The sequence below is a fragment of the Dendrobium catenatum genome, unplaced genomic scaffold (assembly GCF_001605985.2).
Source record: "Dendrobium catenatum unplaced genomic scaffold, ASM160598v2 original_scaffold_51051, whole genome shotgun sequence".
In the NCBI taxonomy this organism is placed as follows: Eukaryota; Viridiplantae; Streptophyta; class Magnoliopsida; order Asparagales; family Orchidaceae; genus Dendrobium; species Dendrobium catenatum.
In genome coordinates this window covers 87,272-159,360 of record NW_021369505.1, presented here as the reverse complement: position 1 = coordinate 159,360, position 72,089 = coordinate 87,272, and the positions used below count along the sequence as shown (strand labels likewise).

Here is a 72,089-nt window from a genome sequence, read left to right as displayed (position 1 = left end):
GGCTTGCAACTAGGAAATTTACCAATCAATGCAAATTCAAAGGGGGCTGCAAAAGCCAGAATCTCATCTTCTGATATCTAAAGCGACAGCTACTCACGATGGGTTGTAGTTTTAATATTAGAAAAAAAAAACCGCCGAAGAGGAAGCACTCGATCAGGCATCTATAAAAGATCTAGAATTTTTTGTCATTTTAAAAGACCTGGATCATTCCGCCAAACATGATTAACTGCCATTCAAACTATATAATAGTCGAAGGTGGAATAATCATGGGAAAAGAAACAAAACCATCCGAGAAAATTACGTAAAAGTAACCAAGAAGGAGATTAAAACAAACATAAAAGATTGAGTCAACTTCTTTAAATGCAGTGTTACAAGTGGAAAGCACCATGAGAAGATCTACTTTGACGAGGGAAGGCGGCTAGGGCCTAGCAGAGTGAGAGGAAAGAATAAAGTCTCTCTCTCTCTCTCTCTCTCTCTCTCTCTCTCTCTCTCTCTCTCCCTCCCCGCCTCTAACTTCAAATATTTTCTCTCACAATGTTTTAAATTATTTCCTTAATTTGAATGGTGTCTTGACTTATGTTAGTTCTTAACTTGAATGGTGTCTTGACTATTGTTGGATCTTAACTAAAATTTCTCTAAGCAAACTTGATCTTGTAATCATGAAATATGTCATAACATGCTAATTCTACAATTGTGCCAAACTAGCATCAAAATTTATTCATTTTATCCATGATAACAAACTTAACATATTGTCGCTTAATTAAAGCGCATAACAAAAAAAATTGCAAATAAATGTTCAAATTCTTTATTAAAATTTGCACTATATATATAAAACCAAAATTTATCAATACCCAAACTACCAACACTTTATATATTTTTATAATAATAATATATTTTTATTTATTATAAATTAATTGTATTATTATTTCATGTGTATCTACTGTTTATGATTATAATAATTCTTATTATTATTTTAATTATAGATGTTTTTTATTATTAGGACTCTATTATCATTATTATATTATTATAATATTACAAATAGTTATTTTTATATTTAATAATTGTTTATTACTGTTTAGTTTATAATATTTTGACTATTTTAAGTTTATTATTATTATTATTATTATCTTAATTATTTGAAAATTATTTTTAAATTTTTTTTTAATATTTTAAAGCTTTGAAAAATCATATCTTTTTCATTTCAAATCAGATTTCGGCGTGCGACCCCTCATTCTTTTTAGAAAAATGTGAATTTTATTTTAAAATTACTTTCAGTATTTGATTTTTACTGTTCTGACAGATTTCTATCTTAGAGCATTATTTGATTATTTAAGTATTATTTAAATAATTATTTTCAAATTAAAAATTATTTTAAACATTTTTCAAAACCTCGATCGGGTGGTCAGTGAATCTCCCCTATAGCTATGTAGATACAAATTGATTTATTTTAAAATATTTTATTTTTCAAAAATCTATATATTTATAAGTATTTTTAAATTACTTTAAAACTATTTATATTTTAAATCCTAATTTTGGGAGATTCGCTTTCATAAAATTTTAAACATAGATTGTATATGTGAAGAACAATCATGGGGGAGTGGATTAGTGAATAGTTGAGTCCCAATCATTTACTAATCCCTTCATTATGTACATTTACTTTTCTTTGTCATAGTTTGCATGTGTAGGATACACCATCATTTAGTTTAGACTCTCCTAGATCTAAGGACATGATGTGTTTACTATTTTTGTGTGTTACCATGCATTTTAAACTCAAGGGTTAGTTCAAAAATTCACTTTAAATCCCTACAACGTAGTGACACCCTAAGGACAATAATTAAGGACCCGTCTAACGAACTTAGAAAATTTTTAGAAGCTAGGGTAGATCCCGGATTGACATGAAAATTTTAACACTTAAACTTTGAGATTGAACATTCCAGAATTTTCTAGGAATTTTTAGGGCTTGTTAGACTCCTTTACTAACCAACCCTAATTTACTTGTTAAGTATGGCCCCAAAACCTTCTAAAAATTACAATAAATACATTTCAACTCAGAAAATTACCTACCATACCTTAAATTGCTTAGAATCTGATCTTTGATCTTAGATAAATAGGGCTCCTTAATTTGACTTTAGGTTGACCCGGCTCCTTAATTTTACTTTAGGTTGACCCTTAATTTAACATTGGGTGAAAATTATATTTTTTCTCCTAATAAATCATTAAAAATCTCAAATTTTTTTCAAACACTTGGGAATACCTTCTCAGGTCATTTCAAACTTTTAGGGGTGATTCCAATCAGTTTGGAGCTGATTTGGATCAAAACTATAAAATCAGCCATTTACTAGATAATTCTTTTAATTGCATGATCTTTAAAAATTCATAACTAATTATAAAAAAATTCACTTGCATTAGACTTTTATTAGGGTCTAGTATTTATTAAAAATATTAGGAGTACATAAACTAACATAAATTAGAAAGTCAACTTTTTGGTCAACCTCTGCTTATAAACTAAGCCCCGAAACTTAGAAAATTCATAACTTTGTCTATAAAACTCCAAATCAAGTGTACTACCTGGATAACTACTCCTCTTAAGGTCTAGTATTTACTTAAAATATTAGGAGACCCAAACCTAGCCTATTTCCCATAGTGTCCTTTTAGACCCCCTCAGCCTAGTACCTAGAAGGACCTGGGATTCTCCAAAATGGGCTAATACAATTTAAACCTCAAATATTATTATCCTAAGCATTTAAAACTTATCAACAAATTAAATTAATTAAAATGGACCAGAATCCACTAATATTTAGACTCTAACTAAAGTTTTCTTTTCAGTCCTCCAACAAACATGAACTCTAGGCAACTTTAACTAAGTACCTAACTTAGGATCTATCTAAATCACACAAGACTTATACACACATAGAATTGTTTGCTAGGGCACCACTTCTAGACTATGCTAGGCCGGTGTTTCCTTTTCTACTATGTGCCGGAGTTTTTCATGATTTTCATTATATGCTTTTTGAAATTGGTTGGTGTGTTTGCTTATTTTTCCTGCATTTTGAATATGATGTGATGGACGTTAGATTTATCCCTAGGTTAGGAATGACATATATATTATTCTTCTTGCAGATGACCATGCTCATGCTATGTTAATAAATGGGGGGCACTATCATGATTTCTGACATTATTTTGTGCATGTGCTTGCTCAACCCCCTCCCCCCCCCAATAAAATGAGGGCTAATTCATTTAATAATAACTGCTACATGTGCTTCAAAGCTGCTTAGCTCTCATGATTAAGAGCAAGTCTTGACACAGCTTCAATGTGTTGATTTTAATTTTATATAAACTGCTTGGGATGACTTTTTTTATTAGGATAATCATGCAGGAACCTTAGATTTACTGTTTTCTATTTGATGTAATTGATTGTAATATTTGTTAAGAGTTGTGAAATACAACTTTGAGTTGGGATATCCCTATCCAATTTGAATTTCAAAAGAAGAATGCATCCTCATAGGGGAGAGTCTTCTTCCATTTGAAAAAGATCGAGCAGGATAACTTTAGATATCCAAAGAAAAAAAGGCATGCAATACCACCTACTAGGGGGAATTATCTATTCATTTGGATATTCAAGTCACGACGAATCCAAGGAGTCCAAGGAGGAGAGATCCAAGGAATCCAAGGAGTCTAAGGAGAATAAGTCCAAGAAAGCTAAAGACTTGAAGACCAATATCCCACTCAAAGTCATTTGTGTCTGTCATAGCCTTAGAAATCCGGGTTGTTGGAAGTGGTGCCTTGCCACTTCATTTTTTGCAGACCCTGATTTGTAATTAAAGTGCAGTTGGCTTATAGACATTTACTATATTTATATTGATGTGTTTACCTGATTGCATAGTAGAAATTATCTATTTTTTTTAGATTTTTTTCTTACATGCATGTCTCTTTTATTTTAGCTTGGAATTCGTTAGGCTCTTCTAAGGACTATAAAATATTTTCTATTCATAACTAATTTTAAAAATTTTAAGCTTAAATAACATAGAAACTTAATGAATCTAGGGAATTGTCTGAGTCGTCCGGGGTCGCATGCATATTTTTGCATTTCTTCTTCTCCTTCTTATAAGATACCTCCCTGCCTACGGGTAGAGTCCGAATAATCTGGCCTATGAGGATGAAGTGCCAGACCTAGGGAGGCCTAGTCTTTTCTAAAAATTATTTTATATTAAGTCTATTTTTAAAATCCAATGCATACTTGATTTAGACCTTTCAACCAACATGCATTATATTAGAAACTAATTAAATTAAAAATTTAATTGCATTAGCTACACTACAGGAAAAACAGCTCTTACCGGCGGCCATAACCGGCGGTTTATAGGCCGCCGGTTTTACAGACGGTTTGGGCGGCGGTTTAGTCGCCGGCGTTTAACGGCGGCTTACCGGTGCCTATCCCTCATTGTGCCGCCGGTACTAACGGCGGTTATATAACCGTCGCTAAACCGCCGGACAACAATATGGACCGGCGATTTACCGACGGTGTTGGCCGTCGTTGATAAGTAAATTTTTACCGCCGGTACACCGCCGGTAGAAGCCCTAAAATGAACACCCGCGCCTCGCATTTCATTTTCACTTTTTCCCTCTTCTCTCTCTCGGTCGCTCTGCCCTAGCTCGCCTCCGACCCCTCCTGAACCCCGAATCGACTCCGCCGCCGACGTGTCTTCTCCGGCCGCCGACAGATCAACTCCGGCCGCCGATAGCTCTTCTCCGACCACCAACCTACTCCCTAACCGAAGGTAACCGTCGATCTCTCTTCTCCGGCCGAATTTACTTCAAGCTTTATAAATGAAATGGATATTATAACTAAATTAGCAAATGGAATGTACTTCAAGCTTTATAAGCTCGACATCTTATCACCTTACAGCAATATACGTCATCGGGACAAGTCAAGAATTAAACACCGTGATAGGTTACTTCTTGACATCCTGCATAATCCTCTACAGAGTTTATAGAGAGAAGCGAGATGAGATCCTCATTTTGTGGGCAAAAAATCATTTCATATTACAGAATGGCATTTTTACAAAATGTACATTTGCCAAAGAAATGAGTTGGTGTGAAATCAAAATTATAGGTGATAATAATTCCTCAAAAAATATCATAAAAAAGAGAGGTGTGAGAGCATCAACCTTGATCACATAAGCTTCGAGAGCAAACAGACAATAGGTATGTTTAGGTGATAAATTTTTTCTTTCTTGCCACACATCAATATTATAGGAAATATTAGGAAATATTGAAAACCAAAGGCTAAATTGTAAACACTCAGATCAGATTGTTGTTGATAAAAAAATCTCGCTCAAATTTAAAGGGCAAAATTCAATTAGATGATGTTTAGACTTTTGCAACACTTTATGCGTGTCAAAATGTTGACTACTAAAAGAGAAGCTTTAATTTTTGAGTTCCCTAAATTTTTACATTAAGAATTTTAGGCTGGTTGCCTGAGTACAGCACGAGGATCAGATCAAATTTAAGAGGAGAGGAGCGACCCGTCTGAGAGCAGTTCACGGATATTAAAAGTCCCGGCCAGCGTCCCTAATTGGATTGGGAGAGGGCGTTGGGCTGATTGAGTAGTGCGTGGCGCCAACCTGAGCTTATCAAAATGAGGGAGCAAAATAAACAGCAGAGCCTCTGACTTGTGGCGGTTTAGGCTAGCCTCTCTTTCATACTGGTGGATCTGTACCTCATACGGAACATCGGCGTCGCCTCGAAGCTGTTTTGAATTAGTGTATTACATTAAAAAAATATTGATGTTATTATAACTTAAACCCTTAAATTAGAAAGCGTCTCTTGGTCAGGCGAGCCACACCGTGGAGTTTTGCATACAAGAAACTGATCAACATCAGTGACTGACCATCAGTGGGTTGATAAGAAGCTAAGAAGGCTCATGCTAAGTAAATTTTTTTAGACTTTTAGAATAAAAATTTATTAATAAAACTAATTGTAACTCACAGGATGACTTTCGTACGAAGCCTAGAGGAAAGATATGCAGCCACTGGCGAGGTCATCTTCAGGATCGGCCCACATTTCTGAGTATCATACATAGGTCAGATGTGTTGTGGAAGACAGAGGGGGAGAGTATATGCATGGGTTCACAGTCTTTGCTATGAAGCAGTTCATCCACTTCTGGCATTTCATGATCAAATGGAGCTGAAGAATCTCGTAAGCGAGAGCTGTACTTGCAGCGCTTACTAGGAAATGAAGAGATGCAGAAGGGTGTCAATCTAGAGAGATTGAAGAAATGAGACAAAGCTCAGAATGATAATACAAGCAGAGTTGCCCAATCTTACAGATGACTGGAAACAACATGACGAAAGAAGGGCCAAGAGGAGCAGCCATTCTGCAACAGTGAGCATACAGATTAGGCTTACATATTCTTTAATGTTTGATGTTGTATTAATTGAATTTGTGACTTTCTGAACTTTGATGTAACCTTAATATTAAACTTGCTGGATTTGCTAACTACGCGATTGGTTATGGATGAGCTTGTGTTATTTTGTAGAATTCATTTTCTGATGAATATATAGCGGCGTGATATGCTCCAAAAATATGTATTTTTCTGCAGGTTATAGACATTAGGGTGAACCTCCTCAAATAGAAGGGTGGCCTGTCAATTTTTTTTTTTCAGTGCTACAGCGTTTCCGGCGGCCAACCGGCGGTTTGGCCGCCGGAAACTACGATACCGGACAGCTTATCCACAGCGCCCGGTAAATTTATTAAACCGTCGGTAATAAAACCAGCGCGTTGACCGACGGTGAGCGTCTGCTTTACGTGGAAGCCCGGCGGTGCTCGCCGCTTCGGTCACACGACGGCTACAAACCGTCGGTAACCGCCGGTAACTCAACCGGCGTGTCTACCGGGGGATAGCCGTCGGCCAATGTAGCCGCCGTTGGCTCGGTTAGCCGTTCGGCTGTAATTACCGGCTGCTTTAACATTCCGGCAAACCCGCCGTGGGATAATGCGGTATCAGCTCGGCGGTTCCAACCGCCGGAAAACTGCCAGTAAAAGGCCGCCGGTAAAGGTTTCCTACGCGATTTTTTCGGCGGCGTAAGGACCGACGCTAAGCGCCGGTAATCTACTATAAACCGCCGGTATTATTACCCCAACCGGAAATAACCGCCGGATTGGCGTTTTTCCTGTAGCTGCTAGGAGTCATTTACCCAACTAAGTTTTCATTGACCAATTAGAAAACTCTCTAGATGTCGATCATATTTCTAAAAAACTATATCACCCACCCATCTTTCATAATTGACTTGACAATATAGTTTTGAATCGATTAGGTGGTTAGCTGGCTCCCCAATCCAGACTGTGATAAGTCCAGATTTTGCATTGCATTAGCTAGGACACAGGTGTTAGTGTGTGTAGAACACTAAACCCAATTTAGATCTAGGATTCGAGGCTACTATATTCGCTCTCGTAGTATGCCTTAAATAGTAGGTAGGTCTCTTCCTTTCAGAGACTATAAATCCTACTTATCTGAGTCACAGGATGACGCCACCTCCATCTTTTCTCTCACACATGTGATTGAGTGCCTGACTTTCTTTTATCTAGTTTCTCCTTAGTACCCTAGAGCCTCTGATTGCTGGTGTGAACCACGCATGTTGATTCAACCCATCGGACCTTTCTTCCCTTTTGAGTATGACTTCTTAGTCTATACCCTCGTGTCAATTCCATTTTTGGGAGGGATAATGTATGATCCTTAATCGAGAGTCTTCTCGAGCTCCGGCCTGGGATGTAATTAACCACGGGGGCTTGCACCCGTGGGAAACTCGATCCCATATCTACTAAACTCCATCCGAGCTGATGTATTAGGTGGGGGAAATTAACCCGTTGTGATCAAGTCATGTATATTACTACCCATCGGGGTGCGGTGGTGAGAGCCGCTATTCTCAATGGTTAGTCGTATGCACGGTCTAATCTGCCCTTCCATTGACCTGTTTGTGTCAAGTGTAAAGGCCTGCGATCATTTTGTCCTACGGGATAGTGCGGTTGTACCCTTTACGTTCGTTCCCACGAGCGGTGCTCTTTCGGAGGTCCACATATATATAATTGCATAGTAGTCAAAACCTATTTACTCTCTTATTTAATTTTCAATCAACATCATTTAAATGCATAGTGAGGCCTAATATTTATTTTTTGAATGAACGTCCAAATATCCTTGTTTGTATAAATTCTACTTCGTAAATCTTTAAAATATTATTTTAAGTCTTCTCTTAATTTCATCTATTAAGCAAAATTGGAAACAATTATGTGTAGGAGCCCAATGAGATGTTATATGCAATGTTGATGAAATTTGTGCAATAAATATTTAAATCTTCAACCCTCAATATGTTTAAAATGTAATTCATTAATTAAGATACCATGATAGTTAAACTTTTTAAAATATTCTCTAAATCAATTCTCCAAGACTGAGGCTCTCTCCACTCTCATCATCTTTAACAACAATATGCATTTCTATTTTAGATTAATTAGTTGCTCTTTAATAATTATATCTACTCCTTTCCCAATCATATATTAACTTTTAAAGATAACTTTTCTAGTGTCATAAAGTCAAGAAAAAATTGGAATCAAATGACCACTCTTCTGTACAAAATTGTTTATAACTTATGAGTTATGATTGATCATACTCAATTTGATGTGAAATTATTCTTCTGGAGTTCGGATGCCTGTACACAACCTGTGTATAGGTTTGTATAAAGGTCAGGTGTGCATAATACACACCTTTTGTATAGACAAAATGTCCAATTTTGATTGGAGTCTAGAAGAAAGCTATGTCCATACTCCTCACAACATAATATCTCATGTTTGATCAATAGATGTCATTATCATAAATTTTGATTAAAATGAGAGAATCCATGATCATGTTAGTACAAGTTTAGGGTTTGTCTTGTTAAGGATATGTGGTAATACTTAGCAGATCGCATGAAGCCACCAAGCAAAGAGGCATTAATCGACCTTGTGATTCTTCAATTGTTGCAGAGTGCGGATCACTACCAATTAGCTTTCCTTGGATGTGAGCAATATGTAAACGAATTGAGCGAAGCTAAATCGATAAGCTTGTCAAGAATGGAGATAGCAGAAGACGGGTGAGTTGATGATATGCTGCTATTGATTTTAAAAATCAACATATTAACCATAGGGCTCTTCTTTTGAAGCTTTCCATCTTCCTATTGATAGAATTATGAGTTTGACATTGCTAGCTTGAATGTTTGGGGGACTTCTCTGGATGTAGAGATTGAAAAGACTATTAATATTTCGAGTGTTTGATGCTGATTTGAGAGCTTCCACGCCAGTGTCATCATGTCGAAACTTCGCACAGTTCTAATTAAATTGACATCTCAAGTACATCTTATACTTAATACTATTCAAGACCATAAATGTCAAATCGAGCAGTTGGTTTACATGTCTTCTAATAGCAGAACTCCATTACTATAACTAGCTTCTTAGACATTATAAGCATTGATAAATAGTTGCCAACAACAATTATTAGGTAGTGATGCCATAGAAAACACAAATCAAAAGGTGGTTGAATATATAACTATACAACATCATTTTCGTGAAGGACTTATGATAAGGACATTTGACTTTGGAGAGTTTATCAGAGACGGGCCGACGATCTACAGCCACGATCGCACCAATTTATTTTTGAGTCATTATATGTATTTGATTTATTTATGCATTTTCCTATTTCTACCCTCACTTGAGGGAATAGTTATTTGTGCCCTTATGAACATTTGTGTCTTTTATTTCTTTATTATAAATCCTAGCTATTTATATTCCCTCCTCTTTGGAGAGGCTAATGAAGATCATTACAAGAAATTTCTGCACTTTGTATTTTAGGAGAGCTTAAGAGTTCTTGGAGAAGTTAAAATTCCAAAGTGAGGGCATCGCAATACCCACCAATCGCAGGAAGCGTCCGGGTTCATGGTCGACCTCCTCTTTCCCCTTCCTCCCCTCTCTTCCCCATAAACCACCAGCCATATCCCCTCCCTCCCCCCTCTCGGCAGAACCACACCACCATCCAAAAATCGGCTGACTGCCCCATCTCCCACCTCCAAACCGCCGACCATAAGGTCCATTCCCCTACCCCTCCTCTCACCACCGGCCCTTCACCCCAAACCCTAGCTGCCGGCCACCACTTCCCCCTCCATTGAGCAAGAGTTTTCTCTAGCCTTTATCACTTTCCTAAATTAGATCATGATAAATTTCAATGTATAATTAATTCAATTTTGAACCAATTTTCAAATTTGAAATCTTTCCAAATGAACATGGATTAAATTAGAAAAGTCCCATCAATTAATCCAATTTGTATTTGAATTTGAATCGTAAGGAGGATCACATTAAATCCTATTTCCTAAATCAAATAGCTAGAACATGGAATCCCTTTAATTCCCAATCTCTTTTCCCTCCATGCTTGGTCAGCCTCCTCACCCTATCTCCAATCTAATTAATACATCCAATTCAAACCTCCAATCAACCCATTAATGTCCCCCATAACCAGCTGCCCCTTTTCCCTCTCTCCTTTTATTATTCTATCAATAACTCTCTTCCCAAGATAGCTCTGGCCTACTCCACGATCCTCTTCCTCCAAGTTATTTTCAATGTTTCTATAAAGATAAATGGTTGTTCTACTGTCCGGAAATCCACACTACTGTCCATGATTTCTATTTGAAGACTTCTCCTAACTGTCTTGAAATTTCAACCAAGATTACTTGCAATCCCAACATTCGAAGGTCCGTTGTTTGCTGTCCAAAGATTCCATCAAAATATAGTTTAATGTCCACCTTCCAAAGCTTACAAAACTACTATCCCACAGTATCCATAAGGTCCATGTTGTTGTCCTCTCTTTGTCGGCACCCAAAATGATCACATCGGAGTTTCGTATTCTCCTTCTTTAAACTCTTCCCCTCTCTTTTACCTACTTACTCTCCCTTGATTGTGGCATTATTTAGATTGTGAAAGCTTTCTCTGTATGCCAAATTATTCTGAGTGTGAGTGAGTGGACCCAACTAGTAACTAATCTTATTGCTAATTTTGGAATTTCTTTTTAAAAACCCTCCATGTTATACTAATCTTGATTGTACGTATTGGTAAATTTTGGTTCTACATCAACTTAGGAAAGAAAATAGATGATTAAAGATTCTCTAGTAAAAATGTAAATGCACTGCCATTATTTTAGAGCTGATAGCAAAACCATATTAGTAAGAAACAAAGAGTAGCATGAACTAACCTTTAATTGTAAAATACTCATATTTTTTGCTCAGAATAGATCACATTAGAATATAGAACTCTATTTAATTATCTCATAGTTCGGAAAATTCCACACCTCTATGACCCATGCCATGTGATTATATGATGTTATAGCTTTGAAGATTTGAGGAAGAAGTGTAGAGGATGAACTTTAGTAAGTTTTACTTGATAGGATTTGTGAAAAAGAATGTAGAGTTGTTGAGAGCTTCTGATGTGGAAATTCCGAAAAAAATCAGCATTAATAAAATAGCATTCTCGTGAGTCTTTGTTGTAATTATTAAATAATAGATCTAATTACTCAAAAACCGAATGCAGACATTGGTTGTAGGAGAGTCATTAAGTGTCCAAATTAAAAATTTTGAATAACAAGATTTTTAATTTAATAAGGAATTTCAATTAGTAGTTATTCGATTCATCATTAAGATTATATTTTTAATTAATGGATTATAAATAATAATTTGTGGCCCACTACTTGTATTATATAGCAACCCATCCACTTATTTTCCCAATCCTAGCTGCGCTCCTGCAACCAAAATTTTCACTCCCTTTCTTTGCTGTCCAGGTTTGTCAGTATTTATGCATGTTTCATGATTCTTCTTGTTTGAGAAATTGATGAGATGATTTATTAGTTTGAATTCACACAAACATATCATAATTTTGGATTGTTTCAAGCAAAGTGTTTGAGATCTATTTTTGCTTAGTTTTTTGGCTCTGTTATTGAATTTTTAGCTAAAGTGTTTTCCATATTTCTGAGAATTTTCAGGTTTTAGCGTTTGCGATGGTTTCTTGAACTTCAGCTCCTGAGAATGGAGGTCTCTGGCTCATCTCTGATAAACCTCTCCTTCAGATATGGACAGCTTCTTTTTATGTTGACAAAGAAAATTTATGGGTTAAATTTTCTGATTTATCATTATATATGCTACTGATTTCCCAGTGGTTTATAAAAAAATGTTAGTTGTATTAGTAATCCAATTGTTGTTTACAGGCTCATTGCAGCAAATCTCAAATTACTTTCGCTGGAGTTTGTATTATGGTACTTTTGTCTCCACACTCCATGGCCTTCAAGTTAGCCATTTACAACGCAGGTCAGGAGTTTCTGTTAGCAACCATCGTCTCAAGCTTTGTTTGGGACGAGTTTTTTACTCTTCTTAACGCAGCTTTCAAGTACAAAAATCTAAACTTTTATACTAAATAAAGTTTTAAGAAGCAAAAAAAATGAAGTCTCAGTCAAGATCTGCAATTGTGTTTGTTAAGAACAGCATCATTACTTCGATTCAGGAACAGCTAGCCAAATATGTCTGAAGACTACATAATTAACATACTGAAATCCTTGTAATCAAACTGATGGTTGCCATTATCAAAATGCTCGTTGCTTTGAAAGCAATCCAAGGATGTCACAGTGGATGTGAAAAATAAAAAAGTGAGCCCATAGGATCTATTTGGGACAGTTTTCTGACTCCTTCGGTTTTAGCAGTGCTATTGCAATTTCGTTTGTTCATTATTTCTTCATTGTTTTCTCACTATTTTTAAAAAAATTACGTTAAAAATTTATTTCCTACAATTATAAATTTATAATAGAGAAATTATTTTCTCTAAAGAAATATCACAATCAATTTTATAAAACAATGCAACCATCTTTAACAAAACCTTAGAGGGCTAGTCTGGTGGTCCTCTGGAGGTCATTGTGTGGAGTGGTGCTCATGCCCAGCACATTGACCAGCTGAATTACTAGTTGGTCTACCCTATGATAGAGCAGGTAGTCTATACATAAACTATTATGTGTGGTCATCAAATCATTCGGATGTCAGGATGCGTCACATCATCTGGTACAGTATGTAGTCATGTTATACAGCAAAATGGTGATGTGGTGCGTCATGATTCGCCTCCAGATGGCATTCAGTGCACGACCGCACGTAATAATTTCTCTAGTCAACAAAAATTAGCTTTGAGATTTTTATCTAAAATTTCAATTTTAGACCTCCATCTTATTTCTGAAATACTCAGAAGCAAAACATTTGTCAGGCACCAGATAACTTTACATTAATTTTTATTTATCAAATAAAATACGTTATTTCTTTTTTTTTAAAAAAACTAATAAAGATCCAAAGAACACGTACTTAATTAGAACAATTTCAGAAAAAAAAAATGAATAGTATTTAGGTGGTATTAATGTAATATTTAAAAATTAGGTGTTAAATATGTAATATGAAACAAATAAAGTGGTATGTATGTAAAAACCCCTAAATAGAAATCTATTATCAAAATATGTATAAAAAATTTTATACAACAATTTGATTTCTTTTTTTTTAATTATTTTTTATTTTTTGTCGTTGAGCGAACTTAGTTGATAAAAATCAGCGGTTGAGGATAATATACATTATTATCAGATAAAACCTTAGGTGTTACGATAATGTAACTGTGTTGATTAGCTGTACTTCGCCGACCATTGCGATGCGACCATCCCCCTCGTGACAGGTGCCTTAAACGTGTCGCCTTATCCATGCACCCGAAGACACGTGTTAGTCAGGCAACGCACTTCTCCTCCTATAAAGCTCCGCCCTCTTCTCCATTACAAACACACCTATTGCCTAAGTTGATCGTAGTGTTGAGCAAGAAAGGAAGAAAATAACAATGGCGTCGAATGAGGACAAAGCTGCCTACCATGCCGGCGAGGCCAAAGGCCAAACTCAGGTTTCCCTCTCTCTCTCTCTCTCTATGAGAACAAATATAATTTGTATTGGCCAAATTTTTGAAACGAGCGTAGCGCCATTATGTTCGGCGCATTCTTTGAATGCGCCAAACCGTTTGGCATATTCGCTGCTTTTTAAATTTATATCCTAAAACGCTGTTTTTCCTTATTTTCAACACAAATGCGCTCCTTCCTAAAAAATGGCCATTTGTATTCACACTTTACTTTCTGGTTCCGTCGTTGCAGGAGAAAAAAAATGAGCTGCTCGGAAAGGCGTCGGACACAGCGGCCGGAGCCAAGGAGAAGGCATCGGACGCGGCGGCAGGAGCCAAGGACAAGGCGTCTAACACGGCTGAGGCGGCCAAGGAGCATGCAGTAGAGGGAAAGGAGAAGACTGGTGGCTTTCTACAGCAGGTATTATTATTTACAATTATATATGATTTTAATTACCGATTATATGAAATATTATAATAAGTTGAACTGACTGTGAGCAGGCTACTGAGACGGTGAAGAATGCTGCGCAAGGAACAACGGAAGCGGTGAAGAACACTTTGGGAATTGGTGAAAAGAAATAGGGGCTACTAATGAAGAAACAGATTAAAGAGTTTGAATTTGGATGTTTTGTTATAGTAGTTTCTATTTGTATGGTTTCTTGAAGTGCTTTGGTTTGAATAATATTTAAATAATATTAAGACAGTTGATTTTTCTATAGTTCAATATCTGGTTAGTCATTCAGATGGGATCTGATAAATCTTGTTGTTGCAATCTAGTCTAAAATTAGAAGAAGAATTAGTGTAAAAGACTAAAAATTATAAATAAAATAGTTCTGAAATAAAATTATTATTTCTTAATGCAAGAGGTGAAAGATCAAATATAAGGTTTACAAATATTTGATCTATAGTTAAGGAACAATTATTACGTCCTCCGACCGGACGTAGAGGAACGTCCGGTTGGAGGCAAACTCCTGCCAAATACTGAGTTGTACCGAGTAAACACCGAGCAATATCAAATAATAACGAGGAATAACATCATGTGAAATCCCAATACCGAGTTATTTCGAGCTATCTTGAGCAATACCGAGTTATACAAAAGTTATACCGAGTTTTTCTTAGAAAAAACTCGGTACAACTCGGTATTTCTCGATATGATATAGCTCGGTATAACTCGGTATTGGTCTTTAAAAAGCGGTATTCATCGTTATTATCAAATAATACCTAGTTGTACCGAGAAAATACCGAGTTTTTTGACGAAAATTTGGCTCCGACCGGACGTTCCTCTACGTCCTTGCACCGGATGTAATAAAAGTTCATAGTTAAGAGGATAATTTAGGCCATCAATTAGCTCTTTCATTTCGTGATTTTGACACTCATATTCGAGCATACAGATTAATGCAGGATTTCACTATGACGTCGCGCGACTGATTAGATGGGCTTAACCGGGGGGCTTTGCTAGGATTTTTTCGCCCTAGTAACGGCTCTCTAGTTTCTTCTTCCTTTCTCGCCTCCTCTAGCTTTGTCAAAGAGAAACCTAAAGATCATATAATATTTTAATTTTTTTAGGGGGGCAATTATCTAAAAACTCCTATAATAAAGAGTAAAAAAAATTAAGGTGAACAAATTATCTAAATATTCATATAATAAATAAATTTTTAATCGAGGTAGGAATCAGAGAATGCGCCAACTGTACAATTCTAGTCTTCGAAAACCTCCCACTCATCAAACTGATCCTCAAACTTTCACTTCCAAGCCCCTCCAAAATGAAAATGCAGCCACATCTTCATCAACACTTACACAACCATCCCCCTTGAGCTGCACAAGCCTGATCAAACCATCAAATTTCATAATGATCCTGCATCAAAAAATATTATATCTTCCAATAAATTTGATGTGCTAAAAGACACTTTTGGTGATACTACCACTGTTGTTTTTACTGTGACTGAACCTTCTGATCCAAAAACTCTCCACAAGCTCTATTCAATAGCCAAAAAATGCAAGTGGCAAGCCTCCCAGGAAGCCTACCGACACGCTCCTCCAAAATACTAATGACCCTTCCAAATATTGCTTACTGGAACACTAGTTTAATTGATTATCTGGTTTGTCGGTCATATAGGATCTGATAGATCTTGTTGTTGCAGTCTAGCCTAAAATTAGAAGTTGTGCAACTAAAGTAGACTACAAATAATAAATACAATCAAAACAGAATCAGAAAGCTGTTGCAGGTTAAGGGTGTCAATTCGGGTTAGTGGACCGGTTCGGGTCGAACCCCAGTTGACTCATCTCTAAACGGGTCAACCTAAGCACGATCCGTTTTTATAACCGGGCCGACTTTTTCAACCCGTACCCGACCCATGAGGGTTAACGGGTTGACAAGACACTACCTGAATTTTTGAAATAAATCTCAAACGATTGGGTTTCCGGTTGCTACTCCCGGCGACGCAGCGGCAACGACAGTGGTGAAGCAGCAGCATCAGCGGCAAGAGGCAACGGCAGCACGCGATGTAGCGAGCCAGCTACGCGACTCAACACATCGGGACGCACCGCTCCGCACCGTGCACTCAAAGCGACTCGACGCTTCGGGATTCATGTGACTTGACGCTTCAAGATGCGACTCGACTCTTCGGGCGGCGCAGCAGTATACGAACTCGGGTTCGACCGGGCAGGGCGAGCACTCGACGCTTCGCACAGAGAGTGTAGCAGACGCAGGCAGAGGGTTTTCGGGTCATTTTTGGTTTGCCGGGTCAACCCGAACTCGACTTTTTTTTTTTTTTGAAACAGATCAGTTTGTTGAACCCGAACTAGACCTGTTTCTCAAACTGGTTGATCCGAACCATGATTTTTCTGAATCAGGTTCGGGTCGTGTCAAAAATTGACACCTCTAATAATTTGTTTGATATTATAAAATAACAAGGTAAGCAATGGAAGTTCAATTGCGCATGAGTTGGGTGTGCGTGGAGGGGGGGAACAAAACAGAATCAGGAAGTTATTGCAGGTTTATAAAGCTGATTGAAATAACTAGTTTAAGAATAGGATTATGCGTTTGGTAAAAATTTCATAATCTCTATTTTCTAATCAATAAACCTTGTTCACAACCTAACTGGGGAGTATATAGCAACTAGTAATACCTAAAAGGACCTTTTTTTTCAATAGATCAAATCTATGCGGACTTTTAAGAGGCCATCTAGCGTCCCAGCCCAAGCCCATCACCACTACACTTACTATGGGAGTTATTCTATTGGTTCCAAATTTATTTGTGGAAGACATATAAATCTAGTTTTAGATTGGTTATCAATCGGTTGAGCTTTCTTACAATGATTTCAAATCTATGCGGACTTTTAAGAGGCCATCTAGTCAATAAATCTAGTTTTAGATTGGTTCAAATATTGACACCCCTATTGTGTACATGCTTTCTTACAATGATTTCAATATTTTACGTGAAGAATTTATTCATTTGAAAGTTTTTTGAGCTTATATATATATAGGTGTGAATTTATGGAACAATTATTACGTCCTCTGACCGGACGTAGAGCTACGTTCGGCCATCAATAATATGTCGCCACCTGCTCTTACTCTTTACCGCGCGGCCCGACGACTTGACCCGAACCGGAACTCGGGATTGCTATGTTCGCGTATTGCGATGTATTACTCGGTATTTGCTCAGTATTGCTAGGTATTGTTTGGCAATAACGAGAAATACCGCTCTGTGAAGACCAATACCGAGCAATACCGAGTTGTACCGAGTTTTTCTAGAAAAACTCGGTATTGCTCGGTATTTGCTCGGTATTGCTCGGTATTTGCTCGGTATTGCTTGGTATTGGTTATTGCCGAGCAAAATTGACAATACCTAGCAATACCGAGCAGTAATGTAGGTAAATATTTGAATTTTTAACGAAAGGGTGACGGGCTGTTTGTCGGGTCGTCAAGGATTAAAATACGCACGTGCGCCAAACCCACTATTCACCGGGTCAGGTCCGCGGTTTTCTGCATGCTACGTGGCGTTATAAGATTGGTGGCCGAACGTAGAGCTGCGTACGTTCACCGGACCAAATAAGTTTGTATTTATGTGCACAAGCTTTAAGACAACAATTCCAATAGTTTTTGTATTATTTTTGTTCATTTTAAATCTTTTGAGGTTGTACACAGTTGTATATTAGATAAATTATGTTGGAAACATATTTATTTAACCTAATACACAATTGTGTATTGCTACGTACAGGCTTTGAGACAACCATTTCAATAGTTTCTATGTAAAATTTATTTTTTTGAAAGTTTTTTGAGCTTGTGCACAGCTGTGTATTAGATGAATTATGTTGGATATATTTTTATTTAACATAATACATGACTGTGTATTATTGTGCATAGGCTTTGAGACAACAATTCTAATATTTTCTGTATTATTTTTGCTCATTTTAAATCTTTTGGAGGTTGTACATAGTAGTGTATTGGGGATATTATATTAGATATATGTAAATTTAACATAATAAACAGATGTGTATTGTTATGTACAGGCTTTGAGACAACCATTACAATATTTTTTATTTTATTTTTGTTCGTTTTAAATATTTTGGAACTTGTCCACGCCTCTATATTGGAAAAATTATGTTGAAAATTTTGTTAACCCATCCACACAATGTTTGCAGATGTACACTCCAAATCTCAAATTTCATTGTAGAACATCAACATTTAGAGGAATCTATGATTATAGAACCTCGACGAGTCTAATCAGTGTTGCACATAATAGATGAGTTCTCATCTTGCAATTGGACAGCGGCCATTAGAGACTTCTTAGTTGCTCAGTTCGATGTTATTGTCATAAAATTTGTTAATTCCATACCACTAGGTTATATAAATGGTTTTGTACCATTGCTAATTGTGAATGCTAACAGCATCTAAGGATCTCTTTAATTAATACTTAATTTGGAACTAATCTTACTCATGATTATATATAGATTTGATTTCTGAAGCACACATCAATTGAAGCATCTAAAATAGATAATATCGCAAGACCCTGTTTCCTTCGTTCGGCCAATCATTTATTTTATAACGAAATACATGTCTCGAATTTATTTGATCCTTCAAGATGGGGGGATGACACTCTGCCCCACTTAACATAATAGGATATGTAATGTGATTTGTTTGTGTGCTTATTTTGACAATCACTTTTGTGCAGATGAAAATAAACCTCCTGTAGATTTATCCACCTCATTCTACTCAGAAAATTCCTTCTCCACCTCCCACCTCTCAACCCCCCAATTATCCTCAGAAAGTCCCCTCCCCATCTCTAAATCCCCTCAACGCCTCAATCATCTCACTCATTCTACTCATGAAATATTGTCTCCATTTAGACCAAAGAAGTCCTCAAGTAGAACGAAAACCCTTGATTCAAACATGCGAAGCATATATCTAAGTTTACACAGCAATACACAGCTCTGTATTAGGAGCATAAACACATTACGAACATAATTTTTTCTAATACACAGTTGTGTACAAGCTCAAAAAACTTCCAAATGAACAAATACAATACTCTATGTTGATATAAACTTGTATCTAAGCATGTACACAATAATATACAAATGTATATTAGGAGTATAAACACATTACGAACATAATTTCACTAATACATAAATGTGTACAAGCTCAAGAAACTTTCAAATAAACAAATATAACACTGTGATTGCTCTAAGCTTGTGCACAATAATACACGACTGTGTATTAGAAGAATAAACACATAACGAATATAATTTCTCTATTACACAGTTATGTACAAGCTCAAAAAACTTCCAAATGAAAAAAATATAGCATTGTGTATTGCTATAAGCTTATATCTAAGCTTGTACACAGCTGCATATTAGGAGTATAAATACATTACAAACATAATTTAATTAATATACAGATATGCACAAGCTCAAAAAGCTCAAAAAGTGAACAAATATAATACTTTGTATTGATATGAACTTATATCTAAATTTGCATACATCAATACACAGCTATGTATTTGAAAAACAAACATAATTTTCCTAACACATATAATTGACCTATTTACATTTTAAAAAACAATTTGAAGAATACACCCTAAACCCTAAAAAACTAATATATTTACATTAAATTTAAAAAAAAAATTGAAAATGTTGTTCTTCAGGACATTTGACATATAAATAATTAAAAAATATACTTCAACTGCGCACCATAGCGTGAAATTTTAAAGATGCCTTAATTTCTGTATACTTCTTTTAAGAAAAAATTCAGGACATGCAAACTGGACTGGTCATTCATGAGAAAATAGCTAATCTTTACTCTGTTTATATATTTCAGGGGTGAAACTGAACAAAAGATGGTAAAGTGATTAATTATCCTGATAAAACATATGTAATTCTGGAAAAAATTACAATCGTTATATGGCTGGTCAAAACAGAAGAAACATAATGGAGCTTAATTCATCCATCAATTATTTGAATAAGCATTAATGACCCTAGAAAAGATATCAAAAAGTGGCTGAATAAACTACTCGAAAATGTAAAACAAAACAAAAAACAATAAGCTGTTTGAAAGTTCTAGCTTTTCAGCAGCTTACTACAACACTCGCCAAATCTTATTTGCAAAAAATAAACTCCTGCTTCCTTAATGATGTTCATCATCATCACCATGTCCATCTGGAGGCCCTCCTGGGCCAACAACCTCCAACTGGAAAGTGAAAAGAGCAGAAATGGAAACTAATTAGGAACGAACTCACTAACTAGCAAAACATACAATGATGATGCGACTTACTGGCATACAATGTTGCACCGATACAAATACGGCGACACGGCGACACGGATACGGTACACGTCAATTCTTAAAAATATAGGATACGGGTATGACTCATGACACAGACATGACATTATAATTTATAAATCATACATTAAAATTAAGAAATCAATCAAAAAATAATATTTGAAATGACAAAAAATGAAAGAAACATCATTTGTAGCCTTGTAGCTTATAATATTAAAATAAAAGTAAGCATTAAATGTCTAGTCTACTCCTTTTTCCTTCCATACTCCTTTGGTTGGCTCGAACAACTTCTCAATATTAGTCCTCTTTGTGTCATTTTTCTAGGATTTTTTTTTTTAACAAAAAAATAAAAATTAAAAAAAAATTCGGAATTTTTTTTTAGTTTATCAACGGGACATGCGTATCGGATAAGCGTGTCCTTCTGAAATTAAATATTATTTTTAATTGGTGTATCGATGTAACATAGCTGGACGTATCGGTGTCGTATCGAACGTGTATCCATATCCAACACGTATCCGATACAGCACGCCTTCATAAAAAGGTGTATCGGTGCAACATAGCTGGCATAAAAATCAACGTAAAGATCAGTAAGAATCATAGTCTACTTACCACAAAATATTGGGAGCACACGGGACATTCATGTGGCTTGCCCTTCTCTAGCCAGAACCACACAACATCGTGCTCATCCTCTAGAGAACAAAAAACATAAACAAAAAAAAAATCACTTGAATTAATGAAACCCCATTCACTCCGATGTTTCAAGTCTAAACGATTGATTTCTCTTTTGTAGATATAAATATAATGCACAAACAAGTTAGTAATGGATGCAAGAAAACCCCTGAAGATGAACTTTGTGAAGTATGGAACATTAGTCGAAGTATCTAAGGGTAACCAGCAAAGGAAAAAGGCACATTTACCTCCTTCACCTCCAGGACAACCAACTATCCTTTTGTCATAATATGACTGAATCACAGCAGGTGCTTCCTGTGCGTAGATTACAACAGTCAAATGTTTCGCAATCATCAAATAGAAAAGAAGATAAACTAAATATTATTAAGGTAATGTCCATGTGACAGAAATTGGCATCAATAACCACATAGAAGGGAGTAATTTTTACATTGTTTAATCTCAATTTTACGTTTGGAATGTCATCATAAATCAGCAGCAACAGAAACATTACGAACTTCAATATGTAAGGTAAAACTACTTATCAAATAAATAAGCATAAAAAAAGGCCGCTAAATATGGGAAAAAGAAAATGAATTTAACTATTGACCAACTAAAATTATGATATATAAGGCAAACTTAATTTGACTACTATCAATGAAAAGCTTAAGATTATAGCAGTTGAAACAAGGTTTTTTTTTTTTTCCATTTTAGATATCTTGGGTCTATTGTTTAAAACGATAGTGAAATAGATTGAGATATTATTAATAAAATTCAAGTTGGATGGTTAAATGGAAGAATGCTTCAAACCTATTATGTGATAGAAAAGTACCCCTTAAGGAAAAATTTTATATAGTGGTTGTGAGACTTGAGATACTTTGTGTTACATAATGTTGGCCATTAAAAAATAATAATAATAATAATAATAATAATAATAATAATGTTGGCCATTAAAAGAAAAACATAAATTAACTTAGGTATTGTAGAGATTGAGGATGCTCAAGTGGATGAGCAGCTTAAGCCTCTTAAAGACAAAATGTGAAATGAGTATATATATGAAAAGGTTGGATCAGTGGCAGGTAAGATTAAAGAGAGTCGTCTTAGATGGGGTGGTCAAATAAAATATTGACCTTTCGATGACCTTATTAGGAAAGTAGATATATTAGATCCGACTAGGGGTGTAAATGAGCCAAGCCGACTCGTGAGCCAGCTCGAACTCTACTTGCTAACAAGCTTGCGAGTCTAGCTTATCGAGCCACGAGCTCGAATATCAAATGAGTTCGAGTTTGATTAAGCTCAGCTCGTAGACTTGCGAGCTGGTTTAAATAAATTAAATATTAAAAAAATGTTTTTTAAGTCAAATAAATATTCAAATTTTATATGTTTAATAATAGCATTTAAAACAAAACATCACAATAGCTTTCCGCAGTTTTTTCATTATTAATTAATGGTCATCTTCCCCAAAAAAAATAATGGTTATGTACTTGGTAACCTTTTCAAAACAAAAAAAAAAAGCTAAACCCGCTTCTTCCTCCCCAATATTCGCTTGTTCTTCTCGGATATCTAGCTGTAAAATGATCTGTGACTTTTTTTTTTGGGGAAAGGCAGTCTGTGACTTTGTTTGATGAAGAAGAAATCCCGACACAACTTATATTGAGTCTAGCTCTCAGAGCCTAAGAAAGAATGCTCGAGTCGAGTTCGAGCTAGTTCTTTGGGCTTGACTCGAGCTTGAGTTCGAGCTCTTTATTTGAGTGACGAGTCTACCTCGAGTTAGCTGTGACTCGAGCTTGACTCAACTCGTTTGCACCCCTAGATTCGACCTATGTTAAGAAAGATAGAAATAGACTTAAAAAGACTGGTTAGAAATATTAAAAAAGACATTTTTATTAGATTTAAATAAGAATTGGACTCTTAATAAGATACAATGGAAAATAAAAAGATTCATATAGCTGACCTACATAGTGGGATTAAAAGTTGTTGTTATTGTTCGTATTCATAAAGAATACCTTCTCAAATACATTGATGCCCAGGTATTTTAACAAATAAACCATCAGATAAAACAAATAATTCTTTACTTTTTATATCTATTTTAGTTCCACAATGTGTCGCTAGAGAAAGCATAAATAAAAAATAAACTTTCCAATAAAACAACATCATACATTACTTTTAAAGTCTATTTTGGTTCCACAATGTGAAACTATAGGAAGCATGGGCCATATTGATAGACCCAATTTGTAGTCTAGCGATGGAATCCACACCCTGGACAGTGGTGGGAGAATGGCAAATCACGGCATATGTCCTTAACCCTCTATATCATCAAAAGTTCAAGACAAATATCATTGGGAAGAAACTCCTAGTCCGGAGCTCAACAAACACCCTTTCTCCCATCTATAAAATGAAAGGAAGGGTGAGGGAGAGAAGTTTTTTTGTGCATATGTGTCTTTTTCTTCAATGTCTATGCATCAACGACTCCAGCTAATGGGGGGGGGGGGGTACATTTTGCTCTTTGCAGAGTTAAGGCTAACAATGTAACCACATAAAAGTTCTTAAAATAATGGGGCACACAATGAATTTATTTTACATTTCTTTGAAGTGAATCCCTATCTCAAGCTCTTATGCGGGACTTCTTTGATATGGTAAAGATTTTTTGCTTCTACTTAGTGTTTCATGCACCACCCATGCACGCTTTTTTGAAGCTACAGAGGCTCATTTAGTCATAGTGCCTTGCACACCACCTCATTTCTTTTAGTCTGACACACAACTTCACCATTAAGAAGGTGAAACAAAAGAATTAGATCTAAACAGTATAAAACATGCACATAAAGTACCTCATTGATAGCTTGGCTACTTGTTTCTCTTGAGTGCCCGTGATACTACAGGTACACCAATGATAAATTGTAGGTGCCAACCATTGGTGAAAACTAACAATGTATAGTGTTGCAAATTCACCAACGATAAATCTTAGGCGCTAGCGCTATGATTTGACCATATAAGATGAAACAATATAATCGATTTGACCATGAAACTTTATTTCATGCTATGTCTCAGAGCTTTTAAATCAAACTTTTCATCCACACCAATAAGCCTATGTCGCCTCAATGTGCACATCAAGTCATATTTACAAGTGTAGAATATAACATTTTCTTTTTTGAAATTGCAAAATAAAAAATAGAATATATCCTAGTGATTCCAAATTAATAATAAAAAATATCCCAAAAAAAACAAAGGCAAAGTTGGTTCAAATGATCCAAAATCCATTTCAAGGCATGCACTTATCAATCTTTCATTGAAGGAAAATACAGAAGCAAAACCCAAATTAAAAAAATAATAAGAAGAAGAAAAAAATTATGAATGTTGGGGAAAATATGGGATATGCAGAAAACCCCTTTATCCACCAAAGGCAAAGTTGGCACAATTTTGATCCAACAGCTATCAAAAAATAATAAATGAAACCTCACTTGAACCTAATTGTATCAACAATTCGCATGGACTGCTCCAAAAAGTCATAGTTGATTAGGAGATACAATTTAGGATTTCATGTCATCTTTTGTATTTCGAAAAGCACTAAAGACTTACTGACCTTGGTGATGCAAGACTTGCAAGAAACTTGATAAACAAGGTAGAATGTGTGTTTGTGGACTCAATCTATAAGTGCCAAGAATTTAACAAACCCTCGTACTATAAAAAATAATAATAATTCACATCTCAATCGTTACTGCACAATGAGGTAGTAAGACCGCTCTTTGAGTTGAATTAGTTGGGTAATCTGTTGTCAATTTCCCCCATTATTCCAAAACTAAATAAAATCTGAGCACAGCAAACAAGACCTCATTTGGAGCTATGCAAATCTCATAATTTTCTATAAAATCAAGATTTAGATAAAATAATTGCGCCCTTCACCACAAGTACATCACAAAAATATAGTTGAAATGAACATTGATCAGCATCGAACAATATAATAAACAAAATAAGTAGAACCAAACCAAGAGCGTGTAATGTAAATGAAGTATAAAAATATATATCGCACACAAAATGATACAGGCTCATCACTGGGAACCAAAAATGAACTTGGTTGGGACACATATGAAGTCAAATGAGAGTCCCTCCGCCTCCCTCCTTACCGGCACAAAGAATAAGCTATGAACATTCAAAAACTAACAAATAAATTCATTTATTTATAGCTTAGCTTCTTGTCTATCTCGAGAACCCATGACGTTTAGCCTCAACACCTGCGGTATATTATGGGTCCCCATTACAACCTTAGGCCGTGGGAGTATTTATGATACACCATGGCACTAATAATCCCATAATATGCCTCAAGTATTATGATGTCACCACATGATATTTGATTGCCCTTGAATCTTTTGTTTTGTGTCAGGGTCTTTTTAATTAAACTTTTTCATCCATGCCAATAATTGTGTTATTAGTGTGAGTAACAAATTGAATTTAGAAGTTTGAAATAGGGCCCTTGGACTTTTTTGAAATTACAAAATACAATGGGAAAATATATTGATGACTTAAAAAAAATACAGAAAAAAAAAGTCATAAATAAATATTCCAAAATTATTCAAAAAAAAAAAAAGATGGCTTAGATGTTCCCAAGTCCATTTCAAGGCACATAATCATGTCTTTCATGTGGGAAAATTATAAAAAATATCTATTTTTCTAAAAAAATTCAAAAACGATATGAATGTTCTGGAAAATGTGAGATTTGCCCATACCCCTCTGGCCACCGACAGCAAAGTTGGCACAGTTTATGGCTAACAACTGTCCAAAAATAATAAAAAGAAATTTCTCTAAGGTCTGATTGAACAGACAATTCACCTAAATCGCACCAGGTAGTTGAGCAAATTAGGCTATTCAAGTTGGGTTCTTAGGTCATCATCAGTCTTTCCAAGAGTGTAGAAGAACAATTGGCATGGGTGAAGCATCGAGGCTTAAATAGAGCATTTGTTTGTTGCCTCAATTTGTGCGTTAACAATTCAACAACCCCTAATTTATAAAATATAACAAGTTCAAAATCTTGGTGCCTACCCCAAACCAAGGTGGTAAGACCAGGTCTTTGAGTTCCAAAAGTTGGGCCTAATAAATACAAATTGAAAAACTCTACACCAATTAGATGTCAATTTCCATCATTTTCCAAAGCTCAATAAAATTTGAGCAGAGGGTACCCCTAACAAACTCCAAAAAATTCGCCAACCAAATGACAAACCTTGTGCACCAACTCTTGCATGCAAATACAACCCTATAAGATAGCTGATAAGACCCTCATTTGGAGCTATGTGCCTAGCAATTACAAGTGTCATCACCTCCTATTACAACAAGGATGACTACCTCTAAGAGAGTCAACCTAGAGTACATTGAATGTACAAAAAATGACAATTATTTAACATAATCGGAGGGATAGTCAATGTTGCTACTTTCCCCTTAAAAAATAAGATCAAATTAATAATTCAAGAACCAAAACCCAATGTTGGATGTAGTTACTGATAACTATAACTCGAGGCATAATTAATATTTCCACTTAATATTAAATATTTGAATCAAGTGAATAATTCAAGACCCAACCCTAGATGATGGGCATGATTATTAAAAATCATTTAGATATATTATCATCTACTTAAAGTATAAATAAAATGCCCCCTTTCTTAAACTAAATGCATGGAGGTATCCACCTCGTAGATATGAATGTTATTATAGAAGATCATAAGTTGAGGGGTTACATCGCCACCATTGCCTCAAAAAAAAAACCTTGAGAACTACATCTTCCCCATAATACAATCTATAAGCGAATATAACAATTGGAGGGAAGCGAATATAACAATTGGAGGGATCACCACCAGCATCAATACTCCTTAAAGTCAAGAAGAATAAGCCTCAAGTATCTAGGTTGAAGGGCCCATCAAGCAACTAACATCTCATAATGAATGGCATTCTCAAAATAAGTCACAACGGAAGGGATCTTTGCATAAAACACCGAGTATCCACAAACCCAGAGCTTCAAAAATAAAAATATAAAAATAAAATGACCAAAAAAATAAACCGCAACTACTATGTGCTTAGAGTGACCACTTATATACCCACCACCTAAAGCTTGTCAAGGGAATTAATTTAAAAGATTCATCTCACAAAGAAGTCAATATTATGTTGATTAATCAATGGGTCCAAAATCCTAAGTCAGCAAGGACAAACCAAATCCCTTCATACTTGATTGTCATACCTCAAATGTGCTATTGAATCACAAAAACTAAAAGAAAGGGGAAAGCCAACTTAATTGCCAACTCTATGAGTAATGAGTCCGAGTCATCTAGTGCATCTGACAAAGCACCAAAACCGATGTTAGTCAAATTGGGATGCAAGGACCCCTTAGCAAGATTTACAAATGCAATTTATAAGATTCCATCAGATGATGAAATCAATAATTGCTAATAAGAATACTCAAGTCAATGATATTAATTGTTGCTATTCCTCCATTATCTATCATGAGCATATGAGCAGCTTCCTAATCAAACAACATCGTGGAAGGTTGGATAATATATGAAGCCATCATAAAGTAAACTTAGAAGTCTCAAAACTAGTCTTATGAAAAATTCTCTCCTCCAATCAAGAGGGAGGGTGATCAAGAACAAAAGGTCTATGCCTATGAAAAATAAAAAACTAGGAATATGAGATTCTCAAATAAAAAGAATAAAAATCTTTGAGTGGCACTTTATCTAGTATTTAGCTTACCTCCTATAATGATTAATTCCCTGACTCTCGCGGAACAAGAATTTTCTTTCAAAGCCCATTCCTACGAAGAGTTTTGTAAAGAATAAAATCATGCTTCAATTTTAAGCATAAGATATGTCAGAATATGACCTAATACTTATAGGATAGTTAATTATCATTTTTACTAACATTCATCCAAACCCTGCACATATAAATGTGTATGTGCGGTATTGCCTTTCTTTTATTAAGTATCACCATAGTGCATGTACTATATTTCCTTCATTGTAATATGCTCCTTCATCTAGACTTCAAAAGTGATAGGCTTGCAAAAAAAAGTGATAGGCTTGCATAAAAAATCTACAAATCTTCATTTGATAGTGTTGTGTTGTATTGTTATGTTTGGTTAAAATAGAATCACGGGTACTCGATATGATGAAGAATATGCTCTATATGTCTTGTACCATAATTAAAGAAGTCGTAGTACACATGCATAATAGCACTTTTTGCCACATATTTTTATTAGAATTGCAATTATCAAATGTCAAATTCTAAAAAATAGAAAACATGAAGAAGGCATACCCGCAGACTATTCTACTTCAACTGATGATGTTGTGTTGTGCCATGAGAAATAAAGTTGCAAGGCAAGAAAAATTCCTCAAATATACTCACCATGGTTTTGAAGCATGGAAGGGGGGAAAGGGTTCTTCAATGCACATGCGAAACAAAACTAGAAGGTAAATATGGTATGATAGCATGACAAAAAAGAAACATAAAAATAACACAATGTCAAATAGGAGAAAAAGCAACAAAATAGATAGCAGCTAGATGCCATCACAAAACCAATTTCGCTAATAACGCATTAAAGGGCATAAATAAAAGGTAAAAAAAGGAAATTTAGCATAAAATTAAAATTTTGATAAGAGGACTCCCCTGAGGAAATACAATTTACTCCTAAAATTATACTAACAATAAAACAACACTATATTTCTAAACTAATTTGTATGGTTAAAAAAGCAACATGGCCTCACATAAGAAAGGTCATAAATTCATATCATAAATGAAAAAATAAACTCCATACAAGCAAATAATTTATTTTTTTTAAATGCTGGTTATGTTTTATGTCTTTTTAATACATTTTGTTTTTGTTTTATTCTAACTCATAATAAATGAAAACATGTGTTTTCTCCCTCTGCTTTCAATTTGTACTGTCTATCAATCACGCAACCTTTTACCACATAGCAATCTTGTCTATCACGCCTCCTCCCGAGGCTGAGCTTTGTGTTACCATAAGAGAGGAAACTATGTCCAAACCCAACTCATCTCCAACAACCATGAATCAACAATCCATCCTCTTGACTCCAAGCCTTCAAATTTCACAACAAGGCGATATGAACTGCTTCATGCCCTATAAGGTATATTAAGATGAATGTGAAGGAGAACGAAAGTGAAAAAAGGTGAATTTGTACATAGTTGAAGACAATCACAAGTATTTACATTGATGGAGAATGGAACGCCATAGAATTGCCCATAGATTTCTTAGATGGAGTGTCCCAATTTCACATCAACACATTTGGCCCAGTCGAAAAAGGGGAGTGGAGGATGGGGTCTGAGGTGAAGATTAGGTTGTATTGAAAGTAGGTGATGTTGTGAGGCTTAATGGCATAAAATAGCACATGCTATTACGCATAACACAGTGCAATGCACCCTCTACATCATTTTCAAAGAGCAGTGCAAGAGGTTCAAAATAGCGGACAATATTTAAGCTATGCATGGGTAACAACACATGGCGCATAGCCTCTATAGCGCACATAATTTTAATATATATTTTTTAAGGTTATAAAATAAATTTTATATTATTGATTATTTAGATTTTTATTTCCATTAAATGATCTAAGCATGTGACTTTCATCTTCTCCCACTTAGTTCCACTCTACTATATAGAGCATCGCACACACCACAACACAAGCCAAACCGTCAAGCCTCACCAAATGACCAAGGAGAAGCGCTTGACAAGGCTTCAACAAATCATTTCTCTCCTTTGACATCAAATTTATTATTTCCAAATTATATGGATAGAGAAAGAGTAATGGGCATTGCCGCCCTTAAATGTCAGAAGAATTTGAAGACTTTTTCAACAAGGTTGCTCTTGCAACGAACAACCCTATGTGGAACACTTGCAGTCTTGCACCAACAATTAGCTACTCGCAACCCAATGAAGGGCTAATAAGTTGGTGCATGGCTTCAATGATGATTCCTTACACTTAGCATGGGCGTGTCAAATAGGTTAGAGAGTTTCTTTTTCTTTTTATATGTTATCTTTTAGATGATTGAATCCCAATTTAGCCAAGTTGAAAATATTATGATAAATGTGAGGTACAACGAGTACATACTGAGAAATGATTATATTAGAGAGACCGTAGAAGCGATGTTCATTGGCAACCACTTTCCAAATAGTAACTATATTCTAACTATGAAATGCCATCAATTGTAGCTCTAGAAATATTAAGAATTCTAGGAAAGTTGCTCATCCCTAGACAAACAGATAACAAAAATTCTCAACAGAATCTAATCTGCTCCTGTTCATGCCATAAACTGCACATTTCAGACTTGAAATAAGCTTGCAATTAGTTCTCATATGCCCCGACACAAATCACAGTTAAATTACATTTCCATTACAACTTTATTACATGCTACAATGTTATGCTTCTTGATCTACATCAAGAAGGTGAAAGCACCTTTTGAGTAGGTGCGGACTCCTTGAGGAAGAATGGGAAAGAAAAGAGACTAGAAAAGAAAAAAATGAAAGCAAAAATATTATTTTTTGAATAGAAATTACAGCATCAAAGATCTATTTATAGTGTTTTTATAAACCGATTTTGGGTTTAATATAGGATTAGACCAGTTGACTCAATACAATTAATAAAAAATAACTAAAATGGATTTGGGGATTGGTTTAATGCTGAAATAATATGAACCGCGGACTACTATATTTGGTGCTCAATCATCTCTCAACCTTGAAGCATTTTTATCATCTTGGTGCCCAATTTCTAAATTATTCACCCATTCTCGACCATCGTTTAAAAAGGCGTATGAGGCGGAAGCCTTGAGGCGCACCTCGAGTCGAGGCGTGGACTGGGCGGACTAAGGCGTAAGCCTCAAGTGTTCGGGCAAAGCGTACGCTTCTTTCAACTGAGGCGTACGCCCCTGGGCGCGAGGCGCCAAGGCGAAAGAGGCGCTGCCTCGACTCATTTTGTTCGCCAGACTCATTCATGCGTAAATAGAGCGCCCTTATTAGACTTAGGGCTTCTTCTTAGTTCTTATAAGCATTTCCGCCGCTCCCTCTCATTCGCTTGTTCTCTGTTTTCTCTCGTTCGCACGCTCTCTTCCTCCGACTTGGACAACAAAGTTCGATCGAACTTTCGGTCGTGTAATCTGCTCCGACTTTCAACTGCCTAACGTTTCATTAATGCTTTGCATCCCTCTATTATAATCATTTTTTTATTTATCCTTATTGGGTTAGCCACACATCAACCTTAAATTTTTATCTCTATCACACCCAACTTAGCTATCATAGATTTTTATACACTTAGATCCATTCAACATATAAGATCTAATTGTAGTTTAATAAAATTTACATTCAAGTTTAATAAATTTACATTTAAATCTATAATATTCTCATATCATATAATACTCTTGAGATATTTCTCCATTTTACTCATACCCTTATCTCTAAAAATTATATAATTATTCTTTCTTATAATGGATCCAAGAAGCATAAACCTTTTACACCTAGATATTACTTTATATTTTAACAAAATAATTGACAATGAATAATATCATACACTCAAATTTTGTTTTGCTAATTCTAAATTATTTATTTTCTAAGAATTTTCTCCATTATTCTATATTTCTACTTACTTCAATAGATGTCTCACCAATTGGAACTAGTCATATGCTAAAAGCATAAAACAAGACATCTCGCTTTAAATATCCTTTGCAAGCACCTCTATAATCAATATAAAAGTATATAAATAGGAAAAGGACAAGGAAAAATAAAATTCCAAACTCCTCTAATTCTATTCAATAAAATAGGAGCCGTCAAAGGAATATGAGTGAATAGATCCCAGCCATTGGTATAAATTATAAGGGAAATTTTCGAACAAATCAAGAATCAAGAGAGATAATTGAAACAGCCCTTGGAAAAAAATCTAAGACAATACCCTCTTATCCTTACCAGAAAGACAACCTATTTAAGAATTTTAAGTATAAAACTCAAGGACCATGCTACTTTCCAACCTTAGTGTTTCTAAAGTCCCAATAGAATTCAAACCCAAGTTTGAAAAAATTGTGATCTTCGAGGGTTCTATAAATTCTTCATCCTCAAATCAACCATCTTAAAGCAATCTATGGACCTTGATAATTTTCCAGTTGCAGGTCATCGATTTATATGCTGGAATCATTCCATTTTTAACTTTCAGGACAGGAGAATAATGTGCTGCTCCTACTGGGGCATCTAAAATTGCATGAAAATTGAAAGCTGACAAATTTGTGAGCACATCAAGTGAATTCAAGAGATTGATGTAACACAAGTGTAAAAAAAACAAGATTTTCTCATTAAGGTTGTAAACCTTGACGAGGAAAACCATAGAGTACAGCGTACAGTAATTTCTCTATGGTACTAGAACAGCAGAAATTGGGATAAGCAAGAATATACTAAAGTTGTTTGGTTATTAAAAGCTAGCAACCAATGTGATCAAAGCACTTTGCATAAACATGTTTTTTCAAACAATCATAGACATCAGTGTCATCTATAACAGAACAAGGGTGCAAACATCTATAGTAAATAGAAAAAGGAAAATCTCGGCTAGCAATGAGAATTAAGTGAACAGAAAGCTATAAAAGAACAAATTTAAAAAGAGCATTCAAACTACTCAAAATGACAAGGAAAAAAAACGATAACACAAAAATCCAGTTCAGGAACAGCTCATGATACACAGATCCACAATTTCCAGGTCGCTAACCTTGGTGCCAAATGGGCCGACAGGAGCATCCATGTCAAACCGCTTCTTTCCCTGCGCCATAGAATAAAAATACCGAAATAATCCATCAATCTCTCAGCAAACACATGAACCACAGAAGAATATCTCAGATTCAACAAGGCACGGCTCACTCACCTCAAGCTCCGCCTCCAGCTCCTCCCGCTCTAGCCCCGTGGCGATCGGCATAATGTCCTCCACCCTCTTTTTAGTTGGAGGTGGCGCATTACCTAAACAACTAAAATGGAATCATCGCCTCCGCCCCCAACCAAGCAAAATCGAATTGTGTACTTAGAAATTCAGAGGTAGAGCGTACCAGACTCAACGGAGAAGAAGCGAACGGTCCTTCTGGTCGAATTCATGGCTCCACACCGCAGGGCGTCGCCGGCTGCAGCCGGGCGGTGGATCTGTAAGGCTGATCGCCATGGAGCGAACGCATGGAGCTGAGAGGAAACTCTACGCCACATATTATATCAGCAGCGAAGGAATTCTCAGGAAATTCTCGTTTGATCGCGTGCTAAAATCCTCGATCTTCTTCCCGGCGGCTTTGTCTACGCTTCCTTATTGGACGACAGATGTCCCTTCCGTATTGCCATCGACAGTGCGAGCTTCATAGGGCTATTTACAGGGAGGCGCGGCTGTTTAGGGCTAGACTTTTTCACGGAGAAAAAATTTCGCTACGCCAATGAAAACAAAAAATGTGATTTAAATACATAAACTTTATTTGATGTTATTTAAAAAATATCTATCATCTAAAATTTAAATATTATATATCTACCACTCATATAATTAATAAAAATATTAAAATATATAGGTTGATATAAATAATAAGAATAAAATATATGAATATTTGATATTAAAATTTTATATAAAAGATGGAAGTCTAATATTAAAATTTTAGATATTAAATTGTAAATAATATGAAATTAAAAAATGACAAATATGTAAATCCCCTAAAAAAAATAAGTCCAGATATTAGAATGGGATTATTTTTATAACCCTAGTTTTTAATTTCATCTCTATCGTATTTTTCATTCAATATAATTAATTTAATTATTAAATAATAGAACTAAAATACTAAATAAATATAATTAAATTAATTAACATTCAAAAATTGTATATTATAAATATATTTATGAATTTCCCATGATTAAATTGTTCCTCTAATCATATATTTAAATTTAGTGATGAAATAAGAGTGTTGATAAAAATAAAAATTTATTAAAATTAATTAAAATTAAACTTTTGATGTGTGAACAAAAAAGTATTAATTAATAAAATATTGTAGCTTAGAACCTACAAAACAAAACAAAAATACTTAATAATAGCTATTATGTTTAAGGATTTTGAATTACGCTCATGCTTCATTATTCTATCAAAATCATCAAATATTAATTCTACCTTAAGGGCATCTCCAACCGAACTCCAAACGTTTGAATGACGTCGCTCGCGAGCTCCAGTCGAACGGTAAAATCTCCGCAATTTGATTGCGGGTGAACAGTGGGACGCCAATATTGGTGTTGCACTGTTCATCTTCTCTATTTTTCGGTACCGAACTTGTGAAGAAACGCACGAAAGAAGAAAACGACCGTTACCTCTGCAAACGAGGCAAATGGAGTTCGATTGGAAATGAATTACGACATTTTTTAGTTTCACGTCATTTTGGAGTGAAAATTGACATTTTCTGTTGGAGATGCCCTAAAATGATACATCATCAAGAAGGGCTTAGATTAAATGCATTATCAAATTAGAAAACATATGAAATTAAATTATGAACCATCTAAACTACGATTTGACCAAACTTACAATCAAACTAAACATCTCAATGAGATTAACCCAATGATATCAAATGTGGTCCTATCCAAATATGAATGAATTCAAATCAAACACTTCAACTGTGATTAGGAACTTCATGACACTAATTGAATGACCAAAAGATCTTAGGATCTCGCATGCTTACAATCGAATCGAGTATCTTTGATGATACAAATCCAACGACTAAGATCAACTAATTTTTATATCATTAAGGCACTTAAATGTTAAATAAAAGTTTATGATTGACCAAGGACATAATGAGTCATATAGTGTTGAATGATGACAGGTCAAGTCCAAGATCAAAATTTTGGGAACTTTTCATATTTATTTAAATTAAACAGACTATAGAGTTTCTAATCAGCATCAAGTAAACAAAAAAGTAAATTCATCCATAAACTTCTATTTTTTTACTCATCACCTGAATGTATATACAATTACAACTATACAATAGTACATGACTACAAACGAGAACATAGCAAATAAATGAATAGATATGAATGTATAAAAAAATAAAAGCAAAAAAATACCTTTATAGACTTTGACAGATCAAGACATGAGGCCACAACTATTCAACCAACTCTTTTCACATCACTCGACTTGAAATAAAATGCATAGTAGGTGTGAGCCAATAACCCTTAGCATGTTACACATATTGATCTTAATTTTTAATGATTAACTTATTATGGATTTAGTTGAATTTTATAGTTGTTGTTAAGATGCTATTGTACTTAACAGAATGGTGTTAGCAATTAACAAAATTTAAATAGACTTTACTTTGAAATTAAATAAACAAGTATTTCATATATCAGAGCTTAAAATACCATATTTCTCTCAAGCCATTATATATCTCATCAGAAACATATGTCATAATTCAAGCTCTTATAACTCCTTGTGCTATCATATAAGAAAACAAACATTTATGACTCTCGAATGATTAGCATATATTAGATATTCAGAACATGCCCTTATGACTCCATGTGCATTCAACACTACAGAACTTTCTTCATCATCGGAGCTAAACAAATTCACACATTTCAAGTATATAAACATGTATATCATTTTATTATAGTAAAAGAAAAGTAAATAAATCATTTTTAGATATATAGATAATGTTTTACTGGTAGGTAATAGATTTAACAACTAAGCAGGATTTCACAGTTTTTAGAATTTCACCATATTATCACTAATTGTTCAGAATTTTTTTGAAGCTTTAAATGTACTACAACCTTAATTTTTGGGATCAAAATATATATATAACAATCTTGCTGTCGACTATCATTCTTAATCTTATAATAAATACAAGAAATTTTTTAAGAAAGATTTAAGAAAATCTTAAACTCTGCAAAAGTCCTTAGAAGGACTTCTACTCCTCGAGCAAGTTCGTAGTCATGACATAAAAAAAGGTGGCAATGGTCTGAAGACAGACTAATATTTACCTTCAGTTTGAAAAACATGTACCACTCGACCCCTTCCAATCAAGGTACAACTAATATGAGGAGGTTTGATTTGACCTATTTCATAACGATTAATGTCATCAAATAATGTTATTATAAATATCTTGTTTCTTTCAAGGTAAAAGAATAATTGTTAATTATTATAAATAATTTCATATGGGTCAAACATCATTTATGAATTTCTCTCAATCTCTTTTACACAAGTTAGTATCATTAAACAACACTCAAACAAGCATCTTGAATATGTTAACATCTTTGGTGGATTTTTCTCCATCTCTTTCATACAGGTTAATGTCAAGCAACACTATGACAAAATGATCTCTGATAAGTCATAATTTTAGTGGATTTCTCTCAACTACTTTGTGAAACTGCTTAAGGAAATGTTTGGTTGTCTAAAAAAATAAATTAGTGTAAAAAAATGAAGTGTAAACGAAATGCAATGTAAAAATTATACTTTTGAGGTATTTGGATTAATGTAAAGTAAATGCATAAGATTTTTTTTTTTGCATGATTTGAATAAAAATAAATATAGTGTAAAGTCAAATATGATAGTCGCAAGTGGCAGTGCCCAGGGTTGGGTGGTGGATGGCCGATGAGGACTACAGCAGTGGTGGCAATAAGTGGCGGGGGTGGTCAAGATAACTTACTTGTCGTGCAACGATTCTCACTCAAAATTGGATAAGTTTAGTTTACCTAAAAAATGAACTAAGCGGCTATTTAGTTGGCTCCATTTGCCCATTTTACTTCCAACTAAATATCCCATAAGTAAAAAAAAAAAAAACTCTTAAGCAACGAGGAGCCTTTAGTGTAATTGTTGGAATTTCATTAAAAAACTCCAAAGCTATATATGCTCGTGTGGGAGCAATCTTAGGATGGTCGACTTCCTAAGAAGTTACAACAACGAGATAAAAACTGGAGACTATTAGGCCAAAATGGACAATGGTTCAAAGTTAAGTAATCGGGCTGTAATGCACTTTCACATGAGTTAATATTATTAAATAACACTCTAATAAATAATCTCATATAAATTAAACTCCATTGATGAATTTTTCTCAACATCTTTCATCACAGGTTAAGATTTCTGATGACACATTATACCTAAGTATTTTCCTATGCTGGTAAATAAAGTTGTAAAAGAGCTCAAAATTAATACCTCCTTTCATGAGAAGAGAAGCATGGTGCTAATTAAATACCTTCTTGAGAATAAATTTTGGTCATAATATACTAATTAAATTTTTTATCAAAATAGGAATTAAAGTTTTTGAATATATTTTGAGATGATTTATGTATTACAATCAATTCAAAATGAATTGAACTGCTTTACAGTCTAAACAAATCAATTTTTATTCATGATATTCTGATACTATATATTTTTTAGTCTTGTTGGCATAATTAATATGAAGATTAGAGCCATAGCATTACTTTCCTAGGATGCTAAAGCTCTCTCTCTCTCTCTCTCTCTCTCTCTCTCTCTCTTAGAGGTGTCAGCGAGTCAAGTCGACTCGTAAGCTAGTTCGAGCATAATTTGATAAATGGCTCATAAGTCGAGCTTAATGAGCTAACGAGTCAAGTTTAAGACAACCCGACTCGATTCTTTAGCTCGCGCAGGAATCAGTTTGTTTAAAAAATATTAATAAAAATATACTTAAAATATATTATGATTCAAATTTTTAAGCACAAAATTATTAAAAATGTTTAAAAAGTATATCTCACTATCTTATATTAATTGATTCTCTATTATTTTTCTTTAAAGTTCTCATTCTTTTTATAATTTTACTATAATAATTATTTAAATCATAATAATTTTTATTGCTTTAATTAAATACCCGTTGAATTGGTCATAATACAAGAACTATGCTAGTTCTTATATGAATAAAATGATTGATGATATAATTATTAATTTTTCCTTTACAAATAATATAATTTGTTCTCAATTCTCTTAACAAAAAATTTAAAAATTTAAAGTTTAAGTATTTATCTCCGTTACAAATAATATAATTTGTTCTCAATTCTCTTAAAAAAAATTTAAAAATTTAAAGTTTAAGTATTTATCTTTTAATTTTAAATATTTATCTTTTTACATCATACAAATTGAAACAAGATAAGAATCTTTTGTTTTTTATATAGAAGGAGACCGGCTCTGCCTCTGCCTTTCTCCTAAAATTGCCAAATCATTTCTCAAGTTTCTTTCGGTGGGACATTTCATCGAACAAGTGTCTGGCTTCCCTGGACAAGGCATCGCGTTCGTTGACAGTTACATAACAGAAACTATGAACGCGCACAGCGAGGCATTCTATCTTAGATCTTTTTCTTTTTTTATCCGTTAAGGCTTTCAAACATCTCTCGTTTCCTCTCTCTCTCTCTCTCTCTCGCTTTCCGTTTCGTCTTCGAAAGATTTAGAAGAGATGAATCGAACGCAGACCACGAGGGTCTCCGATGAGTATTACATGAACGCCGGGCAAGTGGCAGGATCGAGATCGGCGATGTGCCTTGACAATCTGCCGATTTACAATTCTCAGCTGGAGATCGCGAAGAAGGAAGCGGCGCGTTTGAGGTTCGCGGAGAACATGGTGCACCTCATCCCTGTCGTCATCATCGTCTGCGCCATGGTTCTTTGGATCTTCTCCAACCCTGGTACGATTTTTCTCTTTCTTTTTAAAGACTCATTGGATTGTTTCAATCAAGAAAAACAGGATTTCATCTTCTCTTTCGATCCATGTTCTGAGGAATTATTAGTTGAGATAATTTATGTGAATTGATTAGTTTTCTATATCGTCTATTGATTGAAAGGTGTTTATCTCATGAATTCAGTTCATCTGAGCTTTGCTCTCTTTTATCTTTTTGTTCTTCGTTCGATCAATGGTTAGCTACTGTTGTACTCTGCTTTATGAAATAAAGCAATGGAAAAAGCAATTTGCAAAGCTTTTACCTCACATGTTTTCTGCTTAAATGAAAAAAACAGTTGTGTGGGGATATTATGTATATTAATTTCAAAAGAAAAAATAATAATTTTGAAGTTCACATATAGACAGTTTTTTTAGAAAAAATATTATATAATATATGCTGATATAATTTAAAATAAGCTTACAAATTATTAAATTTATTTTAAGAATACTGCAACATAAATTATATATAATATTACTAATCTTAAAATAAGTTTAAAATCTTTCAAACATATTCTGATACAAATTATATCATCATACGTAGGCTTTGTTTCGGATGGCTTTCGAAGAAAACAGTTGTGTGGGGATATGATGTATATATAAATATATAAGTATATTAATTTCAAAAGAAAAAAATAATAATTTTGAAGTTCACATATAGACAATTTTTTTAGAAAAAATATTATATAATATATGCTGATATAATTTAAAATAAGCTTACAAATTATTAAATTTATTTTAAGAATACTGCAACATAAATTATATATAATAGTACTAATCTTAAAATAAATCTAAATCTTTCAAACATATTCTGATACAAATTATATCATCATACATAGGCTTCATTTGGGATGGCTTTTTTATTGCTTTTTAAAGCTGAAATTTTTATATTAAAAAGAAGCTTTAAGAGCATCTCCAACCGAACGTCAAATGTGCGTATGGCGTCGTTCGGTCGCTCCAGCCGAACGTCAAATCTTCCGTCATTTACTTGCGGGTGAACAGTGCGACGCCAATATTGGCGTTGCACTATTCACCTATGCTATTTTGCTCTCTCAACCGGAAAAACACGTGAAAGGGAGAAGGATCGTTACCTTGGCAGAAGTACTTAAAATGCAGTTCCATTGGAGCAGCACTACGACATTTTGAAGTTTTGTTGTATTTTGCCGTGAAAAATGGAGTTCTCCATTGGAGATGCCCTAAGAAGCAGAAAGAAAGCAGTCCGAAACGAAATCATAATATTTTATTTCATTTGAAAAAAAAAAAAATCAAATGAAGCCTTACTTAGCAATAAGGGTATATTTGTAGCATTTTAGTAAGTTCTGAAAGGCCATCAGCTTACATAGCTAGCAAGAATTTGTGTTAAGTAGATCTGACTAATTTTGTTATTAAAGTTTCCCATTGAGCTATTGATCAATTGCTTATCGTTCAGTGTTTTATTTTGTTTCTTTTGTGTTCAGCAATTGAGATGGAGAGTAAAGATGATTCCATCCTTGCTAGAATCAAGAACATGACCATTGATGGTTACAGCAACTGGAATGACTCATCCTTTACAACTGGGAAGGGAGACTTCGATCCACTAAACGGGATTGCAGCAGAAGACTTTAGAAGAAATTTCGATAAGAAAAATCAAGGGTGAAGTTCATTAGGTTCCTTTACAGGTTCTTCTGTTCCCAACTGTTAATGTCTGTGCAAAAGAAATCTGTTGCAGAGAACCTTTCTGAGATCAATGCAGCTAACATTACTATAAAGTTGTCTTTTTTTTTTTTAATTTATAGTACAAAAATTTATAGTTGTAAAAATTTTGTTTATTGGATATTATCTCCCGATTAATTATTGAAATTACATGATTTTTTTTTTATTTTTTAATTGATAATTTAATATTTTATTATATGTTACAACTAGGTTTATGTTAATAGCTCTAGAGGAAGATAAGATTAGAGAGCTGCCTTAGATAGTTTGGTCAGATAAAACGGTGGCCTTCTGACGACCCATTTAGAAGTAAATGTATTAAATTTAGTTTATACTAAAAAATGTATAGATAGGTCTAAAAAGATTTGATTATAAAATATCAGGAATGAACGTTCGTTCCTTATTAAATATAAATGAAAATTTAATTCTTAACAAGACACAATAAAGAAAAAAAGATTCATGTAGCAGACCTTATTTAATGACATAAAAGCTTAATATTGTTGTTGTTGTTGTTTATAAAATTATAGAAAAAATAACTTTTTAAAGCTATTGTAAAAAATAATTTTATAGCTCAATTTTTTTTTTAAATGATAAAAAATAATAAACAAACATAAATTATGATTGTAACCTGAAAAATAAATCAGCATGAAGACTATCTAAAATAAAAGCTATGTTCCCCTTAATTTTATCCTTTATGTTGCGTTACAACTTCATGTTAAAACTTCTATGCTATATGCACGTGCACATTTAATTTTAAATATAAAAATTCCTTGAAAACAAAAAGATTCCCTATCTCCACCAATATTGAGAACTCTAAAACCAAACTGAGAAGAGAAGGATAAACCTGATACTCGCCAATTGCAACTTGCGAGGTGATCACCAAAATTTAGATTTTGATTAGGACACTCTATTACAGTTTTTAAAACAGCTTTTTAGATTTAATTTGAGATGACTTCTTTATGCTTTAAAAAGCAATAAAAAAATCATCACAAATTAAGGCTTTGTTTGTGACGACTTTCTTACTGCTGCTTAAAACAGCTTTTTAGTACAAAAATTAAAATTTTATACTAGCCATCCCAAACTAAGGCTTCATTTGTGACGGCTTTCTTACTGCTTCTTAAAATGACTTTCTAGTAATTTTTTGTACTAGAAAGCCGCTTTAAGAAGAATTAAAAAAATCGTCCCAAACGAAACCTAAGCTTTAGGCTTGGTTAGGACGACTTTTTTATTGCTAATTAAAATAAAATTTTAGTACAAAATTTTTAATTTTGTAACTAAATCTCTTTTTTTTAAAAAAAAATTCTCTCAAATAAAGCCTTAGTTAAAGAAAATTTTATATTAGAAAGCAACTTTACAAAACAATAAGAAAACTCTCAAATAAAATCTTAATAGATTCAAAGGTAAAATTAAAATACGCCTACTTGATCATAGAGACGACATATGATATATATGCATCGAAAATGTCCTGCTTTAATTTTAATATATTCAATTCAAAATAGAGTAGACGTATGATATATACACATATGCTTCAACACATGATTGCACGCCGGAATTGTTGTATGAACAAAGAACAGCAAGTGTGAAGGCTACAATCTAATTGATTCACTGCAATTCTCAAGAAAACAATAAATATTTCGACAACACCCACATTGAACACCGCATATCATCAGATCAAACAGTATTTCGAATATAAGAAATTCTTAGATTTTGTCCAATCCCATATGAAACATTTTGATGGTATTGATAAACCTCATCAAACGCATTAAACATTGTAAACAACTTCAGAAGCATTTAAATAGTTGAAAATCAGACGCAATACTTCATTCGCGTGGGGTATGAAGAAAGACTACTTCCACAATTTTCTGAGGGACATGTTCTTCTCAGTCTCCTTCTTCATGACCTTCGCCACTGCCATCTCGAAATCCTCCTGCGTAACGTGCACTCTCCTCTCTCTCAGGGCAAACATCCCTGCTTCTGTACATACAGCCTGAACGCACCAAAATCATATCAAATTATTGTTACCAATCATGCAATTACTCAGTAAGTGCATGTGTTACCTTAAGCTCTGCACCGGAAGCGCCATTCATCTTTTCGGCAATCTTCTTTAGATCAATTCCACGCATCAAGTTCATCTTCCTTGAATGAATTTTCAGGATATCCCAGCGGGACTGAAAAAACCTCATGCAAATTTAGCATTTCATACGAATTAATCATAGACGAACTTTGAGGATTGATTAAATGAGGCACATCAAAAGTGCATCTCTATTTGTTAAAGCAAAGCAATTCTGAAATTAAAAGACATGCCTCTTCGTTGGGGTTGGGGAACTCAATTTTTCTATCAATACGACCAGGCCTGAGCAGAGCTTGATCCAAAATATCGATCCTATTAGTGGCCATCAGAACCTGTCAAATAAAAAGGTTTGAGCATTTTCTTACGTGATTCGGTTTAGTTTCAATATTAATATTAACAAAATCAGAGATGGTACCTTTATCTTATTTGAAGCTTCAAACCCATCCAACTGATTGAGAAGTTCAAGCATGGTCCTTTGCACCTCACTATCCCCATTGCCGGATCCAGATTCCATTCTAGCAGAACCAATACTATCAATCTCATCCATGAAGATGATAGATGGGGCATGTTCCCTGTAAGTAGTACGATAGACATTCAAATGTCAGAATTTATATATTCAAAAAGATTTAGCTTAAACAGATTTGCAGCGAAAAGGCAGCTTAAACAGCAATGAATGGATGTACTAAAAAAAACAGCAGCAAAACAGGTGAGCTCCGCTGGTTTTGGAAGAGTTATAATAGGAAATGAAAAAGAGAATGACAATCGTAAAGTAACTCATTTGAAATTAAGTTTTACCCGCTTGTTTGATTAAGAAGAAATTAAGTGATAACTTTATTTCATTGCTTGTTTGATGATAAATTGAGTTTTTATTTTGTCTATATTTTTAATTTTTTGTTTTGTAAAGAGGGGTCATATGAATTGTATTGAAATTAAATTTCACCCATTTGTTTGGTTGAATCACTAAAAGAAAACACCTCTGTAATTCAACCACCGTATAGCTATGCCAACAAAATACACATCTTAAGAATAGTCCTATCATGAAATGTTCAGTTTAGTATATCACGTGCTTCCAATCAATAGCATTAATTCCACCACAAGAAATCTTATAGTTTAAAAAATCACTTATAGTCACCAACAAAAACCTAAGCATACCTTGCCATAACAAAGAGTTCACGAACCATTCTAGAGCCTTCTCCAATGTACTTCTGAACCAATTCAGAGCCAGAAACCCGAATGAAGGTGCAGTCAGTATGATGAGCAACAGCCCTTGCCAGTAAAGTCTTTCCAGTACCAGGCGGTCCATACAACAAAACTCCCTGGAAAAAGAAATAGTCAGAAGTTCAGGATACTACCAAAAAAACTAAAAGAAAGAAAAATACGATACTCAAATTTTACTGAAATCAAAAGAAAAAAATAACAATATAGATTATGTACAGGTCCAATACCTTAGGTTGAGCTATTCCAAGACTTTCAAACAACTCTGGATGTTTGATTGGAAGCTCAATAACCTGCATATACAATTAGAGTTTTTGATAATGCTCAGAGACTATTGTAAATTTTAAGTTTCGACTAAATGCATTATAAGGCCATGACATGAACGCTAATGTATTATAAGGTTAAGGAATGAAGGTAATTTACAAAAATTATGCAAAAAATCATGTATTGGAGTAGAAAAAAGAAGAAAAATCAAGTTCAGCTGATTTCTTCTAACCTCCTTTATCTCTTTAATTTGCTGGTCAAGGCCACCAATCATATCATATGTAGAATCAGGAACCTTTTCAACTTTCATAAGATTAACCAGAGGATCAACTTTGCTAGGCAGAATCAAGTGAAGGACATAGCTATCATTGCGAAGAGCAACTCTGGTTGATAGACTGATCTTTGTAATGTCAATATTCTTATCCACATCAACAACATATTTTCCTTCTGGATGGACCTAAAAATCAAATCAAACTTCAGCTTCTCGCACCTAATAGATTTAAGCTACTTCTTGAAGAATTTCTAAGAGAAATAAGGTTTAATTTTCCCTCAAAAAAAAAAAACATAAAGAGAATAAACTACAGCATTAAACTTTCAGATAATTAAATGATGTGAATTGTTGCCAGACAGCATTGACATCAATAAGGGCATCAGTATAACAATTGAATCATGGAAAAACAATAAAAATAATTAAGAAAATTACACTGTTTATTGGAATTAGTTCAAGTACACAAAAATGCATACAATATATACCATTGTATACAAAGATGACATACAAATCAAGGCAAGCTAATCTACAAACAATACAACATAGGGAGTACAATAAAGAATAATATGCTTAATCACACCCCTTTGCAAAACATTTTTCTAATCCAAACTCATAGTGACAACCACACCAATAAAGCGTTGCATACTAAGCATAACCAGCATGCTTCATGTCCACCTGACCAAAATCCTTCAATTCAGTTCCATCACCATCATCATCATCATCATCATCATCATTAGCCATATGACGCTTACCTCAACTATTTGGGGGCCAACTACATGAATCCTCATTATCCATTCATTCCTATGCGTGCTTGCATTCACTAAACATATTCTTTTGCATATTATTTCAACTTCTAAACATCTTACTTCAGACCCAGCAACAATTTTATCTACCCATTTAATGGGCATATTTTCTACCCTTCATTGTATATGTCCAAACTACCCAAGTCTATTTTCAACTACCTTATTTGCAATAAATGTTGCTAAAATTATTCCCCTAATTCATTCATCATTTTTTATCATTCCTAGTTTTTTCACTCGTCTATTTTAACTATCTTATTTTCATCATGCTTAACTAAGTTATTAAAGGCCCTACTGCTTCCCAAAAATGACACTAACAACCAAATTTCAGCTTCATAAAATTTACCTTCAACTCTTCATGAAATTATCTTCACATAATACTTTTAAGACATCTATGTTTTAACTATCCGATCTTAAATGTCAATCTTTATAGATGCCATTTTTTTTTTCTAGCAATGTTAGATCTTATTTAAATTTTAATGGTATGATATGATAACCAAAATATCCTCATTCATAATTCTATGTTGATCACAAAGATGAAATACAAACCCTTCATTAAGGTCTCCCTTCAACTTCTTATCCTGTCCAAGAGTAGGGATTAATTTTCCATCCCATAGTAGGCATAGGCCCACATTCCTTGAACTCATTACACCCATCAAATCCCTATTGATGCAAATCTTTCCCCACTCAATGGTCACCCTGCCACTGCCACAAATTGCCATCACAATTCATATGTTGTTCGCATTCAAAACATTATGATTTTATGACATTTTGAACGAGAAGTGATCAATGAAGCAATGAGGTTGTTGCCAAAGTACTAATCAATGAAGCAAACACTAGTGCGATCACCAAAGTCACTGATGTGGGCGTCGATCTCTACCATGAACTTTACTTGTATATGCCTTTGATTGGTTCATAGATGTCTCAATGGAATAGAGCCTTCACTCCCTAATTTGATACATCCACATAGTTTATTGCACACATGCCCAATTGCTTCTATCAAAGTGTTATTCATTTTTTAGGATTTATCTCAAATTTTATTGGCTCGTAGAATGAAAAGACTAACTTGTTGAGACATTGGATGATTGAATCCCTGCAATTGCATCAAATAGTTTGTCGGCAAAGTACTATTCTCACATGAACTCCTAAATTAAATATCATTCTTCACATGAACAATCAATTTTCCACCATCATGATGGTGTTTTCCAATCCATTCTCATACTCAATAAAAAGGGGAAACAAGGAAATAATTATCATTGATAGATCACTGATTTGGTAGCGGAAGGGGGTGGGGGGTGGGGGGAGAGGCAAAACCAAAGTTAACAATTTTGGCTAAGATGTATGAATTGAGGAAGATATTACTCAACTAAATGCTTCCATAGATCTCTGGCAAGGTGTAGAACATGTGTTACAAAAAATGAAGCCTATGGATGATGATAATAGAGAACAAGCACCGCCAATTCATGAATTGGATTTGAGATGTGGGGAAAAATAATAGGTGAGGGAGAGGTCGGAAAAAAAAAATCAAACGATGGAAGACAACAGCCAGAGATGGCGGCTATAATGAGGCAAGCGGGGTGATTAGCAAGGTTGCAAAAGGACTTTGAAAGATAAGAAGGGTGGGCAAGAAGGTGAATAAGAAGCAAATAAAGGTGCAAGAGGTGGTGGCAAAGGGAAAGAGGATGAAGGAATCAATGATCTTAATTGAAGAGCCTTTATGAGAAAATTGAGCGAAAATGTATGGGTCTCTTTATCATTTTCTCTCATTTAACAATTTTTTTAACAGAAGATTTTGTTAATTGAGGGGTTTAAATCAAAGAATCCTGTTTGTGAAAGACCAAAATGAAAGGGTTTTTTAAAAAATGGATCCACATGAAGTCCAATATAAACCTCAAGGACCATTAATGATATGTAAACATTTAGTTACTTAGCATTTTTTAGAACAATTGGTTGTTTAATTGTGCTATGGAGTTTATTTTAAATATATAAATAGCTTTTAATGATTTGTAATTTTAATGTTCGGGGTGTCTATCAACCATTGTATGCTTTAGCATATTGAAGCGTGTTTGTTTACACCACATTCATTAACGAAGAAAAAAATTATTTATGATTTGCATATTGACAACACAAACGACAACTAGGCCTATCCATCAATTTATCTGATAGTCGATGTTGCAAAAAGCATCAGAGTGAGGTTTATCTAAATCTTTTCTTTACCAAAAACTTTATGTCATTACATTAGGTCTTTATTTCATTCTTGTTGAACTAAATATCTCATTTATTCTACAAAATGCTTAAATGTACATGTCATTGTCATTTCAGTCTGCTTTACATAAACTGTAGTAACTTTCCTATAAAAATCTTCTACTACATGCTATATTAAGCAAAATTTTTCCTTGGGATTAATCTTTTTTATCACAACATGGAAAATAATAAAAACTATTTCAATTTTCTTGATAAAGTGATGCTAACAATCACTAACTTCTATATAACATATTTGTTGGGTTTAGACATTTTCTATAGCACCATAAAAAATATCATGTTCCCAATGCATTGCATAACTTCTTTGAACTTCAACAACAACAAATAATAATAATAATAATAATAATAAATACCTTGACTAAAACCTTGGATTTTCCCATAACTTTGACAACTTCACCAACATATGACCCTGGCTCTTGAAGCAGTTGCAACTCTTCTCTCAATGCTCTAACTGCAATTTCACAATTAGATATAAACTTCAGTACATAAGCCAAAATGGCGGCAACAATCAATTTCTTTTTTTGAGAAGCACTACAAATGCATTTTAATTTGCTTGCAATAATTAAGAACAATATAAAGCAAAATAATGCCAATTGTTTCTAAAAAGTTGGGCATCTTAAAAAACAACAAAATAAATAACTTCTGTTCAATCAGAATAAAAACATTGATGCAAGAATGATATAAAGTCAAATGCAAAGACATAGAACCATAAAGAGCTTAAATTGAGACTAAGACCAATGCCCATTGGTGGGCATCCTTCAGCATCTTCCTGCACGTATGCAAGCTAGAAAAACCACAAGAATCCATGAACCATGAAAACTGTGATCCTATTAAAAAATGATATTTCAAATGATAGATATCAATGGAACATTCATGAAAATGTTTGACACATCGTGACACTAAAATATGTAAACAATCCAACAAGATAAACACTGAATAGGGCGAATAGAAATGACCATGAGAATTTCATTAATTATAATAAATAAACTGGAAAATAAAGCTGGAATATCCCAAATACCATTCAGTTCCAACATGAAAAGTAGTGCGGAAGTGGATGGAAGATTGCAAGGTAAAGAAATCAAGGACAAAACAAGGAAATCGAGGATGAGGCAACACCAAGTGACAACCCATTGATAGATAAGAGAGGACTTAGTCACATCTATACCAACTTCTACATCAGGATAAAATATATATATATATATATAGTCTGTGCATGGCGTGGGATATGATATAGTATGAAAAAAGAACCAATAGACGGAGAATTCTATCCTCTTAGGCTTTATTTGGTTTCTTGAATTCAAGTTAACAGCATATATTGATTATTGACAAACAGCATATTTCCAAAATTCTATCATCTGGTTCAATGTGGATAGGTATTAACATTATTTTTAACTCTAAAAACACCTTCAAAATCCATCAAATGGTGATTTCATTTCAAATACAAAGTGTGTGAAATGAAATCAACATTTCAAAAACATGTTTACCATCTAAAGGCAACCAAACAAGCCCTTAATAATAGATTTTCATGTCTATCCCTCTCCTAAGATTGTTCTCAAACTTGTTTAAGAAGCCTTTGTCTAGTGCAGGCTTCAAACAAAGGACCATAAGACCATGACCATTAATTTTCATCTACCAATTGAAAATTAGCAGCAATGGAATTTCATCAAATTTCATGATGACATGCCTTGTGTTCATATTAAAGCATCAAAAATATCAAAAAGATTGTGAGATCTGATAAAAAAATAGAAAAACATCATATGCTTGGATTTCTAAAATAGTACCACCAAATATGTTTTAAAGATCATAAACTCTGCATACATTAATTTTCAGTTATTTGGAAGGATCTATGGCGCAAAAGCACAAATAAATTCTCATACAAAATGACATATCCATAATAAATGAAGAATGCTCTTAGTGCATGGCCAAACAATCACAAAAACGAATAAAACCACGTATGGCGCCATTTTAGCTGATGCCAAAGAAGAAGAGAAATGTGGCCTTGAAAACTCCAAGAAAGTACTAAAAGTTATACAAAGAAATATCCATATTACACTTCAATTGATCCCACTAAATTTGTTTTCAGGTCTATAAGTTTTAATGGCCTTCAAACATGACATCATGAGCGTCAAATTACATATTTTACATGAAATAAATTAAGGGAGGAGAATCAATACTTATCATCAGGAAGCTTTCATATGTCCAAATTGAAATAGAGTATGATACCATGTATTAAGCTTTATTTTTGTATTGTTGATTTTAAATGTTATAACCATAAGCATATCTAGACATGATAACATAACATATCACATCCGAATTGATTTGAATGGTCATTCATTGCAAAAAGTATGTGCTACTCTGCTTAAAATACAAAAAAAAAATCACATGAAAACATTTGATAATATCCTAACACATGCGTGAAAATTTTTGAAAATTATAATGCATGATTTAGTGATCATAAAATGTTTATGCCCTACATGCATAAACAGTTTGATTTCTAACCAAATGCTACTTCGGAACTAACAGAATGATACTAGTGGAGATAAAACCATCATCATCACCATTATTAATAGCTCTATTCCAACTATTTGTCCCTTTCTCTATGAATCCTCCTATACTCGTTCCAATCAAGGAACACTTGAGGTGTTTAATATATGTTGCAAGACTTCTAGCCATTTATTTTAAGTTTACAATTTTTCTTTCCTAACCCTTCCATGATATCACACTTTATCTCAATTTTCTGTCCAAGCCAACTAAAGCTATGTTTTCATTGCATTAATTTCAAAAGCTGCTACTTCACAGTCCAACTTCCCCTAAATAAAACAATTTCTCACTCAAAAATTCTTATTTTGCAATGCATCTACATCATAACACTCTTTTTTCCACCACTTTCAACTTCATTATAAGTGACTTCTTCATTATCCAACTCTCAAATCCATATAGCATGATAGATCTAATCTAAATTTACCTTTTAAGCGTCCTCGATATTATCATAATGAATAATACGAAGGAATGACTTCAACAAATTAGCAAACTAGCTTTATTACGAGAAGTTGTAATCTCATCTTTTTCTACAATGATACAGAGTTATAAAATATTGGTTGATAAATAACATATTCACATTCACAAAAAATGTATATCGTGAGCTCAATCTTTGCTCCGATAAACCTATAAAATATTGGTTGATAAATAACATATTCACATTCACAAAAAATGTATATCGTGAGCTCAATCTTTGCTCCAATAAACCTAAGCCCAAAATCTGTAAATTTCCTTTATTATTTTGAATTTTTAATTACATCATAAGTAGTCTTAATATCAAAATGCATCACCTGTAAATACAATTAAACAAGAAGTCTCGCTTCATTTTTAATGACCTCCATAGCCAATTCAAATGCTAGAAACTTATATTTTGATTAAAAATTAATTACACCATAACCAATCCAGACATAGTTGCACATTACAAAAATTCAATAATTTTATCATAGAATTGATGCACACTTTCTTTGTGAAATGGCAGAAATGCCCACCAAATTAATTATTGTGTCACTCAATTAAATAACATTTCAAGATCAAAACAGTATACGAGGATCCTTGCATGCTTGTCTTACATTATAGCCAAAGCAAAAATTCATAGGCGCCTCATCAAACCCCATATTGATGGGGGCTTCATGTGTTGTTCAATGGGAAAATTTTCCTTCTTGTGTAGACAACGTTTTCTCCCATTTTCTCATAATATGTAAATTTATAAATAATTACGTGAACTTTCTCATTAATCAGGTTAAGCTCCCAAGCATATACCAATTTAGCCCCATGAGGCAGAACATTTTTCAATGAATTATTGTGGAATAAGCTCCATCATAATGATTGAATGAAGTTTTATGATATACAACAAAATGTATGCACCTCCTAACAATAGGACAAGCTAAAAGATGCAGGATTTAATGTCATATCCTCCTAGAAAACCATCATCAACTTATGAAATTACTTATCCCTGTGCATCAGAGTCAGTGCAGGAAAATGTATCTAACATAATTTATGCATCATGTCTTCGATTTCTTACAAACATGTTAAGAGTTGATAATCACGGATAGATCTAGGCATAGACTTTGTGATAGTTAAGTAAGAAAAGCTATATATCTACACCAATTTTCTTTTCTCACTCTTTACTTTACAAATTTATTATAAGGGACAAGCTACTTTGAACGAACCACGCTTAGGGTTTCAGACTGCGACTCCCAGACGCAAAAAAAGAATCTGAGTTCCATGTTGGAAGCAGGGTAGGGTTAGGGTTCTGAAAGAAGCTAACCTTTGGCGTTGAGGTCGTTGCGCTGGGCCTCGAGACGGTTGAGATTGTGAGACTTCTGTCGAACCTGGAGCTGAAGATCGTGTATGTGTTGCAGGTAGTACTGCCTAAGACCTTCTCCTCCGCCGCCCCTAGTCTTCGCCGGCGTTGATCGGATCTCTCCGTCCGCCTCCGCCTGCGGCAGAACTTGCTTGCTCTCGATCGCTACTGATGCCATTTCTCTAAAGCCTACTGAAAATTGACCTACTGTAAAGCGGATGGCATTGATCAGTTTTCGGGAGTTCTAGAGCGAGCTCCGGCGTCTGAGCAAACCCGATACGTCTCTAGGCTAATATTGGTTAACTTAATTAATAAATATAATTTAAAATAAAGAAATTTACATACATACCACTTTATAATATTCTATTTACATATCTAACACTTAAAACTTTGAGTTACAGGCACATGTGCATCATCCCCTTATTATTTTATCATCTTCAAATGATTAAACCCCTCTGTTACTTACGAGCATGCTCAGCAGTGAGTGTGAGTGTGGCTGTCGTGCGCAGACCATTTTCAAGTGAACGATCAATGTGTGACTATTAATCAATTTCAGTGTTAAATATATAAATAGAATAGTATATTGAGAGTATGTATGTAAATCTCCCTTTAAATATTAATAAAAGATAAACTAATTAAATATTAATATTATAATTTTTCCTAAATTAATTATTCTAATTTAACTTAATTAAATATAGTAATATAATTAGTAACTAAAATGTAATATAATTTCGCTTAATTAATATAATTTAAAATAGAAATGAATAAATATTTAATTAATAGTGTAAATTAAAAGTAGTTGAATAATTAATGCCTAATGAATAATTAAACATAAAATAAGTACTTTGATAATTAGGATTATAATCAATAATTATAATTTTAATTATGTTATTGATAATTAAGACGATTCTAATGATATTACATTATCATTATCTTATTGACGTTAATTAAGTATAATTAATATAGTTTAATCTTACTAGAGGTAATTAAAATTAAAAGCACAAATATTTAATTTTAAATGAACTAATGACATAAATTTTGGATTACATTACAAACAGTTTCACATATTTAATAGAATTTATCAATTAAGTTATCAAAACAATTTTCAGGATTTAGCAATCCCAAAGATTTACTAAATCTAACCATTTGCCAAAGAGCCCTTAGGGCTTTCGAAGCAAGTGGTTTGGTTTGTTGAGTTTTTATCTAATCAACTAATCGATTATGCCACCGACTAGGATTAGGAATTAAAAAAACCATGAGGTCCGAAATTGGTCAATTTCCAGTCAACTTAGGCTATTTGGATGCACCAATGATTACTTTAAGTAAATTTCTAAATCCTCTAAATCCGAACTTACGAAATCCTAAGAGTGTTAAATCATGAAAATTGCTGGTAACATTCTATACAATCATAATAAAATCCAGTGTAATATTGGTAATTCAATTCAAGATTAAAGTGATTAAGAAATTTGACATTTATTTCTAGAATAATTAAATACAATAATATAAGTTTAAGTAAAACATAACAAAAACTTTATTAATACTAATTATATATTTAATTATTATTTAAATTGTTTTATAATAATTATTTCATTTAAATTATATTTAATCCTGTCAATTATTTTGAAATAACTAAGTATTTAACTAAAAGTTTATTAGTATTTAATTATTATTTAATATTATTTAATTAGTTTATATTATATTAATTAAGTTATCCAACAACAACAAAAAGTTTGGGATTTTTACATACAACCACTTTATAAACATATGATTACATATTTAACACCTAATCTTAAATATTACACTCATACCACTATCTTTATTTTCACAACAAAATACCACTCGGTAAAAGCGTTACCTCACTTCTTTTATCTTCCTCCCCGCGTGGGCTGTTTCCGCGGAGGAGACAATTTTTTCCCGCGTTAGATGCTCTGTTCCAAGTGTGTTATCATCGCATTTTTTCCAGAATCCCTTTCGTATTTGCTCTTCCACCGTAGCTGCTCCACACCGTAGCTGCTCTTCAAGCTACCCGTAGAAGATCTTCCACCGTAGCTGCCCGTATATGCTCTTCCACCGTAGCAAAATTCTATTCAAGTTATGTGAATGCAAGCATAATTATGTAAGCTACAAATAGAATGCAAACAAAAAAAAAAAAATCCAAAACCTTGAGGCATCCAAGTCTCTCTGATAGAATCACGCCTCTTCCTACTGCTAAATGCAGTATTGATCCCAATAACAACGAAAGCCTTTTTCCTTTGCCGATGTTGCAATGGTAGGAGAACCATCCAGACCCATCAGCTCATGAGAGCTCCTTGTCGCAGCCAACTCCATTTCAAGTGATGATATTGCCTTATCCAAAGATCTGACATCAATAAAGCCTTTTTCCTTTGCCGATGGGATCCTGCAATGATATTTGCTCGGGAAATTTCAACTCACTGTATGGCTTCATGGGTCTTCGTTACCTCTCCCGAAGCTCGCAAGGCAAAATAAAAAGATCCATTTCGATGAAGCCCTCCTCTCTGCTCCGCTGATTCCCCTCGGCTTTTGCATTTTACTTGCTTCTCTCGTTTCCATCGATTGGTTAAAAGCAGATCCTCCTTAAAACGAATTAGAGAGAAGATGGAAGGAGAAGGAGATGATCCAGACTAGATGATTGAGGAGAAAAGACGACGAAGTAATGGAGTGGCAATTTTGTTGTGAAAATAGAGAATAAATGGTATGAGTGTAATATTTAAAAATTAGATGTTAAATATGTAATATTATAAAGTGGTATGTATGTAAAAATCCCAAAAAGTTTTGCTTTTCCCTTTCTATTTGCTGCGTTCCTTCGCATTAGTGTAGAGTTTTGCACGAGTTCTTCTTCGTCGCTGTTCGACTTCGCTCCGTCGACGACGTTCCCTTGCTGCTGGATCGGAAGTTTCGATTTTTTTGATCGGAAGCAACAACGGGATCTTACTTGCTGTGAAGGTAACTTTCTCCCTTTCGCGCGCTTCTTCGGCCAAATCCCGTAAATCCGGAGAATAAATGGATTTGGTAAATGCGGGATTTATCACGAAAAGGGGGAATTTTCCGTCAACCGCAGCTTTGATATACCCTGAGATTTTTTTTTGGGAAAAGTTTACCCTGAGATTTGATTTTACATTTTTTGGCCGTTTGGCTGGATTTAGCTCAAATCCGCTTCAAATCCGGTCTAAATCCTGCATCCAAACAGGCCCTTAAGAGTAATGGCATCTGTAGCAATCGAGAGCAAGCGATTTCTGACGCAGACGGAGGCGGACGGAGATATCCGATCGCCACCGGCGAAGACTAGGGGCGGCGGAGGAGAAGGTCTTAGGCAGTACTACCTGCAACACATACACGATCTTCAGCTCCAGGTTCGGCAGAAGTCTCACAATCTCAACCGTCTCGAGGCCCAGCGCAACGACCTCAACGCCAAAGGTTAGCTTCTTTCAGAACCCTAACACTACCCTTCCAACCTGGAACCCAGATTCGTTTTCGCGTCTGGGAGTCGCAATCTGAAAGCCAAGCGGACAGTATGAATTTTGATTGGCTTGTTCGATCTGACTTTGACGTTGTGCGTTTTAATAGTAGGCGCTTTTCTTTTGTTGCCGACCCCACGTAGTGGGATAAAGGCTTGATGTTGTTGTTGTTGGTGGTGGTGAGGGTCGGAGTTTGGCTGGTCATGAAGGATTTCATTGAATCTATCGATTATAAAGGGTGGAATTTTTCTTTCAGCTGTCACTTTGTAGAATAATTATTGAAGCTTATAACATATCATGCTGAGAGGACGCTTCTTTTCCTTTTGTCTGTGATATATAAATCACAACTTCGTGCTATCACGAATTGTATTTTGGATCAGAAGGTTTTTTACATTAGTTCAAGGGAATTCATGTCATATTCATGGTTGTTGTTTTCCCAACATATCCTGCATATCTAAAATAGGATTTCTACTTTTGATTACTACGGGTTTAGCGTTGTTCGTTCATAGCTTGGCCCTTGCAATAAGTTTATAAAGAGAAGAGCGAGAAAAGAAAAACTTTGCAGATATATAGACTTAACTATCACAAAGTCCATGCCTAGATCTACCCGTGATTATCAACTCTTAACATGTTCTTAAGAAATAGAAGACATGGTATATAAATTAGTTAGATACATTTTCTTACAATGACTCTGATGTCCAGGGATAAGTAATTTCCATAAGCTGATGATGGCTTTCTAGGAGGATATGGCATTAAATCCTGCATCTTTTAGCTTTTCCTATTGTTAGGAGGTGTATGCATTTCATTGGATTACATAAAACTTTATACAATCATTATGATGAAGCTCATTACACAATGATTCATTGAAAAATGTTCTGTCTCATGGGGCTAAATTGGTACATGCTTGGGAGCTTAACTTGATTAATGAGGAAGTTCATGTAATGATGTACAAATTTATTTATTATGTCAAAAAATGGGAGAAAACATTGTCTGCACAAGAAGGGAATTTTTTCCACAGGACAATGAAGCGCCCATCAATATGGGGTTTGATGAGGCGTCGATGGATTTGTGATTAGGCTATAATGGAAGACAAGCAAGCAAGGATCCTCATATAGTGTTTTGATCTTGAAATTTCATTTAATTGAGTGACACAAGAATTATTTTGGTGGGCATTTCACAAAGAAAGTGTGCATCAATTGTATGATGAAATTATTTAAGTTTTGTAATGTGCAACTATGTCTGAATTGGTTATGGTGTAATTAGTTTTTAATCTCAATTTTATTAAGTTTCTAGCATTTGAATTGGCTATGGAGGTTATTTAAAAATGAAGTGAGACTTCTTGTTTTATTCTACTTATAGGTGATGCATTTAGATATTAAGACTACTTATGATGTAATTAAAAATTCAAAATAATATAGGAAATTTATAGATTTTGGGCTTAGTTTTATTGGATCAAAGATTGAGCTCGTGATGTACAATTTTTGTTAATGTGAATACATTATTTATCAACCAATATTTTATAACTTTGTATCTTTGTAGAAAAGAACTAGGATATTGATGAGATTATAATTTCTCGTAATAAAGCTAGTTTGCTAATATGTTGAAGTTATTCTTTAGTATTATTCATTATGATAATATTGATGAGGCTTGAAAGGTAAATTTATATTAGATCCATTATGTTATATGGATTTGAGTGTTGGATAATGAAGAAGTCACTTATAATGAGGTTGAAAGTGGTGGAAACAAGAGTGTTATGATGTATGCGTTGCAAAATTAGAATTTTGAGGGAGGAATGATTTTATTTAGGGGAAGTTGGACTGTGGAAGTAGCAGCTTTTGAAATTATACAATGAAAACATAGCTTTAGTTGGCTTGGGCAGAAGATTGAGATAAAGTGTGATATCATTGAAGGGTTAGAAAAGAAAAATTGTAGACTTAAAATAACATGGCTAGAAGTCATGCAACATTTATCAAATACCTCAAGTGTCCTTTGATTGGATTCATAGAGAAAGTGCCAAATAGTTGGAATAGAGCTTTTTATAAGGGTGACGATGATGGTTTTATATCCACTAGTGTTATTCTGTTAGTTCCGAGGTAACATTTGGCTGGAAACTGAAATTGTTTATGACATGTAGGGCGTAAACATTATATGATCACTGGATCATGCATTATAAATTTCAAAGATTTTCACCCATGCATTAGGATTATCAAATGTTTTCATGTGATTGTTTGTTTGTATTTTAAGTTGGGTAGCATATACTTTTTGCAACTAATGACCTTTCAAATCAATTTGTATGTGGTATGTTATTTTATTATGTCTATATATCCTTATGGCTATAACACTGAAAATAAAAAATACAAAGATAAAGTTTAATACATGGCATTATACTCTATTTCAATTTGGACATATGAAAGCTCCCTGATGATAAGTATTGATTTTCCTCCCTTAATTCATTTCATGTTAAATATGTAATTTTACATTCATGATGTCTGTGTTTGAAGAACATTAAAACTTATAGACCTGTAGTAAACATATTTTGTGGGATCAATTGAAGTCTACTATAGATATTTCTATGTATAAATTTGAAGCCTTTCTTGGAGTTTTCAAGGCCACATTTCTCTTCTTCTTTGGCATCACCTAAAATGGTGCCATAGATGGTTTTATGTGTTTTTGTGATTGTTTGGCCATGCACTAAGAGCATACTTCGTTTATTATGGATATGTTATTTTGTATGGGATCTTATTTGCACTTTTCCGCCTTAGATCCTTCCAATTAACTGAAGACTAATGTATGCATAGTTTATGATCTTTAAGACATACTTGGTGGCACTATTTTAGAAAATCAAGCATAGATGAAGTTTTTCTGTTTTTGTGTCAGATCTCGTAATCTTTTTGCTGCTTTAATATGCACACAAGGCATGTAATCATGAAATTTGATGAAACTCCATTGCTACTAATTTTCAATTGGTAGATGAAAATTAATGGTCATGGTCTTATGGTCTTTTGTTTGAAGCCTGCACTAGAGAAATGCTTTTTAAACAACTTTGGGAACAATCTTAGGAGATGGATAGACATGACAATCTACTATTACAGGCTCGTTTGGTTGCCTTTAGAAGGTAAACATGTTTTTGAAATGTTGATTTCATTTCATTCGCTTTGTATTTGAAATGTTATCACCATTTTTGATGGATTTTGAAGGTGCTTTTAGAATTTAAAATAATATTAGTATCTATACACTTTGAACCAAATGATAGAATTCTGTAAATATACTGTTTTTCAATATATGTTGTTAATTTGAATTCAAGCAACTAAATAAAGCCTAATGGATAGAATTCTCCATCTATAGGTCCTACAATTTTTTTTAGGGTGTTTTTTTTTTTTTGGGAAAAACTTATTTTTTCATACTAGATCATATCCCTTGCCATGCAGACTTCATAGTATATGTATATATTCTTTTTATCCTGTCGTAGAAGTTGGTATAGATGTGGCCCGAGTCCTCTCTTATCTATGATTGGGTTGTCACTTGGTGTTGCCATCTCATCATTGATCTATTTTTGGTGTTGCCTCATGCTCATTTTCCTTGCATTGTCTTTGATTTCTTTAGCTTGCAATCTTCCATCCACTTCCGCACTACTTTTCGTGTTGGAACTGAATGGTATTTGGGATATTCCAGCTTTATTTTTCTGTTTATTTATTCTAATTAACGAGATTCTCATGATCATCTCTATTCACCCTACATAGTTTGGTGTCTTGACGTGTCAAACATTTTCATGAATCTTCCATTTCTTTCTAACATATAAAATATCATTTTTGAATATGATCACAATTTTCATGGTTCATGGATTCTTGTGTTTTTTCTAGCTTGCATACATCCAGGAAGATGTTGAATGATGCCCAGTGCCCACCCATGGTTATTGGTCTTAGTCTCAATTTAAGCTCTTTACAGTTCTATGTCTTTGCATTTGACTTTATATGGTTCTTGCATCAATGTTTTTATTCTGATTGAACAGAATTTATTTATTTTGTTGTTTTTTTAACGTGCCCAACTTTTGATAAACTATTGGCATTATTTCGCTTTATATTGTTCTTAATTATTGCAAGCAAATTAAAATGCATTCGTAATGCTTCTCAATAAAGAAAGTTATTCTTGCCTCCATTTTGGTTTATGTACTGAAGTCTATATCTAATTGTGAAATTGCAGTTAGAGCATTGAGAGAAGAGTTGCAATTGCTTCAAGAGCCAGGGTCATATGTTGGTGAAGTAGTCAAAGTTATGGGAAAGTCCAAGGTTTTAGTCAAGGTATATTATTATTATTATTATTATTATTTGTTGTTGTGGAAATTCAAATAAGTTATGCAATACATTGGGAGCATGATATTTTTTATGGTGCGATAGACCAATCAAATATGTTGTATAGAAGCTAGTGATGGTAAGCATCACTTTTTTAAGAAAATTGAAATATTATTGATTATTTTCCTTGTTGTGGTAGAAAAGATTAATTCCAAGGAAAATTCTTGCTTAATATAGCATTTAGGAGAAGCTTTTTTAGATAAAATTACTGCAGTTTATGTAAAGCAGACTGATACGTCTCGAACCACAAAAATCAGCAAACAACAGTAAATTTCAGCAAAATAACTGAATTTTATTGCTAGGAAATCAAATAATAAGAAGCAAGCTACAATTGATCCTCTTTCAAGAGGAGGATCTTCTCTCCCAAACCCTAGACGCCGCTAGGATCCCTCACAAAATAAAACTACAGCACTCAAGACCCCTAAATCAGCCCCCTTCCAAATATATCTCCCTCATTAATTTTAAAATAATTCATTTAGGAAAGGATCTCATTAGGAAAGGATTTCCTAATTCAGCCCCCTTCCTAATATATCTCCCTCCTTAATTTGAAAATAATTATATTAGGAAAGGATCTCATTAGGAAAGATTTTCCTAATTGATTTTCTCCTAATATAATGTATTAATTCCCTGTTGGGCCCCACTCCCTAAACCTCCTTTCTTGCCTTGTCCAGCCTAGGCGCATCAATACTCCCCCCAAAAGTTCCACCTTGCCCTCAAGGTGGAATGCAGGGAACTGCTGTTGAATCTAGTAATCCTCCCATGTGGCCTCATGCCTGGTAGATCTTTCCACCTGATTAGCACCTCTTTTCTTCCAGTTACTCCCTAGCGCACTCCTTTGACCTCTAATGGTTCCAACAACACCTCCATGTCGTTCGTCAATGTCGGGGGAAGTAAAGAAGATGGAATATACTCTCCCGTCGCCCGCTGCGACTGGGACACATGAAACATCAGGTGGATAGCTAACGATGGTGGTAACTGTAGGTGATAAGCCACGGCCCCGATGCGCTCCACTATCTCGGAAGGACCAAGATATCTGGGTGATAACTTTTATCATTCTGTCTTCATGCTAAAGATTTATGTCTGTAGGGGCAGAGCTTTAAATAAACCCTATCCCCCTACTTCAAACTGAATGTCCCTCCTTAGTGCATCTGCTTTCCTTTTCATAATTTACTGGGCTCTCAACAAATGCCCCATTCAGCTCTATCAATATTCTATCTCTATCCAAATACTGCTCTACTGAACCCACCGATGTGCTACTATATCCATAATATATCAATTGTGACAGATCTCTTCCATATAACACTTTGAATGGTGTGGTTTGAGCTGCTAAATGATAGTAAATGTTATACCAATAATCTACCCATGCTAATCATTTGCCCACAACTTGGGTGTGTCTGATGTAAAACACTGTAGATAAGTTTCCTCATCACAATTGACCACCTCTGTCTGCTCATTAGTCTGAGGATGACAAGCAATGCTTCTTTTTAGAATGGTCCCCTGCATCTTGAACAACTCCTTCCAAAAATGGCTTAAAAAGATCCTATCTCGATCCAAAACGATCGATTCTGGGATCCCATGTAATCTCAACACCTCTCTCATGAAAATCATTGCTACTGATATTGCAGTACACGAGCGGCGAAGGGGAATAAATGGACATACTTACTCAGTCGATCCACTACCATCATAATCATAGTGTATCCTTCTGACTTGGGTAGCCCTTCATTGAAATCCATGGTCACCTGCTCTCATACCTTTTCTGGTGGAGCTAACGGTTGGAGGAGCTCTCCTGGAGACATTGCTAAATACTTGTGCCTCTGGCATATGTCACAGTTAGTCACCATCTTCTCAATATCCTTCTTCATTACCTCCCAGTACATCTCTGCAGACAGCCGGCAGTATGTCTTTTGGAACCCTGCATGTCCCCCAATAGCCGTCCCATGGAACTCCTGGAGTAAGCATGGAATGTAAGAAGAGGTCTTTGGAAGCACAAAGCGCCCCTCATGAAGCAGTTTTTGTCTCACTACTCAATAACCTGGATGGTTGTCCTTGTTTCCTGCCAGATCCTCCCTAATTTTCTTTAGGCGTGCATCATGTTTGCTCTCTTTTCTCAGTGCTTCCCAGTCAACCACCAAAGGCACAAATAATGCCATTAGCTGGGGTTTCAAAGTCATAACCTAATAACTTGGAAAGTCACCTCTGATACTCTTTAGTGACCATTCTCTGCTCCAACAAATAATTCAAACTTCTTTGTCCCATTCTGACGATGAAATGTCTTCCAAGGAGATACGATCATCATTTCTGAATCGCTAGCACAATCGCTATCAACTCTCTCTTGTAAACTGATTTGAGCCTAGATCGGGCCGTCAACACCTAACTGAAATAGGCCACTGGCCTTTGGTTCTGTAAAACCCGAGGCCACTAACCTTTGGAAACGTTCCTAGCCCAAAACCCGAGGTGTCTGTCTCCACAATAAAAGGCTGGCTAAAATATGGAAGGGCTAAGACTGGCACACTGATCATAGCTTTGTTCAACTCCTCAAAAGCCTGGGTGGCCGATTCTCTCCACTTGAAGTTGTCCTTCTTGAGCTGTTCTGTCAATGGCCCTGCTATTGATCTGTATTCCTTCACAAATTTTCGATGGTAACCGGTGAGTTCCAAAATCCTCTTAGTTCCTTCAGATTTTTGGGTATGGGCCATCTGAGCATGGCCTTAATCTTACTCTGTTCCGCTGCAACTCCTCCCTGAGATATCACATGCCTGAAGTACACCACTCTGGGCTGGGTAAATGAACATTTCTTCTTATTGGCATATAAGGAGTGTTGCCTCAAGATCGACAACACAACTCCTATATGCTTTAAATGCTCCCGTTCAAACCTATTGTAAACCAATATATCATAAGAAAAAATAAGCACAAACCTTCATAAGTAGGGGATGGAATACTCTGTTCATCAGGTACTAGAAGGTGGTTGGAGCGTTAGTGAGGCTAAATGGCATTACCAAAAACTCATAATACCCTTCGTGCGTATGAAAAGTTGTCTTATGGATGTCTCTTGGTCCCATTCTAATATGATGATATCCGAATTTCAAGTCGATCTTAGAAAATATCACAGATCCATGCAACTCGTCTAACAACTCATCAATGATAAGTATGAGTAATTTGTTTGGTAACGTTTCCTTATTTAAAGCACTATAATCTACGTAGAACCTCTGGCTCTCATCCTTCTTCACCAATAATACAGGACTTGAGAAGGGGCTCGCACTGAGCCTGATGATTTCAGCTCCAAGCATCTCCCGAATCAGTTTCTCAATCTCATCCTTCTGGATCTGGGGTATCGACAGGGCTGAACACTAATGGGGGAAACTCCCTCCTAAAGAACAATAGAATGCTCGTGCTCCCTTAGGGGTGACAATCCTTGGGAAGTTGGAATACCTTCCTGAACTGCTGAAGTAAGGGCTGGACAATGTCAGGAATGTCCTCTTCACCCTTTTTCTCTCCTCCCTCTACTCTGGAGCTCCACCAAGAATCCCCCTCATTGCCCTTGAAGGGCTCGAACCATGGTTTTCAACAGAATCATTGCCTTTGATAAGTTGGGGTCTCCATTAATTACTACCCTTCTCTCCTCCACCTTAATCTCCATAGCCAAAGCCTTCCTGTTCACCTTGGACTCCCCCAAAATTTGTAGTCATTTCATGTCCAAGATCAAGTCAGTACTTCCTAACTCCAATGGAAGGAAATCTTCTCTTATGTGGATCCCTTGTGCTCTACCATCAAACCTTGACATATCCCTCTGCTCATCTCTACGTTTTCTATACCCATCATCACTCCACCCTCTCATGTCTACCAGTTTTAGGCGGTAGCCCCACTGTCAACCAGGATCTCCACTGCTTCTCCTCCTATATGTCCCTTACCTTCATAGTGTGATTGGCGGGTGAATCCCACTATAGAGTTCAATGAAACTTCCACCACCTTCAAATGCACGGGCTCCTCTCCCTTTCCATCCTTATTCAATTCCTCTTCTTCATCCACGTCAATCAACCATACAGCTCCTTAGTATCATATTTGGGGAGCATGAGGATCTTTAATGACTAAGTTAAGCATGATGAAAATAAGATAGTTAAAATAGATGTGTGGAAAAAACCGGAATGATAAAGTGATGAATGAATTAGAGAAATAATTGTTGCAACATTTATTGCAAATATGATTGTTGAAAATAGACTTGGTTAGTTTGGACTTATACAATGAAGGATAGAAAATACACCCATTAAATGGGTAGATAAATTAGAAAATACGCCCATTAAATGGGTATATAAATTTGCTATTGAAATAGTAGGATGGAAGGCTGGATCTCAAGTAACATGGTTAGAAGTTGAAAGAATATGTTCAACACATGCAAGCTCTTATAGAAATGAGTGGAAAATGAGGATTCACGTAGTTGCCCCCAAATAGTTGAGGTAAGGGTCGTATGGCTAATGATGATGATGATGATGATGATGATGATGGAACTGAATTGAAGGATTTTGGTCAGGTGGACATGAAGCATGCTCATTGCGCACTCTACATGGTGTTGATGATGCTCGTTCTCTACAATTTCAATGCTGCACTTCTTTCTCTCTAGTACTACATCAGGTATTTGCAGGGCATCTTAGTATTGTGGAACGTACGGGTAGTGCTCTACTCTGGAAACACATATTTTTTTCTTGCTTAACATGCTGGTTGTGCTTAGTGCACAACGCTTTATTGGTGTGGTTGTCACTATGAGTTTGAAATTTTTTTTGCAAAGGGGTTTGATTAAGCATATTATTCTTTATTGCACTCCCTATGTTCTATTGTTTGTTGATTAGCTTGCCTTGATTTGTATGTCATCTTTGTATGCAATGGTATATATTGTATGCATTTTTGAGTACTTGAACCTATGATGCATAGACACGGACACGGCGGCACGGATACGACACGACACGGACACGGGGCACGTCAGTTATTAAAAATATAGGACACGGACACGGGTTGGATACGGTATTATAGTTTTTATATTTAAAAAATAGTATATAAAAATTAAATAAGTATAATTTTAAAAATAATTTGAAAATAATAAGTCATTTATTAGAATTTGTGTTTAAAATGATTAGTATTAGGATGTCGAGAGTCAAGCGTCGATGCCGTTTATCAGTCATCGAGAGAGGAGATGAAAATACCTTCACTGCCAAAAAGAAATGAAAATGAGAATATTCGATGATTGGGTATTAAGTGCGGCGTTGATTTGGTGTTGTGGATAGGAAATAAGAAATTTAGTTTAAATCATGCCAAATACAATAAATTATATTTAAAAAATTCATAAAATATTTAAAATACACACGCATGTCCAATTTGTATTTAATATTTTTTAATCAGACACGTTTTCAGCGTGTCCGACACGTGTCGGAGGAGTGTCGGACGAGTGTCGTGTCGGATACGGTGTCGGACACTGCACGCCTCTTTGAGGAGAAGTGTCGGTGCATCATAGACTTGAACTAATTCCAATGAACAGTGTGATTTTCTTAATTGTTTTTATTGTTTTCCATGATTCAATTGCTATACTGATGCACTTATTGATGCCAATGCTGTTTGGCAACAATTCACTAGATTAAATTATCGGAAAGTTTAATGCTGTAGTTTATTCTCTTCGTGTTTCTTTTTTGAGGGAAAAGTAAACCCTATATCTCTAAGAAATTCTTCAAAAAGTAGCCTAAATCTATTAGGTGCGAGAAGCTGAAGTTTGATTTGATTTTCAGGTCCATCCAGAAGGAAAATATGTTGTTGATGTGGATAAGAATATTGACATAACAAAGATCACTCCATCAACCAGAGTTGCTCTTCGCAATGATAGCTATGTCCTTCACTTGATTCTGCCTAGCAAAGTAGATCCTTTGGTTAATCTTATGAAAGTTGAAAAGGTTCCTGATTCTACTTATGATATGATTGGTGGGCTTGACCAGCAAATTAAAGAGATAAAGGAGGTTAGAAGAAATCAGCTGAACTTGTTTTTTCTTATTTTTTCTACTCCAATATATGATTTTTTTTTGCATAATTTTTGTAAATTACCTTCATTTCTTAACCTTATAATACAATTAGCGTTCATTTCATGACCTTTTAATGCTTTAATTCGAAACTTAAATTAACAATAGTATTTGAGCATTATTTAAAAAGTCTAATTTTATATGCAGGTTATTGAGCTTCCAATCAAACATCCAGAGTTGTTTGAAAGTCTTGGAATTGCCCAACCTAAGGTATTGTACATGTACATCTATATTGTTATTTTTTCTTTTGATTGCAGTAAAAGTTTGAGTCTCTTTTCTTTTTTTTTTTGGGTAGTATCCTGAACTTGTGACTTTTTCCTTTTCCAGGGAGTTTTGTTGTATGGACCGCCTGGTACTGGAAAGACTTTACTGGCAAGGGCTGTTGCTCATCATACTGACTGCACCTTCATTCGGGTTTCTGGCTCTGAATTGGTTCAGAAGTACATTGGAGAAGGCTCTAGAATGGTTCGTGAACTCTTTGTTATGGCAAGGTATGCTTAGGTTCTTGTTGACGTCAACCTATCAAACAACAACAACAACATCAAGCCTCATTTTCAAAACTGCCTCATTTTCATGCTCAAAATTAGTGAACAAAATCATCAATTTTCAAGTCATGTTTTCTACTTCATGCAATCAAATCATCCCTAAAAAAATTTAAAACACATGCATTTTTTATTATCAATTTTTCTAGTCCGGCGAAAAGAATAAGAAATTTGAGAAGGTCATCATTATAATGTAGCACAAACCCCCTTTTCATGAGAAAGAAAGAATTTAATTTCTCATTAATCATCAACAACAACAACATCAAGCCTTTACCCCCATTATGTGGGATCGGCTATATGAATCCTTTTTCTCTATTGTGTCCTATTAATAGTCAAATTCTCATTTAAATCTAATAAAGAAAGGTCATTTCTAATATTTTATAACCAAGTCTTTTTAGGTCTATCTCTACCCTATCTTCATAAGCCAAATGTAATACATCTACTTTCTTAACCTGATCATCAATAGGCTGCCATTTTATGCGATTGCACGTAACGGCCCCTTTTCATGAGAAAGAAAGAATTTAATTTCTCATCAATCAGATAAAAAAAGTTCCACCCTATTTCCTATCAACCAAAAACTTCAATACAATTCAAATGACCCCCTCCTTGCAAAACAAAAAAATTAAAAATATAGACAAAATAAAAACTCAATTTATCATCAACCAAGCAATGAAATAAAGTTATCACTTAATTTCTTCTTAATCAAACAAGCGGGTAAAAATTAATTTCAAATGAGTTACTTTACGATTGTCGTTCTATTTTTTCTTTTTCATTTCCTATTTTAACTCTTCACTCTTCCAAAACAAGCGGAGCTCACCAGTTTTGGTGCTATTTTTTTTAGTACATCCATTCATTGCTGTTTAAGCTGCCTTTTCACTGCAAATCTGTTTAAGCTAAATCTTTTTGAAATTATAAATTCTGACATTTGAATGTCTATCGTACTACTTACAGGGAACATGCCCCATCTATCATCTTCATGGACGAAATTGATAGTATTGGTTCTTCTAGAATGGAATCTGGATCCGGCAATGGGGATAGTGAGGTGCAAAGGACCATGCTTGAACTTCTCAATCAGTTAGATGGGTTTGAAGCTTCAAATAAGATAAAGGTGCCATCTCTGATTTTGTTAATATTAATATTGAAACTAAACCGAATCACGTAAGAAAATGCTCAAACCTTTTTATTTGACAGGTTCTGATGGCCACTAATAGGATTGATATTTTGGATCAAGCTCTGCTCAGGCCTGGTCGTATTGATAGAAAGATTGAGTTTCCCAACCCCAACGAAGAGGCATGCGTTTTAATTTCAGAATTGCTTTGCTTTAACAAATAGAGATGCACTTCTGATGTGACTCATTTAGGCTTTGTTTGGGATGACTTTCTTATTGCTTCTTAAAGCGGTTTTTTGGTATAAAAATTTTAATTTTTGTACTAAAAAGTTGTTTTAAGAAGCAATAAAAAAGACGTCCCAAATGAAGCATTAATCAATCCTCAAAGTTTGTTTATGATTAATTCGTATGAAATGCTAAATTTAAATGAGGTTTTTTCAGTCCCGCTGGGATATCCTGAAAATTCATTCGAGGAAGATGAACTTGATGCGTGGAATTGATCTAAAGAAGATTGCCGAAAAGATGAATGGCGCATCTGGCGCTGAGCTTAAGGTAACATTCAGCTTCTCGATTTGTGATTGGCTCTTGTATATTATTAATAGAGTACTGCTATATTATCTAAAATAAATAAAAAAAATCTACATAGAGCAGTCCACTGCTTTAGGTGGACCAATCAAAATGGTGACTGTCATACACTTTTGTTTAGGGGGTCTTTTTAGTGGTGCACGTAATCACAAAGGTTTATGTGGCTTGATTGAGTTTGAATGTAAATTTTAAGGGGTGAATGTAGCATTTGTTTATTAGGTATTTTGGGCAACTATATGTATGCACATGCAGGTATGCATTTGGTGCAAATTTAATATATTATTTCCTTTTGAAGCTCGTCTAGCCATTAAAATTATGGTAGACTAACATATCTCTGAATTCTTACTTATTTACATATTTAATATATAAATCTTTATATTTGCTTATATAAAATCGTAATCTTTATGTCACATCAAAAATATAAGTGACCCTAACTTACCTAACATAAAAGTTATTTTTTATGTATTAATTTTGATGTGATTTAGACACCAAATGCTATAGAGATGGATAAAATTTATGTGAATTCCCCTATATAATATTATTAACTCGCTTGTTGACGTTGTCAACATATGGACCTACGTTGACTTAATGAAGGTGCCTTGGGAAGATCCCGGCGGCCTCTTATGCTAGTGGTTCTCGGTGTTCTTACTACTTAAATGTTACTTACTATTATTTTTTCTTTGTTGGCCATTAAAAGAGAAGCATAATACTAAGTGTTGCAGGGATGAGGATGTTTAGGTGGATGACTGGCTTTACCCTTAGTAGAGATAGGATACGAAATGAGCATATGCTTGAAAAAGGTTGGAATAACTGCACTGGAAGATAAGATTAGAGAAAGTTGTCTTAGATGATTTGGTCACATTAAACGGAGGCCTTTCGATGACCCGGTTAAAAAAGTTGAGGTATTAGATTTTGACTTATGTTAAAAAAGGTAGAGATAGACCTAAAAAGACTTGGTTAGAAAATATTAGAAATGATCTTTCTTTATTAGATTTAAATGAGAATTTGACTTTTAACACGACACAATGGCGAAAAAGAATTGATGCAGCCGACCCCACGTAGTGGGACAAAAGGCTTGATTTTGTTGTTGTTGTTGTTGTATTTTTCGTTATTGAAGTTGTCAACATATGCACTTACTGAGTAAATTGCATGATTCGTAAGAGTAATTTGATATGATTTTGGTGCGTTCAGGCTGTATGTACAGAAGCAGGGATGTTTGCCCTCAGAGAGAGGAGAGTGCACGTTACGCAGGAGGATTTCGAGATGGCAGTGGCCAAGGTCATGAAGAAGGAGACTGAGAAGAACATGTCCCTCAGAAAATTGTGGAAGTAGTCTTTCTTCATACCCCACGCGAATGAAGTATTGCGTCTGATTTTCAACTATTTAAATGCTTCTGAAGTTGTTTACAATGTTTAATGCGTTTGATGAGGTTTATCAATACCATCAAAATGTTTCATATGGGAGTGGACAAAATCTAAGAAATCCTTATATTCGAAATACTGTTTGATCTGATGATATGCGGTATTCAATGTGGGTGTTGTCGAAATATTTATTGTTTTCTTAAGAATTGCAGTGAATCAATTAGATTGTAGCCTTCGCACTCGCTGTTCTTTTTTAGGGTTGAATAAAATTAATTTAGAGCAGGACATTTTTGTTGCATGTATCATATGTCGACTCTATTATCAAGTAGGAGTGTTTTGGCTTTGAATCTATTAAGATTATGTTTGGGTTTGGGAAAGCTTTCTTATTGTTTTATAAAGTAATTTTTTAGTATAAAAATTCTTAACTAAGGCTTCGTTTGAGACGGCTTTATTATTGCTTTTTAAAGCAGCTTTTAAGTATAAAAATTTAAAATTTTTATTAGAAAATTATTTTAAGAAGTAAGAAAGTTATCCAAACGAAGCCTAAGACTCGATGTCATAAGCAAAAGTCATTGATCATCATTTGTTATTCAATTAACAATGGGTTGAAACTTCCATATGCATCTAATGCCTCTTATTTATAGGTGTTGGTGCAAACTTTAGATGAGAGGACATTAACATTAAAATAGTAATAATCTAATATCTTGGAAGATCTCAACCCAATGGGTTTTTTAAATCATTTGATTGATAGCATACTTCTCTCCAAAGTGAGATATATGGAGGATACAAAGAGTTCATTGGCTCATTCAACCAATAAAGCACTTCATATTTATAACTATCATGGACTTATCAACTCATAATGACCACTAAACCACCCCTTTCATTATAAAACTTGATATAATATTTTGAAATTAAATTCAATTTATACAAATTACATTATGATTAAATATGATAATTAGAAGCATCCAATCATTAAATATAGTATAAAATTTAACTAAATAAGGTTTAAACATATTTTTGGAAATTGAGTAGAAGTCAAAGCTATCATCCATATATTAATATAAATGATAACAATATGCGATTATAGTCCACTTCATTTGTCACTTCCTACATTAAGAAAAATAATACTATGATTATTATTTGTTTCATCTTGCCATTTTACCCATTTCCTCTATCTAAATTTTAATTAAAATCATTTTTCATTTATTTCCAATTCACCCTAATTACTATTAGAACTAAGAATTGATTTTTATATTAATTTTGATCATTTTAAAAAACAAAATCAAACGAGCACATGCATGCTAAATCTGAATATTATGATATAAAAGCTTGTTTCAAATTAAATTGTAAGTATTCTTTAGAGTACTATAAGTTTTATTTATTTTTTTTTTTTTTTTAAAATTCATTAAAAAAAGGTGATGATGGAATTTGATTAGCTTTGAGAATAGTGTAGTGCATGAGTAGTCAATAAAAAATAATTTAAATAGGGTTGAAACCTAATACCTTACTTTTTTGTCCTTTTTTATGAACAAACCATACTTTACATAACAATAAAATTTATTTTTTAAAGTTTTTAAATAGGCGAAAATCAATGTATAACTTATCAAAAAATTATAAATTTCTATGTTAGAGGATAAGCCAAAGGTGTAAAACTAAAGATAACCACTCGTTCAAATCTCTTATTTGATAATGAGATCAGTGTAATACATGAGTTGCTAATCAAAATATATATTACACTGATTTAAAAATAATTTAAATCAAAATATATATTACCCTATATCTTACTTGATTAGGAGATGAGTGTATTATATGTGTAGTTAACCAAATTTTATTTAATACTAATCTAAAAGCAATTTTGATATCATTCCAGAAAATCATATGTTCAGCACGAATATTAAGATAATATATGAATTAGAAACTTCTAAAACTAAATTTAGGAACATCTAAACTCTAATTTTAAGAAACTTATAGACGAACTGAATGTCTTGATGAGATGGGTTATCAACGTTATAAATAATCCGATCCGACATGAAATGAGCTCAAATCAGACACTTGAATTATATTTGAAAACATATGAACATAAATTGATGGATCAAATTACTTTCGATTATAGCTTGCTTATAGTTAAATCAAGTGGCTCGATGAGATAAATCAAATGAGTTCAGAATCACTCAGTTCTGAAATCATTAATGCATTTGAATGTTTTATAAATAACTTATTATCAAGAGGGACAATATGATGGAGTACTATGGATGCTAGCAAAATTTAACAAAATGCCATTTAAAAAAAGTTATAAATAGGACCTCATTCTTTATAGAACGAGATGTTGAAGAGCTGAGATAATCAAATAGCTTTCTTACAATTTCATGCTATTACTGTCGATAAACACCACCAACAATCGCTACAACCGTCCTCAGACTCTTGTAAAGATTTAGTGCTTTTATGGGGTCTTAACTATTCATTTTTGGAAACCTAATTTCTATAATATCTATAAGAGAAATTAAATACTTCTCAAATAATATCTACCAACTATAAAAAAAAGAAAAATATTTATACTTCCTATGATATAGTGGATTAATTATTCGATCAACTAAGCTTATGAGTATTTTTCTTTTTAATTTTT

General features: G+C 34.3%; 5 protein-coding genes across 6 annotated transcripts; 3 read left to right on the top strand and 2 right to left on the bottom strand.

Moving 5' to 3' along the window:
• Nucleotides 1-13,823: 13,823 nt before the first annotated feature.
• On the top strand, nucleotides 13,824-14,689 carry LOC110116038 (ABA-inducible protein PHV A1). Its single transcript, XM_020849478.2, has 3 exons — nucleotides 13,824-13,974; nucleotides 14,219-14,386; nucleotides 14,467-14,689. The coding sequence occupies exons 1-3, from the start codon at nucleotides 13,915-13,917 to the stop codon at nucleotides 14,545-14,547; spliced, it is 309 nt and encodes a 102-aa protein (XP_020705137.1). The 5' UTR covers nucleotides 13,824-13,914; the 3' UTR covers nucleotides 14,548-14,689.
• A 5,600-nt stretch (nucleotides 14,690-20,289) lies between these two features.
• On the bottom strand, nucleotides 20,290-33,824 carry LOC110116063 (cytochrome c oxidase subunit 5b-1, mitochondrial). The gene is made up of 6 exons (XM_020849508.2): nucleotides 33,466-33,824; nucleotides 33,288-33,379; nucleotides 33,135-33,185; nucleotides 21,657-21,723; nucleotides 21,349-21,428; nucleotides 20,290-20,649 (listed from the first exon to the last, which is right to left on the bottom strand). Exons 1-6 carry the CDS (start codon nucleotides 33,614-33,616, stop codon nucleotides 20,587-20,589), a joined length of 504 nt encoding a protein of 167 aa, XP_020705167.1. The 5' UTR covers nucleotides 33,617-33,824; the 3' UTR covers nucleotides 20,290-20,586.
• Nucleotides 33,825-38,605: 4,781 nt separating this feature from the next.
• Nucleotides 38,606-40,849, top strand: LOC110116047. Its single transcript, XM_020849489.2, has 2 exons — nucleotides 38,606-39,052; nucleotides 40,539-40,849. Exons 1-2 carry the CDS (start codon nucleotides 38,824-38,826, stop codon nucleotides 40,715-40,717), a joined length of 408 nt encoding a protein of 135 aa, XP_020705148.1. The 5' UTR covers nucleotides 38,606-38,823; the 3' UTR covers nucleotides 40,718-40,849.
• A 1,501-nt stretch (nucleotides 40,850-42,350) lies between these two features.
• Nucleotides 42,351-52,281, bottom strand: LOC110116043 (26S proteasome regulatory subunit 8 homolog A-like). Its single transcript, XM_020849484.2, has 9 exons — nucleotides 51,957-52,281; nucleotides 48,004-48,101; nucleotides 44,553-44,777; nucleotides 44,287-44,349; nucleotides 43,994-44,157; nucleotides 43,257-43,413; nucleotides 43,075-43,173; nucleotides 42,828-42,938; nucleotides 42,351-42,757 (listed from the first exon to the last, which is right to left on the bottom strand). The coding sequence occupies exons 1-9, from the start codon at nucleotides 52,168-52,170 to the stop codon at nucleotides 42,617-42,619; spliced, it is 1,272 nt and encodes a 423-aa protein (XP_020705143.1). The 5' UTR covers nucleotides 52,171-52,281; the 3' UTR covers nucleotides 42,351-42,616.
• A 2,496-nt stretch (nucleotides 52,282-54,777) lies between these two features.
• On the top strand, nucleotides 54,778-69,748 carry LOC110116036 (26S proteasome regulatory subunit 8 homolog A). 2 transcript variants are annotated; one of them, XM_020849476.2, is made up of 10 exons: nucleotides 54,778-54,956; nucleotides 55,201-55,427; nucleotides 59,669-59,766; nucleotides 65,586-65,810; nucleotides 66,018-66,080; nucleotides 66,198-66,361; nucleotides 67,364-67,520; nucleotides 67,604-67,702; nucleotides 67,962-68,072; nucleotides 69,297-69,748. In XM_020849476.2, the coding sequence occupies exons 2-10, from the start codon at nucleotides 55,214-55,216 to the stop codon at nucleotides 69,435-69,437; spliced, it is 1,272 nt and encodes a 423-aa protein (XP_020705135.1). In that variant the 5' UTR covers nucleotides 54,778-54,956; nucleotides 55,201-55,213; the 3' UTR covers nucleotides 69,438-69,748. The 2 variants fall into 2 exon arrangements, with proteins under 2 accessions (XP_020705135.1, XP_020705136.1); XM_020849477.2 differs by having other exon boundaries at nucleotides 55,157-55,427.
• The last annotated feature ends 2,341 nt before the right edge of the window (nucleotides 69,749-72,089 follow it).

Excerpts from the sequence above, each read along its gene's own strand:
- LOC110116063 (XM_020849508.2), bottom strand. The coding sequence starts at position 33,616 with ATGTGGCGTAGAGTTTCCTCTCAGCTCCATGCGTTCGCTCCATGGCGA. Across the intron at positions 33,186-33,287 it reads AGCTGGAGGCGGAGCTTGAG|GGAAAGAAGCGGTTTGACAT; the intron begins GTGAGTGAGCCG and ends TCTATGGCGCAG. Across the intron at positions 21,724-33,134 it reads TCGGCCCATTTGGCACCAAG|GAAGCACCTGCTGTGATTCA; the intron begins GTTAGCGACCTG and ends ATCTACGCACAG.
- LOC110116036 (XM_020849476.2), top strand. The coding sequence starts at position 55,214 with ATGGCATCTGTAGCAATCGAGAGCAAGCGATTTCTGACGCAGACGGAG. Across the intron at positions 55,428-59,668 it reads CAACGACCTCAACGCCAAAG|TTAGAGCATTGAGAGAAGAG; the intron begins GTTAGCTTCTTT and ends GTGAAATTGCAG. Across the intron at positions 67,703-67,961 it reads TTCCCAACCCCAACGAAGAG|TCCCGCTGGGATATCCTGAA; the intron begins GCATGCGTTTTA and ends AGGTTTTTTCAG.
- LOC110116043 (XM_020849484.2), bottom strand. The coding sequence starts at position 52,170 with ATGGCATCAGTAGCGATCGAGAGCAAGCAAGTTCTGCCGCAGGCGGAG. Across the intron at positions 44,778-48,003 it reads AATCCAAGGTTTTAGTCAAG|GTCCATCCAGAAGGAAAATA; the intron begins GTATTTATTATT and ends TTTGATTTTTAG. Across the intron at positions 42,939-43,074 it reads TCCCCAACCCCAACGAAGAG|TCCCGCTGGGATATCCTGAA; the intron begins GCATGTCTTTTA and ends AGGTTTTTTCAG.
- LOC110116047 (XM_020849489.2), top strand. The coding sequence starts at position 38,824 with ATGAATCGAACGCAGACCACGAGGGTCTCCGATGAGTATTACATGAAC. Across the intron at positions 39,053-40,538 it reads TTGGATCTTCTCCAACCCTG|CAATTGAGATGGAGAGTAAA; the intron begins GTACGATTTTTC and ends TTTTGTGTTCAG.
- LOC110116038 (XM_020849478.2), top strand. The coding sequence starts at position 13,915 with ATGGCGTCGAATGAGGACAAAGCTGCCTACCATGCCGGCGAGGCCAAA. Across the intron at positions 13,975-14,218 it reads AGGCCAAAGGCCAAACTCAG|GAGAAAAAAAATGAGCTGCT; the intron begins GTTTCCCTCTCT and ends CCGTCGTTGCAG. Across the intron at positions 14,387-14,466 it reads CTGGTGGCTTTCTACAGCAG|GCTACTGAGACGGTGAAGAA; the intron begins GTATTATTATTT and ends GACTGTGAGCAG.